Here is a 63787-nt window from a genome sequence, read left to right on the forward strand (position 1 = left end):
TGTTACAACTTTTGTGTGCAGGCAAGGTTTGGGTTGATAATGCTCACTGAAGGTAATGCTGTGTTTGATGCACTAGCATGTATGTACTAGAGGTCCTGGGTAGGTGTGTTTGCCGTTATCCAGTTCACCTAATGAGGGCTTCTCTTCTTAGCAACAAATTGCACACACATTTGCCATCACCACAGGGCATCCCCCCTCCTCCATGCCTGGAGAAGGGGCTGAGGAACACAAGCAGAGACCAAAGCTGTCTTAAGTTAGTCTTGTTCCCTTAAGGGCTCTCTGTTTCTCATACTCTCAATTACCAAAATTATCTCATTACACACCATAGACCCATATAGCTTTGCAATTTACTATTTGTACCTTGCCCTCTATTGGTCGGTGAACTTATTTATATCTGAACCATTTTTATTTTGGCATTTTTCACATTAATGTCATATTTAAAAGCTTCTCATGGTGCTTGGCCTGAAAATGAACACTTAAATCAAGCTGAGGTGAGTCTCTCTATAAGAACAGTTGCCCTGGAAAGGGCACATTTATATTAGATTATATTCAAACTGTGCTGAAGGAATGGAATTGAACCAAGAGGGAGAGATTATTTTTATTGCCTGTTTCTCCTGTAAGTGGCAAACCATTTCATCTGGCTCATTGTTTTTTTATTGGTACTTTCACTCCTGACTCAATTGCTTTGCAGAATAGCTGTGATTTGGAGACACAATTTTACCTAGGCTGTTGTCTTTCTGGTAAGATGCCTTTCACCTCTTGCAAAAAGAGTGTGCCGCTGCTTTGTTTGGAATAAGACTGCCAGGTGACATGGTTTAGGTTTGTTAAGAGCTGTATATCAGTTTTCAAACGAGAACACTGATTAGCTGGTACAGGTCTGATTTGACAGACTCCTAGCACGACTGAATGAAAGCAAGATAAGGCTTTCAGAAAATAAAGTCATACACCTTATGTACCTCACATTTAGGATTGTCGTTTAGATGGTTGTGGAGAAGACAGTAAACATTATTGACGGGGTGACAGTGACTTCATACCTGTTGTGGTATAAATGGCTGCAACTAATATACATTGTTCACTTTAGGAGTAAGCATTAGCTTTTGCTTTCACCACTGTTTCTTCAGAAACAGACACTTGATTTACTCAAGTAAGACATGGACAAGATCCAAAGATATCAAATCCTTACCTGTTTTAGCTGAGTACATAATCCTGCACCTAGTACTGTTTTAGCCTCTGTTTCTCGTTCACATTAGCATCCCCATACAAGGAGATGGATCTGTGAAAAAAGGTGCCAGAAGACTCTAAATGCAGTTTACATTTTTAGCCTTTGCTGGATTGTCTGTAACGTGAGCTCCTTTTTTGCAGTGCAATTAGCTAAGAAAAGCTAGATGCCTTGGTATCATTAACAGATGACAAGGAGTCAGCAACTAAACAGAAATGAGTGTATGACCAGCTACTGATTCCTTGACTAGAGCTGAAATCATTCAGAAGCCTGCTGTACTTCACACTGGGGAAAAGCACTTCTTATAGAAAGTTTAAAAAACCTTGAGACAACTTGTTCTCAAAAATTAATTTTGGTTATCCTTATTATCCATTTGATTTTAAAATGTTTATTTAATTTTCAAATGAACAGTTGTGTCTTCTTCAGAGATAGATTAATTCATTATACTTTAGCCAGTAAAACCCCAGTAATATATGTTAATACTATTTGCACATGTATGTGTAGACATATATCATGTATGTATGCATTCTTTAGATGCATATTTGCCATAAATATTTCACTAATTAGTCTCCTGGAAAAAAATATATATTAAAAAGTTAGATGTTGGTGGCATAGAAGTTATAACAAGGTTTTCCACAAAGAACAGGAACATGTGTTGACCCAAAAGGGAAACAGGATCTGCAACGCATTAAAGAAATGGGGTTTAACCTGATCTGTACATATAGATATAGGTATAATATATATGGATATTTATGTAAGACGTGGTGTTAATAAAGTTGATTTTGATCTCTCAAGTACTATCATGCTAGTCAAGAATATAGCCCTCTGCTTTCAAACATCGTTACAAAATCGTAAAATCCATTTGAACGTGTTAATACTTAGTGTTGAAATTGTGGTATTGCTTTATACGAAAAATAAAAATTAACTGCACGTGCAGCTGGTGATAGGGCAGGGCAGGGTGCAGGTCAGACCTGCCCCAGTCCCCGGTCCTGGTGGCAGTGGTGCAGGGCAGAGAACAGGACGGGGGAGACCCTGTGCCAGGGCAGCAGCAGGCAGCAGGATGCTGCGCGGTACGTTTTAGGCTGTGTCATTGTCCTCTCATTTCCAAGGTGCAGTGAGGAGCTTCATGTCCTTGCCATATCCTCTAAGCCAAAAAGATATCAAGTGTTAAGAGTGCTGCTCTCTGGGGATGTTTACTAATGAAGCACTCTCCAGCTGACTGCCAATGACTGATTTTTAAAAATAACCGAAACATAGAAGGTTACAGAATCCATTAACCCCAGGATGTGTTATTATCCCTAGAACAACAAACAGTTTTATGAGCTAAGTTACGGCTTTGACAAGAATATGTTTTAGAAAATAATGAACTGGTCCCTAAAAATCACGAAGCTGGCTTAGAAGTCATAGATCCTCTTTTCAGCAGGTCTTAGATTTGAATATTCTTCTGATGTCCAATTCCTAACAATTTTTAAGTTTTCAAAAAGTACTAAATTTTTTCCCCCTGCTGAAACGTGGCTCCAGAGCTGGGGCTTTAAGGAAGCCAGTAAATATCGCAAAATTAAAACATGCCGCGGCCTTCTAAATTATGTTAGTTGTTAATACATGTGACTGTTAATTATTAAGACAATATAAATTAAGTGTAAGTTTCTGACACAGACACAGCATCTAAGAGAACTGCAGGACTACAGTCCCCAGGACAAATCAGGAGATGCTTTGTCTGGATGCTTCATCCTCCTTCACCACTGAAAGCCCTGTCAGAAAGATGAAACTTTTATATTCTGGCAGAGTTGATGACAAGACAATGTGTGCTGGGACCTCTCATTTAGCAGCTGTTTTATCACCTTGACTGACCAACTGTTCCAGTTCTCTCAGACTGCCACAGCTTTGAAAGGGAAACTGGGACCGGTGCCATTTAAATTAGACTCTGAAACCTTCAGCCCAAGGCTGCGCTCTGCAGCACCGCAGGGATGTGCATCACAGGTCCAGCGTGCTGTCAGCCAGATGTGGAGGCTGTGGAGAGGCATTTCCTTTTGTCCTCCTGGGAAATAACCACAGCCAGCAACTAATCTCCATGGCGCTTTCCAGCACCTGATTTTGCCGAAATCTAAAGCTGGTGGGTTTTAGGGGCTTTCTCTTGGTACCCAGGACTTCAGTCATGCTTTTGTAACTGAGCCTCATACACATTCGTGGCTGACAAGGGCCAAAAGTTATTTACCAGCTTTAAGTTTGGTCATTTGCCACGTCAACACTGTAGCTTCTAACTTGTGTTTGAAGTCATGATCTCTGAACTCTAAATCTGGCAAAAATACAGGATACTGCTATAGGAACACTGACATGCCAGTTGGCATGGTGCACCACAAACAGCAAGTATGATCTTCATTTCTGGCTTCAAAAATGGCTGAGAATCCAGCCTGCTTACAGGAGGATTTTCAGGTGTGCTGTGATAACCAGCTCACATGCAATTTGATTTTTAACGTGCCTTGACCTCACCCACGGGGAAGGGTGTTCGTCCAGCAGGATGGGTGCGTGTTTTCTCTGGAGCTATGTAACGAAGCCTGGGTTTATTCCTCTTCTTCTTGCAGGAACGCAGACTCACTCTTGCAGTTCTGGTCTGGGTGGCATACCCCAGCCCACAGGCGGCTAGGTATGTGCACCACCGGCTTCTGCACACTCCAGTTAGCATGCTCTGTATTTGAAAGATGAAATACGGCTGCTGGGAAGTCAGTAACATTAATCATCATCATCATCATCATCTTTTTTGAAGCATTGACTTGCTATGGCTGTGTCTGTCTCCTGGATGGCTCTGAATGATTGGCTGGCTTGAAATTTAACTTGGAGGCATTGTAATTAAACCTTGACATTTGAAGTAATTAATGGGCAAGCTTTACATTTTAGCATAGTCTCAAAGGAACAGCAGGGTGCTGACAGAAATGAAATAACTTTGTTAATTTAAAAGGATCAACGTTTCTGTAAGCATGTGGTTTGTACTGCTGGGAGCAAGCTCTCCGGAAATAGCGCTGTAGCCCCAGCCTTTCTCTAAGGAGGGATTGATTGGAAAGGGGAGTCCCTCTGCAGGAAGCTGAGGGCAGTTGGTATTGCCCATCACCAGCTCTGCTCCTTCGCCCCAAAATCTTGGGAAGGTCCAGGAAGTCCAGGCTGTGAGCATCTCCAGGAGCTGTCTGGGAAGGAGGCAGATTCCAAACCACTGCTTAGTATTTCAGCTGGGAACTGGATCGTACTTACATCTAGAAATAGCCAGAATATGTTTCTTTCCCTCAATGCCTCTAGGAGGCTGTTCATCATCATGGGCAGGTTCAGAAAGCTAAAGAATGATTATGTATTTTAGCCCAGAAGCCTCCAGGAGAGAGCCATGGTCACCTGTTACCCAGTGACAACCGATGTGTGGGTACAGGATTGCTGCCCCTTTACAGCTTGAGCAGTGTTGAGGAGGCAGCAGTGTAGATACTGAGCCTTTGAAGTGAAGGGGTCAGGGCTGGCAGCATCTGACACTGATGGTGACTCACCCCCTACCACGTCACAAGCATTTTGTGGAGGACCCTTGTGTCAATCTTTTGATGATAAGAGCTTTTGCTGAGCTTAAAAAAGTAGTTCATAAAATCAGGCTCCTGAGGCCAGTAAATCATAAGGCAAATAAATGGCTTCAGATATTTTCATCATCTCAAAAAAGTACTTGCATTCGTGAAAACCAGAAGCGAGTTACTTTTTTTCAGTGCCCTCAGTATCGACAGAGCCTAACTTAAGGAGCCCATTTTTCAGTGCTCCTCCTCCTGTCTGCATAGATTTCTGATGTGTGCAGAGTAAAAGATGCGAAGGAGAGGTGAAAACAGAACGTGTATTGAATGAAGTACACAGTCTGGGCAGTGTGTGGAGGTTTAGATCCCAATTCGGGCAGCAGTTCAGAGCAGTCTGCTCCCTTGCTCCGCCAGGCAATGCCAAGGTCTTGGAAATGACACGTGTTTCCACAAGCCACTTTGTGTTGCTGCTGTGTAAGGTGCTCCCCTCGCTCACTTGTGTGCACATTTAGAGCAACTCCTTTGGATGTGGTGGGCTGACGGGTACAAACCACACTGTCCTGCTTTGTGCAGTTAATCCTGATGTCAATGACAAGCAGTGCACTGGGAACAATTTATCAAGCTTCTTCCCTTTCTCTGCGCTGTAAGCAGGCACGTCTAGAAGCCCTTCCAGCACCACCGTTATGACCAGTGCCAGGCCCAGCTGGCAGCATTCCTCCTCTCTGCATGTTTCTGTGGGGTCAGTCACAGGACCAGCCGTCCTGCTCATAGCCATGACCTCTCATTCCCATCAACTCATCGCTTTGTGTGAAGCAGCTGAGATTCTGAGATCTGCTCTAGTTGCCTAAAGATCCCAGCCAAAGCTGGGTGCTGAGACCAGCATCTGGACCAAAGGAATAAGGTCTGGGGTTGCAAGCTGGCTAGCAAATGGTTTTAAATACCAATGTGAGTTCTAGTGAGAGGAGTCACATTGCAAAACCACACTCAAGCTTCACAAACCGATCTGATTAGCATTCCAGCATGCTCGTATTAGCAGTGCTGAGTGCCTGGGTCCCCACTGTTATAGCTCGAGTGCTTGCAGTTCCTGACCACCTGCCCATGCTGACGATATGCTAGCTTGGGGTCAAAGCAAGCTTTGGATTAAGCTAGAAATTTCAATGGTTAGAGGAGAAACCTTCAGCAGACCTTTGAATAAAACTTACAGTTTCCCAGGACCTAGGAAAGAGTGGCTGGGAAACATTGCATGAGGTCAGTTAAAAGGTAAGTATAGCTGGAGGAAAGTGGCACTGCAGCAATTCAGCAAATGTGGATAGGCTGTACCAGACTCTGCCTCCCACTGCAAAAGATCCAGCACTCAGTGGGCAGAGTTACTTGTACAAGTATCTGTGCGCTGCATCTTGGCCCGGGCCAGCTTTCCATCACAGGCCGTTAGGTATGACCCTGTTCCACAGCGCAAACCCTTGCATTGCCCATCAGATGCTCTACCAGTCATCCATGTCTTCGGGCATCCTGCAGCTTTGCAGGCAGTAGAACAGTCCGGTTCCCACAGGGATTAGGGATATGTCACACAAGAAAAGGTAGGCACCTCTCTTATCCTTACATTGATGAGGCAGGATAGCTGGATGTAGGCAGGGATGAAAGCATAAGCTGGAAGAGCTGTCGGTCTGCGTGGCATCTCCTCCTCCTAGGACAGAAGAATTTGTAGCACTGATTACACCATCGCTGAAACCAAGAATGTTGCTTTGTGACTTCCAGATGTTGCTCTGGGGAAGCCCTGGGAAGCCAGTGGTGCCTTGAATCCAAGGCAGGGACTGAGGTGTTAAGGAGACTTGTCCTTATATGCTCCTGATCCTTGCTGGTTTAGACCAAAGTGATGGGACCATCAGAAAAACATGATCAAAGCTGGAAAAATACTTAGGGCAGATGTCCTGGCTAGCCACCTCAGTTTTGCTCCGCTCAGTGGGAACAGTGCCACAGACTGGTGGCCTGGCAGAAACTGAATCTCAAGGCAAGATTTTGCCTCCAAGGCAAGATTTGAACCACCTGTGAGTAATCCTGTAAGACTTGGAAGCCACCAGTGTCCAAAAGCTGTTCTCTCACGGAGTTCCTCGGCAAAAACAAGGTGCATTGTCCCTGCTGCGTACCTGGCCAGAAGAGCTGTCGCCAGAATACAGGAGTCAGGACCTTAGTGCTAAGGCCAGCAGCAAGGGGAGCAGTGTGACCTGAAAACACAAAAAGAGAAGCACAAAATGCCAAGGAGACTTAGAGATGTGTTGTTGCACAACAAGGAACCAGGCTTGGGGAAGGAAGCCACCAAACTTGCCTCTCAAAACATCTCACTGCACTTTGGTAACGCAGTAAAGCTTTAATCAAAGCCTTTGCACTGGCAGCATTGCAAGTACCATACAGCACTTGTTTTTCTAGGCGGCAAACTGAGTGAGGCTGCAGAGGTCACGCCGTACCAACTGGTTTGGCTGGGTTGGTGCTTTACTGCAGTCAATAGATTTTTATCAGATGCTTTTACTTGTTAAATTTTCCTTGGTAGTGGGAACAATCCAGCAAATAATATGAATTATGGAGCACCAGGAGACACGCAGCCAAGGAGGCCCCTTGTTTGGCTGAATCCCCCCGTGCACAAGGGAGGCTTTTTGCAAGCCCGCAGCAGTGCCTTGTTCAGCTTGCTGCGGGCAGAGCTGGCGGCAGGCTTCAGGCTTTGTCTCTGTGCAGAGTCAGGCTGGCTTCATTAACCACAGGGCTTAAAACTTATTAGTTCCAAGGTTGTGGCCAGGGTGCTGGGAGGCTGCAGTTCCTTGTGAGAGGTGCCTGTCTCCCTGCAGCAGTGCCAAGGAGGCAGCTGGTCCTCTGGACAAAAGCAGCAGCTCAGGCTGGGCTTGGGGAGCATCCTGCGCTGCCCACGAGAGCTGCTGTGGGGGTCGTGCTTCTTTGGCAGCGCTGACCTCCTCTGAGACCTGCAAAGCAGGAGGGGACTGGTGTCACCAAGCTGGCTGACCCATGGGTCAAGGGTGTGAGCTGGTCATGTTCCCACCAACACCTGCTCTTGTGCAGGTTCTTTGACCGCTGTGGATCCAGATGACATGCAGTAAGTCAAGTCGTGCTCCCAGCGAGTGGGGTGCCTGGCACCTCTGGATCAGTCAGTGTCACCGCTAGTTGCCAGCATCACCTTTAGAAATGTTCTGTTTGCGTGACACTAGCATCGTTTGGAGCAGCCCAGCCAGTGATCAGACCCAGCCTCAGACTGGCACCCCCATGGGGAGGGCAGAGTGAAACCTCAGAGATGTTTTCCTGGCTCTTGCAGGGTTAAGTGGCCCCTTTTGGCACAAATCAACTATAAACAGGCCTTGGGATCATCAGCTGCCTCCCAGCTGATTCCCACGGCATTTCAAACACAACATCACAAGAGCCAGGGATAATACACACAAAAGGCCCTTCTCAGTGGGAGGGATAAGCACTGCGGAGTTATTGCAGGAACGCAGAGAGAGGACTGAATTTCCTACATGCAGGATTGGCTATATCTAGGGAGAACACAACCACCATGAAAAAAACATCCAGGGTTTCCTTGGGATGCCCCTGTCCTAAATATGCCATGGTGCGGACCCTGCCCTTGCTAATTTTGCATATAATAAGTGTATTCAAATGCTGTGAAGAAATCAGTTCAGCTGATGCTGCCCTGGTCTGTATGCAGGTTTAAACAAGTGCTTGAACCTGGATTTCCCTCGAGCCTTTTCCCAGCACCATTTCCCTTCCCCTTGGCTGTCTTTATCCCCAGTATTGCAGGGGTTGGTCTGGGCATGTGCGTCCTCAGCCACCAAACGCCTCGCCAGGAGAAAAGCGATCCAGGGATAACCTGCTGGGAGCGTGTCAGGCCTCCAGGAGCCCCAGTGCCTTTGCTTTCTGTCTCTCACCAGCTCCTTTCACGCGTGGCTATTAATTAGTGCATATAAGGAACACTGCAATTTCTCCTTCTCAACACTTTTCCAATCTCTGATAGAAAGAAGGAGTTTTCACATCCCTCATACCACCCCATCTTCTCTGTCCTGCTCTCCAAAGTATGCTTGGCCTTTCGCGAGCTGGGAAGGGACTTCTTGTCCCCACTGGGACCTCCCCATGGGAAAGCCCAGCCACAGGCAGCTGTAGCCTGGTGGTGCCCCTGCAACAGCTTCTGCTGCCCTCCAGGTCCCCTCTCACCATCCCCATGCAGTTTGGGGTCCTTCAGGGTTTTTTATGAATTTCCTTAAGCAGAACTTGCCCATAAGATGCCCTTGCTTCTGTCTGCAAGTGGGGCCAGGGTGGGCAGAGACCCCAGTGGGTGTGCAGAAAAGAGGCATCAGGGCAGGGCAGGCTGTCCCAGGGAGAAACCATCGAGCAGCACCCAGGGCAGGGGGTGCTGGCCTCAGATGCTTCGGAGATCCATTCTGTGCAGGCAGATGCACTGCAAGAGCCTCCAACAGCCCCCTCCACTGTGCCGGAACACCAGCAGAGGGTCCTTTGAGCTGCTGCAGCAACGGTGGTCTCACAGAGGGGCTCACACCCACATCCTGCTGCCTGGACATCGTGCTGGCACTAGGGTGCTGAGCAGGGGGGGCAGCATGGGGCCAGCAGGGTGTTGGCAGGGGCATGATGGAGCAGGCAGAGTGCAGCAGGATGTGGCCCATTGTAGAGGAGTGAAGCTGGGTTAATTAGCATTGGTAACATACAGCTGTGGGCTGGCTTCAGGGGCGGTGGGTTGGCTGATGTAGGTAAGGTGCAACTGTGGCTGGTTCTGTTAGGAGGTTGGGCAGCCAAGGAAGAGAGAGCGGCCGAGGAAGAAGCAAGAACACATGCCCTGGATGACGTGACGTGAGGAGAAGGCAGCAGAAGGACTGTATGAAGAGTGTGTTGGTACGAGATGGTAACAGACCTTATTGTAGCTTGATAGTTTGGAGAGTGCTGTGACAGCCCGTGGAGCTGGGGAGCTGGGAATGGGTCTGCTGGATCTCTACTGTGCTTGGGAGGCGCAGCACCCATGTACCAGGGCGAGGAACTGGCCTGGTGTGCTCAGCACAGGCACACCGAGCCCCTCCGGGCCAGCTGGCACCCCCTATGACATCTCCCCCTCTCCTGGCAGGTGGGCAGAGAAGGGGGACCCTGGCTCCCCAGCCCCAGCTCTTTGCCCAGCTGGGACAGTGCAAAGCCTCATGCTGCTGTGCCTCTGGGCTGCCCCAGCACCAGATAGGAGGTGGCACGGCTTGACCCCTCTGTGCTGGGTCCCGTGCCGTGCCACTGGCTTGGCCCCACAGCTGAGCAAGCCCGGGCAATGCTGGCATCGGTCCCAGGTGAGAGCAAAGCTTGGGGCAGCCCCATCAAGGGGCAAGGAGGCATCAGAAGGCAGAGGGGGTGGGGGGAGAGCATAGGGCCAGGCACACGCAGCAGCATGCCCCCTATTTCCCTCAGCCTGTGGGATCCAGGCCAGCCCATCTCCCTGGAGATCAGCGCAGGAGTTTGTGGCTGCGGCCCAGTTCCTGCGGGTGGTGGCCCTGCGGGACATGCAGCACAACCTCTTGGCCTTCGGCTCTATCCTGAACGAGCACCGGATCCTCAGCGCTGCATCCAGCCTGCAGAGCAGGTCTGTGTACTGCAAGGGGCCCCGCGTCACCTCGGGCAAGGCTGGGGAATCAGCAGGGAATGACACCATCTCCCAGTGCTCAGGAGGGTCTGGTCATCGCCCAGCAGCTGGGTGAGCATCTTTCAGTCGGAGCAGGGGCAGGCAGAGTTTGCCCCATGCTTTTTCTTGCACCCAGACCCCTCTGTCCACCCCCTGCAGGCAGCAGATGCTGGCCTTTGTTGGGCTGAGCACCATGAAGAGGCAATGGGAGGCCCAGCCCCAGCATTCGATCAGCTCTGTCATCCCCCATGAGGACTCTGACAAGGGGACACTGTACAACAACATCGCTCTGTTCAGGACAGCCGCCCCGCTGGAGTTCAGCAGCATCGTTCAGCCCATCTGCTTCCCTCACGGGAGCTTCTCCACCCTGGACCTTGTGATCTGCTGGATCTTGGGCTGGATCCATCCCACCGCAGGTAACCCCTGGCTGCTGCGGCAAAGAGCTCCCTCCAGCAGGGTGGAGAGCCGCCTTCCTGCTCCCTCCTGCTAACAACCCCAATGGGAGGAAGGGGAACAGGGCTCATCCTGGGAGGAAGAAGTACCCACTGGTCATCCATCACGGCTTTTTGGAGGTCAGGAGCTGCCTAGAGCCACAGGCTCACGGTGGTCCCTTGGCCAGGCAGGGGAAAGTGCTGCAGCGACTTCCTGAGGATGCTCTCCGTAGTGGATGTGGATCCCTGCTCACTGAAAAGGATCGCTGCAACTGCATGCTGCAGCCACAGGGATGCTGACAAAGCGGCAGGCTGTTCGGTAAGGGATACAGAGCATCAACCCAGACCAGGCAGACAGCCAAACTGCCTCCTCCCCGTTCTGCTCCAACTCCAGGCTGGGAGAGCAGCCAAAACACTTGTTGGGCTTCTCCTGCACAGGCCTTACAAGAAAAGATGCCTTCCACGCAGCCTGCAAATCGCAGGCATGCAAGACTGTCTGAAGGTGTGACACCCCCCTCTGGCACGAGGTGTGGGGTGACTGTCTCCCTGCAGGTGCTGCTCTGGTCCCTGAAACTCTCCTGCCACTGGGGCCTCCAAGGGCCTTTGATGTGGCCAGGGTCAAAGACATTTGGGAGACAAAACCAACAGAGGTTCCTTGTGGTACATACCAAAGGACCAGGCATGGAGCTAGGCTGATGGGGGCACAGGCAGCTGCAGGGAGAGATACCAGTCACCTTATCAGGGGCACACTGGGACATCGTCAGCCCAAAGACAGCCAGCCCCTGGAATCAGTGGCGCTTTGCTGCCAGTGATCATAAAGGACCAAGCTGCTGTGATCTGACCTCCTCTCACTCTGCTGAAGTCCACAGCTACCGACAGTGACAGCAATAGGGATACTGCTGAGACACAACCCTCCCCTTTTTGTCTCTCAAAAGGGTGATGCTGGCAACCCCATCATGTGCCAGATTGGAGGGGCTGAGAAATGGGTCCTGAAAGGCATTCTCAGTGAGGGTGGCATGAGATGCTATGGATCATTCCTGTATACCCCAGTGTCCTACTACAGCAACTGGATCTTGGCCACCGCTGCGAGGACAGGACCTCCTGCATTCCCTGTGCTAGTCAGGGTGCGAACTGATCTGCAGGCTCCACCTAAAGACTGGGAAGAGGCTTCCAGACCAGCAGTGGGGATGTTTCAGGAAGCTGGTTTCAATCCCAAGAAGGGAAAATGAGACCTGAGCTCATCTGAGGCTGGGCCACCTGAGATGATTTATAACTCCTGCAGTGGGAAAACACTTCCCGCTGCCAAGGGACACTTCCACTTGCCCCAGGTGCTTGGGAAAGGGGTAGCTTCTCCCTTCTTGCTCTTTTGTTTCTTTAGGTAAATAAATATCTTTTTGTGATCAGAAAGCCTACTTGGTTCGTGTATGCCATGTCACACTGCTCTGCTCTCTTCTATTGTCAGTGCATGCTTGGAGATGTTGAACTCCCATATCTCCCAGGGAAACCCCCTCTGGTTCCTCCTGTATTAAGTGATTACCAGGGCTTGCCCAAAGAGAAAGGACAGTTCCTGTAAACACGTTGGATTTGATCACCAGAGAATAACTGCTTGTGGTGATGGAGGGGCGGGGGGGGGCCCTGAGCAGAGCTGGCTGACCTGCGGATGGAACAAGCAGCAGAGCCTTGTGGAAGCCAGCACATGCTGGGACAGAACAAAGAGATGGCCTCACAACAGAGCTATGGGTTTCTTTATCGTTTCTTGCAGAAGGGGCTTCATCTCCGTGCAGTTTGCAGGGTGCTACATTCACCCACTTGACAGAAAACTTCCCCACAGGGTTGGCTCCTTCTGCAGCTTGCAGCATCAGACAAACCTAGTGCTGGTTACCAGACATCTTCATCTGGTTCCATGCTCTGCAGTAGTTTTGCAAGGACATCTGCAAGAGGAGAAACGAGAAGGCCTTAATATGTTCAGAGAGCACTGGCTGACCACACTATGTTATCCCATCCAAAGCAGCCACCTCACTCCCACGCTGCTGTGCACAGGGGCAGGTATACAAACACGTACCGCTACCTCCAGCTTTGACTGTGCTCCCCTGTATTATCTTTCCATCCCTCCTAGGCTGCAGGAGAAGATCAAAGATATTCTTGCAACTTTGCCATGCACTCATGTTTGGATCTTGGCCAGCCTTTCCTTATCAGGGAGGAGCCAAGATACAAGCGAGTAAAAAATGTCTGAGATCAACAAAAAGGACTACCACCACTGGGGAGCCATCCGGGGCACGGGAAAAGGCTGCCACAGGTTATATATGCAGAGGCAGAAATGTGTTGGGCTGCCATGTGTCCCCTTCTCCTTACACACGCAACAGGTTTCAGTACAGCAACAGCCTGGCTGTGCTTCCCGTCCAATTACAAGCACTGCCCTTGCTTTGGCTTCCCCTCTGAGCTCAGTCATTAAAACTCAGCCTCTGTCCTCAGGGTAGGGAGTGATCACCGCGCTGTCAACAGGAAGAGCCTCTGGCTCTGCCAGGCGCAGGCGACACTGCAGCAGCTCTTGCAGGGCTCCCTGGTGGGTCAGAAACAAGCGCTCCGGTCCCCGGGGCGGCTGCAGGTGGGCAGGCGGAGATGCAGCTCCTGGCTGGCACATGTCCAGGCTTCTGCACACCCAGGCTGGCCTTGCTCACCTCAGCGCCCGCCACCTTGCTCTCCCAAGCCTTGAGGCTTTTTACCGAGGTCAGTAACAGCTGTCTTGTTCTGCATGTAACTCAGCACAGGAGGGACACTGTCTGAGAGCAGCTTCTGCAGCTGCTGTTTCAAACGCTCAGCTTCAGCTCATTTCTGCTGGAGAAATAGGGACAGAGTGCAAGGACATCCCTGGGAAATGCCCCTCTGCCAGCTGGCAGCCAGTCCTCCAGGGAGGCAGGTAAATTAAACCACACAGCGCTGCAGGGAAGCAGTGGAATACAACCACCAGTGCCTCCATCCCTGCCAGGCAGCACTGCTAGGGAGCCCCTTGAACCCACTTCCTAAAGCTGTGGTGTCCCCGCCAGGCTCTGTGTCCCCAGGCTGGCATTGACAACAGTGCCACTTCTCCCTGCGGAGGACACCGCTGATCAAAAGTTCAAGGAAACAGAATTTCCAGAAGACAGTGGGCGGTCACTGTGAAGCCAGGGCCAAAATTCACAACACGCCTGTTCTCTAAACCTTCCCTTACTCACTGGCACAGGTAGGAGCCCAGGGACTTGCTCAGACCCAGAAAGCCACCCAGTTACCCATCTCATTGCCAGACCTCGAACAGGCATTGGTACCCAACACAGCACAAGAAGTACCTCAAAACAGTACTCCCAAGTGAAATCTCAGGGCCTCCCAATTCACCCTGTTACCTCCTCCACCACAGCAGCTTCTCTTTCAATTTTCTCCAGCACCTGCTTCGTCTGGGAGATGCCTTTCGTCAGAGACATGGATATTTCTATGGCATGCTCCAACTTCCCCTGAACACGAGAGCAGGACAGCATCAACAGGTGCAGCAGCAGCTCCCAGCCACCTGCAAAGCCGCCCCTCTACTCCCCCAGCTTGGTCCCAGCTGGCGGTGCAGGAGCTCTGCTTCCAAGGGAGCTCTGTGGCATCACCTGTCCCCTGCAGAAGGCAGCATCATGCCCTGCTCACGCAGCTGCTGCTTCGTCATGTCTTCTGTGTCAGACTGCAGCACAACCCACCGCACAGCAGCCAGTGGGTTTAGGACTGACCTGGACACAACGGCTGATCCGAGAGAAGCAAATGCACCCAGCTGAGAAGTGTTTTTCACTGATAAAAGCAGAGAGAGTGACAGCTGCAGCTCATGACATCTTTTCAAATGTCACAGGTTACGTAAAAAATGCCTTTTTCCTGTGCAAGTCACCACCAAAGCTCATTTCTACTGGACTTTTCCCCTGGGGTGTAAAATAACCATGCTGTGAAGCGTGAAGCCCATCATCAGGCTGCAGCCAAACATGAATGAGGGCATCACTGCTTTTGGTGTGTCAGGCAAACCTCCCAACTGAACTGCTGTCAGGGGGAAAGCAGAGAGGCGTTCAGCACCCTCCAGCTGAGAAAGGGAAGAATGCAAGACCTGTTAATCAGCTCACATGTGATCCTTGGGAACAGAAGAAAGGCAAAACAGAGGTGCTGGGAGGCTTACTCACTCCATAGAGGTTAAGGGCTTGGACATTCTTCCCTGAGGTCAGTTTTAGCTGAAGCAGCTCCTGGTTCTTCTCATCGATCTTCTCCTGGCACAGGGCATTGCTAAGCTGCAGCTACTCCAAACGGACATCATGGAGCGCCTCTCCCATCTGCCTCTTCTGCAAACCCCAAGGAAGCAGAGCTGTACGTTGCTGACCAAAGCTGCACCCCAAGTAAGAGAGCTTTGCTCTGTGGGGAAAGCAAACCTAAAGAACAGGATCTTCAGCCTGGCTGCAAACCTAGGGCTCAAGGAGAAATGCAAGACAGTGTGCCACTGAGCCTGTGCTCTGCGTCCCAGCTTAGAGGGCCCAAGCAGAGCAGACAGGTCCCCTCTGGCAAGGCTCCTGCCATACCAGCGGCAGCCAGGCCCCAGGGAACTGGTCTGATCCACCACACATCTTTCCCAGGGCACAGAGAGATCTGCCAGCTTCCACCCTGTGAGACTCCTGGTCTCATCCCACACACATGGTCATGTGCCAGGTTTGAACCTGGGCAGGCAACAGTGCCCTCTGACAAAGGCAGCAAGTCCAGAAGCAAAGGAGGAAGGGGATGCAGGGGAGAGCCCTGCATCTCTACAGGGAGCAGGCCCTGCATCTGCACTGGGCTGTACTCCTTTCGTTCCTCAAGGGGCCATCTAGTCCCTGCTTTTCCTCAACTGCTGCATGCACCTGCCCGAGCTGCGGCTGCAGCTTCTTCTTGTAACTTCTGAGCAAATGATTTGTGAAGCACAGCTTCTCACTCAGCAGATCCGAAGGAAAGACAGCAGAGCCTTGGAGAAGACAGAGCACCCAGACCTCACTCCTCATGGTGTGGTTCCCCATCATCGCATCCACGCTGCAGCCTTCACTGCTGGTTTAGAAAGAAGCCCAGTGAGAAATGCTGCTCAGCATCACCCTGCCCCAAATGTGGGGACATGGCAGTGCACTTTCCCAGGCTCCGCTAAGGGCCCTGCATCATCTGTGCTCACTGCAGTGCTGCAGCTCAGCAGCCTGATGAGCACCTGTGCCAGTCACCGAGTAGCAAGTGCGACAAGGGCTGTCCAAGAAGACTTGCTAAGACAGTCTGAAAACATGACGTAGGCCACACAGGAGTATGGGAACGAGAATTTTCCCTAACCAACATACTTGTCAGATGACAGACCAGCCTCAGAATTTTCCATGATGCACTGACCTTCTGTCGGTTCTTCTCCTCCATGTATCTCAGCAGCTTCTCAGAAGCTGGGATACTCTCTTTCTTGCTGGAGATGCTGCTGCTGCTGTCTGTCTCAAAGTCACTGATGGCTTGCTTAACATCAGTCCACCAAACATCCGCTTCTCCAATGACTGCCTGTAGAAATAAAGTCACGTAACAGTCAAGAGGTTCTAACTTCCCTCCTTCAAACTGCTTTGGGAACAGAGAACACTGGAAAGGACCAGGCATGATCTCTGCTGGCTTTACTAGCATTTCTCCTGTGGGAGTGCTGAGTTCCACCCTGTGCAGCTCAGGGCACATGGTGCAGGCTCACACAGCACTGCTAGTTCACTGACTCAAAAAGAACAAGAAAGAAATCTCTCACGTGCCTGAGCTTCAACATCTGCTGCTCCGTCCTGACCAACAAACGTTGCCAGTCTGACTAAACCAACACAAGTTACTACCCTTTGTTTACTGCATTACATCCTGTGGCCACAGGAGAGGGACCAGCTACCTGCTTCATCTCTCCTGGCCACTGCAGGCACCATCAGTGGCCTGAACCAAATGCAGAGGTCGCTTCTTCCCCAAAAGCTCCCAAGCATCCCTGCCATCGCAGGTCCTGGCAGTCTTCCCTGAGCACAGGGCAGGCAGAGATGGTGATACAGCCACAAGGAGCCTGCAGCAGGAATGCACTCTTGGAGACTTGGAGCACGCTCTGAAATCCCAGAGGCAGTGGAAAGGCAGACCCCAGAGAGGGCTGCACGGAGCCCAGCCAAACCAGGAAGCTTCTGGGAGCTGCTAGAATGCAAAATATGTCTAGCACAGAGGGCACACCTTCAAGAAGCTAACAGAAGGAGATTCTTTTGAGCGTTGACTTCTTCATCTCACACTGCAGATGTGAGCTCCTCTACCTAAAAGTCCTCCCCTCAACTGTATGTCTGTTCCTGTCAGAGTAAGAGCCGTCTTTAGAGACTGGGCACCTCTGATCTCTGTTAGCGTACTTGCCTTTAAGGAAGGGGTGACGTGAGAGCACAGTTCTGGCTCCTACTGTCAACTCAGGACCACTCACATCAACGCTCTGCTGTCAGCAGCCCTCACCAAGCAGGTCTGTCTCACTGCCTAAGGGATGGTACGTTGAAAGAGGCATGAAAAGTAACAGGACTGCTTGACACCTTGGTAATCGTAAGGGTCCTGCAGAGCCATACCTCGAGGTCCTGAATCTCATTCTTCGTTTCAGGCAGCTCCTGCTCAGCCAGCTCACATTTCTGCTCCACTGTCAGGCCTATACCATAGCCCACTGCACCGTGCAACTTGGATTTGTGCTTGCCAGGTGTCTGCAACAACCAAGGAACAACACAGATGCTGTTAGAAAGCCAGCGCTGACCAACTGTTACTGCATTTTCCTGCATTCAAAAAGAAAACAACCTCAACTCACGTTAGAGGGATTCCAGTTGACAGCAAGGACAAGGAGGCCTCTACAGAGGAGAGGTGACTCAGGGCCACACCTGGGCTGACCCCACCTGTCCTCCAACCCACCCACTGGGCCCTCCTACGCCAGCCTGCAGGTCAGTTCAGCAGGCAGCTCCAGAGCTAGAGGTTAAAGCCAACATGACAGCTTCACGTGGGCAGGCAAAACACCTCTTCGTAGCAAAGTTGCCAGTTGCTGTGTAGGGCAGATGGAGTCTTCTAGCACTGCCTGGGTCAGTGAGGAGCCGAGCTTGCTGCAGCACAGGCGGGCTGCAGCGTGCTCTCAGCTGACCCGACATTGCTCCAGAGCAATGCCCTGCGCTGGGGGGACACAGGGGGGCAGGCACTGCTCTGCAGGGGGCCAGCGCCCGCCTGGCCAAGGGCAAAGTTGCTAAGGGCTGCCTGGGGCCGCCCGGGCAGCAGCTGCTTCAGGCTCGGGCAGGCGCTGGCACCCAGCGCCGGGGCTCCGGCGAAAAGGACGCGAGCGGCGCGCACCTGCGGGGGGGGGAGGCGAGCATCCCCCGGCGGGGCGAGGCGCTGAGCCCCCGTTCCCCCGCACGGCCTCCCCGCTGCACTTCTGCCTCAAACGACGCTGCGCGGGGGTTAACGGGTTCCAGCCCGGCCTGGCACTCGCCGCGCGGGGACACGGGGGACACGGCGCTGCCGCGCTGTAGCACCGGGCACCGCCAGCGCCCGCGGGGGGCAGGGGGCGGCCCGCGGCCTCGCTCCCGCCGGAGGGGCCCGTCCTCTCGCAGGGGGGCGGCCGGGGGAGCGTCTTCGCCCCGTTTCCAGCCAGGGGCCGTGCCTGAGGCCGGGGGCTGCGGCGGGGGTCGCGGCAGGCTCAGGCGGCAGTTGCGGCGGGCGGTTGCGGAGCTCCATGGCGCGGCAGCGTCCCTCAGGCATTTCCACCGCCGCCTGGAGCTGGGCGACGTCGCGGCTGTGGGACGGGCGTCGGGCTGAGCCCTCGGCCGAGCAAGGCACCGCGCCGGGCCGCGCCTGAGCCCGAGCCGGCGGCCGCAGCGCTCCGCGGGCAGCCCGGGCGGGCGGCACCACCGCGGCCGGGCCCGCTCCCCCCGGGCCCGAAGCAGCCGACAGAGCCGGGGGCACGGGGCCCCCCCGGGGTCTGGGCCGGCAGAGCGGGGCAGCCCGGCACCGGACCCCGACCGCGGCGAGGCGGCAGCAGGGGACCCCGCAGGGCCCATCCCTGGCGGTGTTTAAACCACGCCTGGACAGGGTGCCTGGTGGCCTTGGCAGCGCTGGGTTAGCGGGTGGACTCTACGGTCTTGAGGGTCTTTTCCAACCTGAATGATCCTGTGGTTCTGTGTGGGCACACGAGGACACACAGGTATGGACACACATGGGGTCTCATGTACACGCACATGCAGATACACACCTGGGCACACGTGTGCATGCACACACACACATACTGACACAAGGTCACACACACGTGCAGCTCAGGTCCCACTTCCCTATCCACAGTGGGGTCCTTGGGGGGTCCTGCAGGCCTCCAGGGTGAGGGAAAGGTGCTGCTGGAAGGGTGCAAAGGGAGATAGCTGCCCAGTGACACAGCTGGCCCCCACCCAAGGGGCTGCAGCTCGGGGGCATCCCTGAGCCCCCAGCGAGGTGTGTGTAGTACAAAGGCACCCGTGGGGGGTTGGCTGGAGGGATGCGGGGGGTGATGCCAAAGGGGCAACCATCCTGGTGGTCTCCTGGAGTGCACAGGACTGCTCCTGCAGTGCCTGTTCCCAGAAGCTCCTGGTCGGCCGCTGCCTCATGGGTCCTCCTTCCCAAACAAGCCAAACAGGATCCAGCCCATCCGCTGGGCAGCAAAGCCCCTGAAGGTGTGTGGGCAAGCGCAGGCCCCAGCTCATGTTCAGGTTACATCTGCACCACAGTGAGGGTTACTCTGCCTGTGACGCTGCAATCTTCCCCTTACAGCCTCTGCTTTATCCCGGTCTGGCTGTAAAACCCCAGGGGAACAGCAGCACCTGAAGGCTGCTGCGCCCACAGGCATGCCTAATTTTAGGAGCTTTGTGCGGGTGTGGAGCATTGTTTCTAAGCGTCCCTGTGGCTGGATCCGGACCATGGCACAACAACGTGCTTTGCCTTCCCTGTGCCAGATGCTCAGAACCAATGGCAGCAGGTGGCAGGTCTGTTTAAACATGCATCTCTCCCCCAAAAGTTGATGAGGTGGCCAGTGATGCATCTCCACAGCTTTTCTGGGTTGAGGGATGCAAGTCAATCTAATTACATAAACAGGAGAAAAATCAAGGCCTTGGCAATGCCAGTCCTATTTCTGGCCAGAACATGTCAAAACTCATCTTCAAAAAGCATCTTGAGTCATAACTGCATCCAATCCATGGGGGAACCCTGCTTCCCAGTCTTGTTGGATGCAGCTGTGAACACCCCTCGCTGCAGGATCTTCACCACCTGCAGAATTTGATGCCAGAAATCCAGTGGTTTGAGATGATGATGAGGGGACAGCATGTATGTGACACAAGCCCAGAGGTCCTTTTTGTGCACAGGGTGGGATGGGGATCCCATGAAAAAGCTTAACACGGGGTCATGAATTAAAAGTTGTGTTAAAAGCAGCGCTTGTGTAAGCTGGCTGATTAAGACTGCAGAGATAGTTACAACAACAGGTCTTTGCCCCAGCCCACATTTTGTGATGCTTCAACCTAAGACAGCCAGTATGTCATCGTTCAGTAGGATGGGGAAGGGCAGCTGGGTGACCCAGGGGAGCCATGACAGGGTGGTGGCAGGTACAGCATCTCTGGAGGGTCCAGTAGCATTGTGCCGGAGGTTTCGCAGCTGCAGGAACACGGAGTACAGTTTTTAGGAAGTTTATCGCTCTGTCCAGCTGCACAAAGCTTTTCAGAGGTCAGCAGGAGACTCAGCACATCTCTGCTAGAAGATTTGTCCCTTGCCAAATGCCAGGCTCCAGAGCTCTGAAGTACCTTCAGAACAGGACCTCCAGGTGTTTTTAGTGGCTGGAAACATATTTCCCCTGACTGCTCTGGGAAACAGCTGGACCTTTCTGGTAAGATTTGAAAATAGTAATAATAAAAACAGCTTATTATTATAATTTCAGAGAAAGTAGGTAAAGCTTGGCAAACTTCCCCCTAACTGCAAACAGGGCGTTTTACTGTGGGAAACGCTGGGCAGCATCAGAAACCAGAAGGCAGCCCCAGTTCTGCAGCTGGGCAGCAGAGGCACCAGCTGGAGGAGCTGGCAGTGCACCAGCTGGCTGTTCTGCCAGAAATCAGCACGGCAAACCAGTTCAGTAGCCTGCCTGTGTCCCACCGGAAAGCACCGAGGAAGATGTCACCGATGATGAAACTGCTCTGACAACCCGGGATACTCTGCCAGGAAAATGATCCTTCAGAAAAATTTTAGCCAACTCAATGTTTGAGCACCTATGCCCAAACAGCAGCACCTTGTGGAAAGCAAATCTCCCTTTTAATGCAGGATTTTACTGTGGTCCTGTGCAGAATTTACTGGGAGAGATGAATGTCTCCACTGTGTAGTGATGCAGCTCTAGCCGTTTCGCTCTGTGAACAAGCCATACGCACACGCCAGTATCACAGCACCACTTTAAACCTATGATTCAATGCCTTTGCATATGCTGTCATAAATTCTAGTTGATGCAAGGGCTGCCTGCTTTGTTTATGCATTTCTGCATCTCCTCCGGGTGATGAGCTTCATCTTTGCTCTGCAGGTCTGGTAGGAAGAGGCCAGTCAGCTGGGCTGTGGATGTGTCAGACTTCCTCAAGGACAGCTGATTTTCCTCTTGCTTTGCCAAGACAGGTTTAGCAGGAACGGGCATTGAGCTTGCCTTTCTTCTCTGGTGCTGTGTGCCCTGGGAGAACGAGCATTTTGAACACATCTTCCTTGTTTTCCAAAGATCCTGCAAAAGTCTTGCCTGGACTGTGTCTGGTTAGGACCCAGAATATAAAATGGTAAAGTCTCGGGCTTCCTCATCATTCAGTCTCAGGCACCTGGAAAGCTCACTGGGTTTTGCAGTGCACAGTTGACTCCGCATGCTTTTCTTTCCAGGGACAGTTTCCTTACGTTACCTCAAAGTCTCAAAGCCCAGCACTCACATCAGCTTTAGCCCTGTGAATTGAGGACCCTGTGGGTCCTTTTCCTTTCTTAGCACCCAAAGGAAAAGAGACTCATCTCTCCGTGTACTTCCATCAGGGAGAGCAGCCTAAGGCTTATCTCTTTGGTTTACCAAGTGCTGCTTTTCCCATTAATAGCAATACCAAGAAGTGCAAAATCTACACACTGTTTGAAGGCTCCAATCTTGCCTTGGCGTTGACTTGAAAGTGCACTTGAAGGACAGCAGTGGCCTGGTGGACCTGTGAACTGATGGCTGGAAAGGCTCCTTGGCAGCTGGCATGAAACAGCCTGGAGCCAAGTCTGCTTTCCTGCTGAGCCTAAGCTGATGTTTGGAGGCCAGCCAGGAGCAGTGCCAGAGTAAGACCGAGCAACTTGTGTTGCAGGCTCTGCTCTGTCACCTCGTGGACTGGTGGCTGGTGCTGAGACCCAGGTGCACGCAGACAGCACGGACTTGGGGAAGGGCTGGAGCTGGCAGGTCTCCTGGGATTCACTGGGCGCTGGGGGGTGAGGGTGTGAGCTGGGTTGAAAACTGGCCTGGAGCATGGTGGTTAGTGGCAAAGAGTCTAGTTGGAGGCCAGTCGCTAGTGGTGTACCCCAGGGGTCAATACTGAGTCCAGCCCTGTTGGGAAGCGGCTTTTCTGGAAAGGAGCTGGGGGTCCTGTTGGGCAGGAAGCTGAATGTGAGCCAGCAACGTGCCATTGCTGCAAAGAAGGTGAATGGTCTCCTGGGCTCTGCCAGTCGAGTCATCTTCATTAATGATCCAGATGGTGGGGCAGGGCACCCTCAGCAGGTGATACCAAACCGGGAGGAGTGGCTGATACTCCAGAGGGTCATGCTGTTATCCAGAGGGACCTGGATGGGCTGGTGGGAACCTGCTGAAGTTCTCCCCAGCAAAGAGCCATGTGAAGTCCTGCCTGAGGGGAGGGACAGCCCCAGGCACCGATACAGGCTGGGGGTCACCCAGCTGGGAAGCAGCTTGGCTGAAAAGGACCTGAGGGTCTTAGTGGACACCAAGCTGGACCTAAACCACAAAGAAGAGTAATGGTGTCCTGGGCTGCATTAGGCAAAATACTGCCAGGAGGTGGAGGGAGGGGACCCTTCCCCGCTGCTCAGCGATGGTGGGGCCACCCCTGGAGTGCTGTGCCCTGTGCTGGGCTCCCCCGCACAAGAGGGGCAGGGAGCTGTGGGGAGACCCCAGTGAAGGACCACAAAGGTGGATGAGGGACTGGAGGGGGGAGCGAAGAAGAGGGAACCAGGCTTTTCCCAGTGGCGGCCCGTGCCAGGACCAGAGGCCACGGGCACAAAGTGGGTCGCAGCAGGTTCCCCCTGGACATCGGGGGACGCGTTTTCACTGTGGGGGTGACCGAGCAGTGGCATGGGCTGCGCAGGGCGGCCGCAGCAGCAGGTACCAGCAACTGCCTGGACAGGGTCCCGGGGCAGGGTCCGGGGCAGGGTTTGGGGCAGGGTCCCGGGGCAGGGTTTGGGGCAGGGTTTGGGGCAGGGTTTGGGGCAGGGTCCCGGGGCAGGGTTTGGGGCAGGGTTTGGGGCAGGGTCCCGGGGCAGGGTTTGGGGCAGGGTTTGGGGCAGGGTCCCGGGGCAGGGTTTGGGGCAGGGTTCCGGGGCAAGGTCCCGGGGCAGGGTTTGGGGCAGGGTCCTCGGCCGCCGGCGGCGGGCAGCCGTGCTGGGGCGGAGGGCTCGGATCGGCCTCGCCGCCGGCATCCCGTGGCCGGTGGGGCTCCCTCCTGCCCCCGGCCCCCCCCCCCCCCCCCCCCCCCGGGCCGTGGCACAGGGAGGCGAGTGGCAGAGGGCGGCGAGGGGCTGCGGCAGGGGACGGTGGGGTGCGGGGGGACGGGGCTGGGCGGGGGGCGGGGGCGGGGCCTGCGACAGGCTGCGAGGGGGCGGCGGGGTGCGACGAAGCCGGGATGGGGACGGGAGGAGGCTGGGTGGGTGGCGGGATGGGGAGGGTTTGGGTCACCTGCCCGTGGGCTGAGGGGGAGTGGGGGGGCCAGGTGGGTGAGCGGCGGGGGGGCGGGGGCGGGATGGCCAGGCCTCCGCGCCGCCAGGGGGCGCTGCGCGGCGGGCAACGGGGCGGCGGCGAGTGGGGGCCTCGCGCGGCGGCGCCGTTTCCGGGTTGGCTGCGCGGCGCTCGGGGCCGGGCCAGGGTGCAGCCGCCGCCGCCGCCGGCACCGGGCCCGGGCCTCGGCACGCTCCGCGCGGGCCCCGCGCCCGCCGCCCCCGGGCTGGCCCCGCCCCGCCTCGCTCCGGCCTGGCCCTGCCGCCGCCCGCCGTCGCCCTCCTGCGCGCCGCGCCCCGCCTCGCCGGCCTCCCGCGCCGGCCCCGCGCCCTCCTCCTCCTCCTGCAGCCGCCGCCCGGCGCCGCCATGCCCGGCCCGGCCGCCGGCAGCCGGGCGCGGGTGTACGCCGAGGTGAACAGCCTGAGGAGCCGCGAGTACTGGGACTACGAGGCGCACGTCCCGAGCTGGGGGTAAAGCGCCCCGCGGGGACCCCCCCCCTCCTCGGGCCGCCGGCAGTCCCGCACCCTCCCGCGGGCCTTAGCCCTCGGGGCGGGTTCCCAGTCCCCCGTCGTGTGTCCGTGTCCCGTCCCCCGCCGTGTTGGGGCGTCCCGGGGGGGCTGCGGGGGGGCTGGGAGAGGCCCCCTCCCCCATCCCCGGCCTGCTGCCCTGTCAGTTATCCTCTACCCCCCCTTTCGGTGCCTGCAGCAATCAGGACGACTACCAGCTGGTCCGCAAGCTCGGGCGAGGGAAGTACAGCGAGGTCTTTGAGGCCATCAACATCACCAACAACGAGAGGGTTGTCGTGAAGATCCTCAAGGTGAGTGTCCCGTTGATGGTGATGGCGCTGCCGGTGGCGGGAAGCGAGGGGAAGAGGGTTGGGTTGGCCGGGCCAAAGGACTGTGCCGTCTCCTCCCTCATCCCAGAACTCGTGTTTTCCCATTAAGGACATCGAGATGGTGGGTTTGGAAGTGGATTCGGTGTCCCGTGTGCTGTAGTGATGTTTTGATGTCGCCACCTCTTCTGTCCAGCACAGCTCTGGGCTGAGACCTCCTCTGGAGGAGGAGAGCCATGAGTTCTGCCATTTGAATAGCATTGCATGTGCTGCCGGCGTTTAGTAAATCGTATCTGGCAATGCCTGTCCAAAACAGCCCAGGCACTGCCGTGTCAATAGGGACGTGAAGCCTGGAGGGGGGAATCCTTCTCTTAACCTCCAGGCAGCTGGCATATGGCCTTTTCAGAGCCAGGCTGTGGGGTGCTCAGCAGTCAAAAAAGCAGGCAAAATTTTATATTCTGTCCTTTAGAGGATCTGACATGCAAAAGAACTTCACCACAGGCAGGCCAAAAACAGCATGGAAACTTGAGGAGACCGAAAGAGGCCATCTGAAGTTTGTCAGCATCAGTAACCCGTATTCTGATGTGTTGGCCTTAGTGGGGTCAGCATGTGGGGAGCTTTGTGCGACAGTAATGGGTTGGAGTTTGGGATGGCTGAAAGCATGGGTTAGCCACTGCAGGGCACACCTCACTGTGCTCAGCACTGAAGCAGCAGGCTCGTGGTGAGCTGTGGTAACTGTCCTAGCAGCAATCTGTGTTGCTGATCTGGGGGTGTTAAAAACAGAAATGGAAGGTTAGAGTTGGGGTGCTTTTGGTTTCAGCTTGGCTGACACTTGTGGCTGTCACTTGTTGAACCAGCAACACTTGTCACTCGTTCCCCAGGGGCACATGGAAGCCAGCGTCTGACCATGGGTATTCCAGAGAATTTGGGCACACGTTGGTTTGCAGCGTGCAGGGGAGTTTGAGCTTAATCTGCCCTTGCAGCCACTAAGACTAGCACAGCAGCTACCTAGGACACGAGTCTCTCTGCAGGGCTGTAGCCTTAAGGCATTTGCCAGATTGCTCCAATAGTGTGGCTGGTTGTCTCTGCTGATATCCTCACTCGCTCACTGTGCCTGCTTCCTTGGGATCTTCTTTGGCTTCTGAGAGAACTTGTTATGGTTTGTCCAGCACCGCTCCGAGGCAAGGTACGACCTCCTGTCTGCCTCTGGGAGGAAGTACGCATACCCGTGCTTTGGCTGTGGTAAAGGTGGTGGCCAGGTGAGCTGTTTGGGAGAGCACCTGTGGCTGAGCCTGACATCAGGGCAGAGTGCTGAAGCTCACTCGTCCTCACAGAGCTGAGTTCCGCTGGCATGCTGTTTGGGCTGCCTCCTCCTTTGGATGCTAACGTGGTTTTGAGTTTTGTTTTTTTAAGCAGGGGCAGGCAGGAGTTTCTGCTATGAGTGAGTAGTCAAAGGTAGCCAGTGCAAAGCAGGCTTTTGAGGTGAGATGGCTTGTGGCTTGGCTGGGGGAAATGCGCTTCTGCATGCTGCTGTGGACCCCCTGATGGTGTCTTCGGGACTGCTGTGGTTTGCTGAGATCCTAGGCCTTGTCCCATGCAGAAATGCACAATGAGGCTTAGAAGAGACTGCAGGGAAAGTAGTCAGAAATTTTCTTCCTTTACTCTTTCCAGCCTAAAGAGCCTCCCCTGGAGCAATGCTCCTATCCCTGTGGCAGCTGAGCTCTGTCATGTCTAGGGAGCCTGTCAGTATTGGGCTGTGAGTCAGCTGGCAAGAGTCATCTGAGGGCGGCTGGGTGCTCCTTCTCCTTGGGGCCTGAATGTGTTGCCTTAATGCCCTGCGAGCAGGGGACCGGATTGTCCCAGATTTGAAGTGGATGGTATTGCTACCAGTTCCCCTGGCTCTCCCCCCCCTTGCATTAGCATGCAGACAGCATTCCTGTGAGTGAGCAAGGAAAAGCAGAAAGTCCAGATAAATAAAGATGAACTTTCTTCTCACTGGAAAGTGGGTCAGTGAAAAGTGAGTTTCAGAGCACCGTGTTGTGTGCGTTATGAAAACACATGAAGTGTGGCAATAACATCACTCTGATCTGTGGAAAGTGCCTCTGGTTTCCTGTAGCTAGACTCAAACTTAATTGCAATCATAATTGCATGTATCTACAGTGGAGCCTTAGCAAAGAGGCTGGGTGTCTCTGTTCCTGCTGATTCAGGCTGGATCCTGTGAGGTGGGGAATGCAACCGAAAGTTTTCACGTTTTTGTGTGGCTGTAGGGTTGGGACAAAGGGGAAGACTGTTGCTGTTGCTGGGCAATGGATTGCTCCTTTCTCTTTAACGTTTTTGGAGAGGACAATTTATGTTACGTGTTAGAGTGATTTTTATCAAGAGTCACTGTTTTAATATCTATGGCTCATGGGAGGTGACTGATGTGTCTTCCCAGCCTTGCTCTTTGAAGCAGCTTATCCTTACTGAGCTCAAGTTGGTGTGTAGCAAGTACTTCTGCCGCCTTTTTTTTCCTCCTCTTCTTTGGTGCTGTGCTACCTGAACATCTTGTACCCGCCTCCAGAGAGGTCAGGAAATTTTATCACCCCTTCTCTGATGCAGAACTGAGCCACAGAGATTTCCTGTGTGACTTTGGGCAAGTCCCTTAGCCTCAACAAAGCTGAGACTAGAGCATAGGTCCTAGTCTAGTGCTGCATGAACAAGATAACTGCTCTTCCTCTTCTGGCAGCCACTTGCCTTGTTTAAGTGCCCTATGAAGACTTTAGCACTGGACAAGGCCAGGGAGCTAATGGCTCTGGTATCACAGTGGCCCAGGCGTTTTGGGCTTGCATAAAGCAAGATGCCTCGTTTCCCTGGAGAGTACCCAGTGTTGCCTTTTTCTTTTGCTACCCCAAGTGCAGGACTGGGCATAATCGTACAGGAAAATGGGGTGTGCTCGTGTCGCTAGTTGTGGTCATAACATGTGTCAGCAGAGGAGCAGAATTAAGGTCACGCAGATGACTATCATTACTGTTCCCTGGGTCAAGTGCCTTTCTTCGCAGTTATGATGCTCTTAATGTCACTTTTCCCAGAAAATTCTGCAGCTCTTCTAAAAAGAGGCAAAAGCAGGTCGCTTCTAGACTTCAGGACATGCTGTGGTAGGACAGTGTGTGCATAGCAGTGAGGCAGGAGCCCTGGTTTGCCACACAGACGCCCCCTGCCAAGCATCCTCCAAAAGCTTTTATCTTGAGAAGTGAGGCAGAGGGCAACTCCCCACTTTTTCAGCCTGTTTAGGGAGCAAAGGTTCAGCAAAAAAAGCCATGGGGCTGAAGTCACCTTGGTAGGTAGTGGAGGACTCTGCACTGAACTGATCCTTCTACCCCCTCATGGGTAGTAGGTCATGGAGTTAGCCCACAGCTGTGCTCCTGCAGTCCCTAGCTGGTGTAAGAGGTTTCTGTAGGCTTTTTAATGTGGCTGGCCTCGGTACAGCTGTGGGCATGCGTCCTACATGCTAAGGGGCGGGCCAAGCCAGGAAGAGGGAATGTGTGAACACATTCTGTATGTGCTTTTGTGTCTTGCTTAAATGTGACACTAAGGTTTGACTCCCAGGATGAGGTCTGACTTTCCTTGACATGTACAAAGGAAGTTTGAGTCTTTGTTTCCAGTGAATCATGTGTTGTCTACATCCAGTGCAGGTATCTAAAGCACACCTCTGCTCTTTCATACCTAGCCACATAGATTTAGAGTTTTGGTGGGCTGCTGAGGTCAGTCTGAAGCCTTTGTGCTGTCTCTGATGAACTTCTCATTTCGCTGCTTCTTCTGCTGCAGCTCCGAAGTGTCTGCCAGTCTCCTTGCGTGCCTGAAAAGTGAATCCTCTGTTCTCGGGTAGCGGTGTTCTTGGGGGATGCGAACAAGCATTGCAAGTTGCCACTGTAAAAGCCAAAGATAAACTCTCCATGTTGCTTGTAACTTCTATGGGAGATTCTTTATGGCAAGAATGCTGCTGTTAAAGTTACCTACAGTTAACAGCTGTCAGTGAGCTTCAGTTGTACCACAGCGCCTTTCGCAGCCCGTTCTGTTGTACCGATTACCATCAGAGTGTCCGCTCAAGGTGGAGATTACAGCATCCATATTGTCAGCTCTGTGCAGAGTCCTCTTGCTTTCCTGATGCACGTATGTTTCTATGTACACTGTACTTGCCTGTGGAGCATTAAACCTATCACATAAAGAGACTGTTTTGTCTCCTTGTATAGTTACTGTCTGCATAGGCACAACACGCAGGCGGAGGTTAGGGGAAGAATGCAGTTACAAGGAGAGGGACCAGTGAAATGGAGGTTCTGCAGCAGTGATGAAATAGCCCCTTTCCCCTTTGGTGGCTTTTGTCCCTCTGTGCTGACTCCGTGAACTGGAACTTTCAACCATGTACGTGGTTTCACAAATGCATTCTTGTTTGTTTGGGTTTGTTTTTCCCCTGTTCCCCCTTTTAGGGCTGTGTGAACCCTCCAGAGCTGCAGCTCATAATGGGCACTGCTGCAAGGTCCTGCCAGCGTTGAACTCAAATTATCACTCTGGTAGCTAGAGAACCATTTGGGGGAGGTAGCCCTATGGCTCTGGTGAATTTTGTCTCTAAAAGCTTTAAAGCCCACATAGGTCAGCAGCGTGTTCTAGATGGGGGCTGAACTGACTTCTGTGCTAGTGTGCAGAAGGGATTGCACAGGGAAATAGCATTGGATGATGTTGGGCCCTCAGGCTGGAGCTTTTGACTGCATCGGTGACCTTCCATCAAAGCTGTTCAATGCCTGCTCCTGGTAGCTGTCTGCGTCTCTTGCTCCTCCTGCATTTGCATGCACTGAATCAGCTCTCCCTGGCCCACTTCCTCCTCTGGCAGTCTTGAAATGAGCCCTTTTGCAAGAGAGCTGGGTACACAGCTCTTCTCTTTTGAACACCAGTTGCCCACACTGAGCTTGGCACACTTGCCTGCTGGAGTCCAGCCTTGTTCAGAGTTGCGACCAACTGAGACGGTACCAAGTGTCTCGCAGAGGCCTGGAGACGCAGGTGATAACTCTTGTGGTGGTGTTCTAGCGCCGAGGAGCTGGTGAGCTGCGAAACTGGGGCTCCTGCGTGGGGGAGGGTGAGTTACTGCACCTGTCTGTTCGCAGTGGCCTTGGGCAGAGTCTGAAAGAATGATTCTCATCCCTTGTAACGCTGGTGGTGGGGATCGGGGCTTGGTCCTTTTGGCATCTCCCTTTTAGCTGACTGCAGAAGTCTCGATGTGTCATGGGCAGTCCTGAAGCCCCAGGAGGGTTGTTTCGGGATGAGCTGTGAGGGGAGGGAAGGCACTCTGAGGGAAAGAATGGCACTACCCTCAAAACACGTGCTGGTGTCTTCTACCAAACTTAAATAAAAAAGCAAAAGTGCTTTAGCAGTTTCAGGGTAGGTTTTTCTCCCCTCTTTTCTAAAATTCAAGAGCAGCTCGGGAAAGTTTGAGTGCCCATAATGGAAGTTGTAAGGTGCAAACAACCAACAGAATATTAACCTAAGTGGGCTCCTTGATTTTGTAGCTCTTGTGAATACGATTATTTGGTTTCCCAGCTGATGTCTGGCAAAATAAGCACTGCTGCTCCAAAGCCAATTTTCCTATTGAGTAATTGGCATCAGGCTTTATAGGCCGATTATTGTGATCCTTTCAATAATACTTGCTAGAGACGAATGAGCTGCTTGTGCTGGCTTTTAAATGTTTAAAGCCTGTCATAAGGATGCTGCTCAAGCCTTTTGCTGGTCCTGGATGTTGTGTGTTGAGATTGCCTAGCTTGTTCACTGGAAGCATCATGGTGTTTCTGGGCTATTCAGTTTTGGTGAGCAGAGAATAAATCTTTTTCTTTGCAGGGTAGTGGAATAAATTCCTTTAGTTTCTCATGGATTTGTATCTTTTGACTGCTAAACCTTCTTCCCCGCTGCGCTAACCCCAGTTCTTTTTCAGAGCACCTGCTGGGCAAAACCCTGCACCTTCGGTGACTCCTTCAGAGCAGTACGTGTGCTTCTCAGCTAGCAGTGCGTGTGCACTGCCTGGCGGTCTGCTTTTGGCTAATGAAAATTATTTTTATGCTTTGGATTTAACTCATATTTCACATGCCTTCCTGGTCATACTTTTCTTTCTCATTGTGGAAGAGTGCAGAGAACTTTGGATAACAAATTTATTTTCTCTTTTCGCTTGAATTCAGGCGGTGGGTCCCCAGGTTGGTGGGGAAGGCTTGAACTGAAGCATCTGATGGAAGAGTGTACTCCCTTTGCTTTAGAAACCAAGCAAAAAAGATGATTAAACAGGCAGCCATTTATTCGTTCAAGACAGGAAGTGATGGTTGCAGCCTTGTATTTAAAAGTTTATTTTAGCAAACAATGTTAATTTTCCCAGCTGGTGTTTGCTGCAGCTGGACTCCTTCCCTGCTTACAAGCTTATATGATTTCATGGAAAATGACTTGAGGATCTGATCTTTTGGTCACGGAGAGGTGTTTTCTTCTGCATGTACCTGACTGCAAAGCAACTACTTATCCCATGTTATTTCTCACTTCTGCAGAGGGCATGCCATCGCTTGATGCTCTGTGATTTTTGGGCAAAGGCAGTTGAGAGAGCAAAGGCCACTGTCATCGCCTCTTCTGCCTGATTTTTGAGTGGATTGAAAGGGCTTGTGGGATCCTTTTGCCTGGTAGGGTGGGAGACCTGCAGCAGAGGGTGGCTGGCTGGGGACAGTCGAGTCAGAGCTGCCAGGTCTAGCAGAGACCATTCTGTGGCTGGAGGTCACCTTGTCCCTCTGCTCTGGGCACTCAGCATAGTGGGCAGCCGTGAGCTGCATGTTTTGTCTCCACTGTCTACAGCCACCTCACTTCCAGTTTGCCTGAGGAAGGAAGCAATTTCCTGGGAAACTGGAAAACTGGCTTGTGCTAGACAGTCCTGTTGTTCTAAGAGTACTGCTGCAGTTGAAGTAATTAAACCCCTCCCAGTGCAGACACAGTTAAACTGAGACATGTCTTTTAGCCTGGTTTCCTATGGAAACGAGCCTTATGCAATCCTGCTGTCTGTCAGACTTTCTCCCCCTCCTCCCCCCCCAGTAGTTTATGCACTGGTTGGCCAATTTCAACCAAATGCAACAGAAGTCTCCAAGCTGTCAAGTTTCTACAGATTTCATGGAAATAAGTGTTTGCATAGAGCAGAGGGACTCTGTTGGAGCCTGTCTCAGAGGGAAAGGCTGCAGTGAGGGTTTGACTCATACTGGTCACTGGAGAATCCCAGCATGGAGGAAAGCTTTGGAATGCCTCTGCTGTGGGAACAAATCAAGTTGGAGTCTCCACCTGTATGAAATGTCACCTTGCAAACACAGGTGGATCACACTTGGGAGCAGTTGATTTTGTCCACTAGGTTCCTGCTCCGTTCCTCTGCTGGAAATCCCCCTCCCAGGGCAGGGGGGCTGAGCCATGTAGGAAACACAACTTGAAATGCTGCTGTTCATAGACTGGTTTAATAAAATAGCCTTGAATGAGTATTGCTAAAAATACTCTGGCTGCAAGGGCTGGTGTTTTAGAAGCCACCCCTGCTGGGAAAGGCAGATGGTTGGAGGCCATAATAGCTTCCGTTCACATTTAATCCATGTGTGTTTGGAGTCAGCATCCTTGGAGAGACAGATCGAGTGATTCTGAGAGACAGTTGTAGCAACCCAGACTTAATCCTGGTCCTTGGAGGATATGCTGCTGACTGCCTGTGGTTTCAGTGGTATGGGGTCTGGGGACAGGAGGGAAGTCAGCAGAGTTTCTCTGGTTGTGAACAGTTAGTTCCAGTTCAGTACTGGCTGCATGCTGGAGTGGTTTGCACCAAGGTGTTTGACTTGCCCGATGCTTGGGCTTGGATTCAGTTACTGGGCAAAACCAGAGCCCTGGTGATGTGCTTTTGGGTAGTAGAGGGCATTTGCAGTTCTGGCTGGAGCAATGGCATGGGACAACATGTGGGTAGGAGGGGGTGTGTGGCTGGGTAGGCTGGTAGGGTGTGTGGGGTGGGGTGGAGGCCAGCAGTTGCCACTGGTTTTTGCCTGCAAATCTGAAATGGGGAAGTACTCTGTTCCCCTGCATTGCTCTCTGAGGAAACTTCCAGGCAACATCTTTTCCTGCAAGATGACGTTACAGCCCATGGCATTTCTCCCTACCTCATCCCTGTTTACCTGTGATGGAACACGCTGTCCTGACCACTGGCTGCAGGCAGGGAGAGTGCTCAGATGATGGGCTGCTTACAGTGTGGAGGTAGCGTTACCATGTGTGGATAACCTGGCCTGAGCTCTGTGCTGCTGCGGCTTAGCAGGAAAATGCACAAACAGTGAGTGGCTTGTAACTCTCCCTCTTTCTGAGACAGTATGTGCTGGAGTGTCTTCCCCCAGTGATGTCAGAGATGCTGCTGGTGGTGATATCTGCAGGCATTTCATTAAAAAATTACCAACTTCCTTTCCCCCCCCCCCCCCCCCCCTTTTTTCCAAAAGTCTCTGATTCTGTCTGCTCATGTCTTTTAATAAGTGTGCTGTGGGTAGGGGTATATTTCTGGTGGAGATCACGCAGGGCATCATTTTGCCATCCTGAAAAAGGTGGAAACATGGAAGTGACTGGAAGACAACATCACCTGCCCCAGTGGGAGTGGTGTTGCTATGGAAGGAGAAAGGGAAATCTCAGAGGGATATCTTCCCCTACTTAGCTGATGCAAAAGGCCCTTGAAATAACTACAGTACTAAGGAAAAGGCATTTCAGAGTGGGCTTGGGGTCCTCTTGGCTGTGTTCAGGCACTGTTTCGGCTCCTCGTCAGGTGCCGGTGTTGCAGTAGAGAGGCTGTGATGCGTATCTCTTGGTAGCCAGGCCATTCAGCGAGTGTCTTCAGGATGGCTGTCACTCAACTCCCTCTTTGAAATTCCTTGGAAAATAGCCTGTGTGTGCATCTGCCTCGCTGGACGAACAGAATAACCGAATCACATCCTCTAATTCCATCTTGGCCTTCTGGTAAGATCAGTGCGTGTGGGCGATGCGAGGGTGGTGTCTGTTCCCATGCTGACATAAATTAAATTAGTCCCTAATGAAGCATCTTCCTTTTAGGTTCAGAAATGTAGCCCTCCCTCACTTCTGCTGATTCCAGCTCCAGCCGTGCCTAGGTACTGCCCCAGGGCTGTTTGACACCCCCTCCCCAGTGACCCCTGCCCTGCGCCGCTCCAGTGCTGGCTGACAGCTGTGGTGGCCTTGCTGCCATTTTCCACAGTGTCTTTACGAGGTGCTGACGCTCCCTGTGCCGGCATTGGTGTTATTTTTGGCACTTTGCTTCAGGCTGAGATTCTCATCTTTTGGCTTGAAAGTCTAGTTCCAGCTTTTTAACTTGGAAGAGGAGAAGGGCAGGATTCGAATCCGAAGGTTTCATCCACCTGAAGAGCCTAGAAAGATGGCATATTTTATCACTTACATAAATGCCATATTTTCCCACTGCATAAAAAGCTTCTGTTCCTTCTCCCATCTGCTCGTACATTCTTGTGAGGGGTCTGAAACCAGGACTTGCCTTGGGTTTGCCTGTAACAGGAGTGTGAGTTGCCCCATCAGCACTCTGCAACCATCACTGGCGTGGGAGGCTGCGGCAGAGGCAAGGCAGTGAGCACGAGCTGTTGAGCTCTTGTGGCTCCTTGTCCTTCACACAGACATCTGATCACATGCGTCACTTTGGTAATAAGGTGCCTCATACCTCATTGCCATTCCCTGTTGCTCCCCTTCTCGCACACCAGACCCCATGCTGGATGGTGAACGTTTCAGAAAGTTACATGTCTGGAGAGGAGTGATTTTCATCATCAAACCTCAGAGGTAGGGCAGCGGCAATGCAAGGTGGCTCTGCAGTGGTCCCGCTGGTGCAGGGGGGATGTCCAGCTCTGCAGTGAAGGGCTGCTAGACTCAGTGACTTGCAGCTGGTGGTGTCCACATCAATCACTAGCCAAGGCTCATTTAAAAAGCCTCACCGCTTAGTTGCTCCAAGCTGCCTTTCCTTTCCAGCAGGCACAGAGCTAGAGTTGTCCCGGGAGTGGATGAGTTACAAAAATGATTGTTCATTTGCATTGAAGTGAACCTGGATCAGTGAGTGTAAAAGCTAACCCAACCTCCAAGCCCCTGCCTTGGGACCAGCTGTTCTTTGTCACTCTCTGCAGGGTGATGTCCAGAGAAAAGCTTACATTGCAAAGTGAGTTCCTGGGATTGCGCAGATTCGAGGAGGAGTCAAAAACTGTTCAGATGTCTGTAGGCTTTAAAAATAATCATGGGATATGGATGCAATGGCATGCAGTGCAGTTGGATCTGTGCTCTTGAGGTGGTTGCAAAAGACACGTGCACATAGTTAGGCATAGCAGTGTCTGAGCTTACTAGAAGTCTTGGTGTTGGAGACTCTCAGCTGTCGCTTCATTGAATTGAAGTACTCTTTGGGAAATGGGGTGGGATTAAGGACTAAAAAAATGGTTTGTGCTGGTAAACAAAACCTGAGATACAAGCTCCACCGTGCTTGTCCTGTGGCTCTAAATGTATAACATAGAATGAGTGTGTTGAGATTTCTACATTGCAGTCCAAGGTGCTTTTAACCACAGTTACTGGAGTCACAATTATGTTTGTCTAGAGTGGTTTCATTTTCCCCTGGTGAGTGGAAACCTTTCACTGACGAGAGAGAGGTGCTAGTTCATGCAATGTGTCTGTCTCCTCTCTGAAGCTAAAAACGTTCCCTTGTGAGGGTGGGAGCAGAGAGAGGAGGGGAGGTAATGTATTCCAGTCAAAATTGGTGGCAGAAATCAGTGTTAATTTCTGAAAGGACTCTCACTTCTAATTTCTTTTGTCTATTTAAGCCAGTGAAGAAAAAGAAGATAAAACGTGAGGTTAAGATTCTGGAGAATCTACGTGGTGGCACCAACATCATTAACCTGATTGACACTGTCAAGGATCCAGTGGTAGGTGCCTGTGTGTCACATTGTGTGTGGTGGGCTTGCCTCCCCACTGGCTGCAGGCATGGGGCAGGCACCGCCCCGTAACTTCTGCTCTGAGCTTAGGTTAGGTGCTGCCTCTGCCTGTGCCTTCGTGGCAGCCAGGGGTGAGCAGTGTCCAGCTCATTAGGGTCTCCTGAGGTGGGTTGGTTTGGATGGGCTCATGTTCCTCTCTGTGTTTCCCAGACCCTTTTACACCCCTTCTGTGAGTTTCCCGTGGTTGGCTGGGGAGTAGTTTTGTAGCCCTACAAGTTTTCTGTAGGAAAGCAGAGCCTGTAGCCTTCCGGCTCTGTCTGGCATCTGGGATGTAAGTATCTGCCAGGGCAACTGGGCATTAAGTACTCTTCATCCTTCTGGTTGCTGTCCTGCCCAGTGACCAGAGGTCGTATCCTTTGTCTGCATTGCCACAGTTACCCCGTTCCCGGGAAGTTTTCTCTGACTAGCAGCTGGCTGAGGACTGTGACTCCCGGCTGGCAGCCATGAAGAGGAAATGATGCTGGTGTAGCATTGGCAGTCCTGGCTGACCTTCCTCCTGCGATGGGCTGTGAGGCCTTAGCCCCTGATGACATCTTCTGCCTTGCCCACGTCTCAGCTGTCTCTTCCCCATAGCGTGGGGAGGAGCAGCACTGGCCAAAATTCTGTGTGGGTGCTTGATGTGTGGGCTATAAGCGGGGCTTGCCTCTGCTGCGGTACCAGGGCTGTGTTTCTCTTCCTGTCCTGCTCTTGCCTCGCTCTTCACAGTGAAGGTTGGGTAGGAAGCAAAAGCTTTGCCAGGTCTCTTGGAGCAAAGAAAGGTCAAGAGGCTGTTTTAAACCATGACTCTCTCTCTCTCTTGCAGTCAAAGACCCCTGCTCTGGTGTTTGAGTACATCAATAACACAGATTTTAAGGTGAGTCTGCCTGAGTGTGGAGGGGGGAGGCTTCCCATTTCTGTCGAGTGCTGTGGTCTTGGGTTGTCAGATGTTCCTCAGGCTATGGGGGAGTTTGGAGTTTTCACCTATGTCAGCTTGACCTTCATTCCCCCTGTAAATGAGAAACCTCTAGATGGGAAGAAATAAAAAACTTGTGTGCTGAATCTCCTCCCAGCTTCGAGGAATAAGTTCAACAGGTTAGGTATTCTTAGTCCCCTCTCAGTTTAGTCATTACTGCTGTGCTATGTATTCAGCCCAAGTTAATCCATGTGCTGTGATGCTCTATTTACAGCAGTGCAGTTGATGGAGCAGGTGACACTGATCTGGGCTGGAATCCCTCAGACCTGGGGAGTGTGGGGTGGCAGAGGCTGGAGAGCCTGTCTCCCACTGTTAGTGGGCCTGGGGGGAGGGGCTGAGCAGTCATGGATGCATATCGAGAGCTCTTCTGCTTGCCAGAGGCTGTGGCCTATTCTGTGGCTCTTCAGATTTCTGGGGTGCTCCAAGTGGTATTACTCCTTCCCAAAACTGGGGTCTTTCTGTCTGAGTGCAGCTACAAGCTGCCTGTGCTACTGAAACGCTTCTGGCTCGCAGCAGCAAGCTGATACACAAAAGCGATATATCATTAAGCAGGCACACCCGTCTTAATGGTATCTTTGCTTCCCTCTTGTGAATCTGTACCCTCAGTCATTAAGTCACTGGTGGAGAATTAAGTGAGTAGTTGCCATTAGAAAGCCAGCAGTCATCCCCTCCTGCAGAGATCTCTTCTGTTCCATGTAGCGGGACGGTGCCAGAGCATTGTGTAGGTACGTGCCTTGTAGGATGCCGTTTCAGCAGATACACCAAACGCCCAGAGAAGGACCCTGGGTTGGTGTCAGTGGAAAGAGGGCAGCTTGTCAGCTGGCCCGTGGACAATCTTACCTGCAGCCCTGCATGCTGGGAGGCAGCATGTGTTGTTTCTGTCCCTCTGGGGTTGGTCTGGTGAGCTGAATCCTGCTGGGTGGGACCCTGTGCACAGCCGTACTGGCGGTGGCAGTTGTAGTGCCCTCCTGTATAGACCTACTGCAGAAGCTAGAATAACAGTCACAGCAGTGTCTGCCCAGACAGCTCTGATTGGGGAGAATGAGTGTCGCCTCCATCAAGTAAATAGCCCTGAGAGGAGTGCTATGAGGTGGAATTTCAGGGCTAATTAAAGCAGGCTTGGTTTGCCTGAACTTCATTGACATCAGCTGGGCTGTTCCAACGCTGCGTGTGCGTTGGGAATGTGCCCCTGTGCTTCTCCTGGTGACCCAGGGACTCTTCACAAGTCTGATGCGGGAAAGTTTTTAACTTTATTTTTGATATATGGCTTGAGATAAAATAGGTTGCTAGGGCAGCAGCACACCTTGCTGAGGATTGCTTTGTGTGTCTCCTAGTCAAAATGTGATTACACCACTCTGTCATGTCGTTAGAGGAAAAAAATTATCATCAAAGATGGTACCCAGTAACTGAAATGTATCGACAAAGTGGAGCGTTAAGTAGTGACTTCAGGCCGGTGGCCAACAGGGACTCCTAAGTGAGAAATGCAGGGCTTGGGGCACGTGGTACGTCAGCCATCCCAGCCGTGCCGAGAGCCATTGCAGGCACTGTTGCAGCCGGTAAGGCAGCATTGGTCTGGCCGCAGCAGAAGTAACAGTGCTTAGCTCTGGCTGTTGCATTAGAGGCAAATACATGAGTTTGCAGCGGATCATTTCTAGGCTCCTAGTAGAAAGCCTGGCTCCTCAAGGAAGTCCAGGTTCCCAGCTGTACAAGTCCAAGACAGAAAGTACTGATGCTTTTGATGCTGATTGGTACAAGGCAGGAATAACTTGTCTTGGAAATGCAAGTGTGTCCCCCAGGGCATGCAGTGTGACTGCTTGTGTTCGGAGTTGATTTGTAACCTGAATTTCAGTAGCTACTATGGGGCACGTGGGTTATTTGAGCTACACTCCCATGAGCTCTGCTGCCTGTTTGGGTAGGTTTTTGGGGCCGCAGCTAACTGGCAGGTTACAGAGCTGCTGCTACTCATGGGTACCTATGGATATCTTCTTCTATACAGAGGCTCTCAAGCTGTCTCTTCCCTTGCTCTGAGGTGCCTCGGCATGCAGAGAGTGCACAGAGTAGATGAGACCACTTGTGCTGGAGGTCTTGGCCTGCCCTATACCTCTATACATGAAGCAGCTGGAGAGCACCCAGTCGTTGTCCCCTCTGCTCCACAGTCCTGATCTCCTCAGGCAGCCGAATTCTGTTGAAGTGTCATGTGAGCTAATCCTGGTGACAGGGACCTCTTTTCTTTGTTTTGGCATGGCTGCTGCTGATCTGCCCATCTCTGCATTGACTTCTGGATTCAGCAGTACTGACGAGCACCGTGCATCCTGCTGGCAAATCACCTTCAGGGTGTGTGAGGGGGTTCTTAGGGCGACCTGCGTACAGCAAGTGATTGCTGACCATTTTACAGGATTGTGTTTTTCTCTGTCCTGTTGGCAATAGTCGCTCACGAGTTTGGATGGGTCCTCAGTTGTCTCCTTTCTGGCAATTTCTTTCCTTCAACATTATTATTTTTTGGTTAATGTTAATACTTTCACCCTTTTGCCCATTCAAATGGCAGGAAACTGTTCATGTCCCATGCCGATGGCTGCTGGGTTTCCTCAGCACTCTGTCCATGGGCAGAACCTGCAGTTCTGTGGGGCCTAAGCCATGGCTGTGGATGATTCTGGATGAGAAGTGCAAGCTTGGTATTCCACAGGGTTTGGCTGTTTTTAAATGATGGTATAAACAGGAGAATTAGATGGTAGCTCCAAGGAGCTGATTACATTTTCTTCAATTACCTGGTTAGGCTCTTGTGAAAGTGATGGCTTTGCACTTGCAGGGATGAAGAGTTGGAACTAGACTAAATGCATATTCTGCTGCGTGAGGATGGCAGCTTGTGTACAGGGCTAGTATTTCTCTTCAGACCTACTATATTACTTGTTGTCTGTGAGCACTTAGGCTACCCATAATCATCTGCCTTAAATGATAGCTGTGCTGCAGAGTAACGCAGTCAGTTGAGTAACTTGTGAAATTTAATGTCTTTGGCTGATTGGTTTCAAACTAGAAATGAGGCACCTATCCTTCAGCCACTGTCAGCTGTCACACATTTTGTGTAGTCTGTGTGCATACCTGGTTCTGTGCCATTTGTAGCCCTGAAGAGGCAAATCCCTCAGGAAAGAAGGGAGCAGGCGGTTGAGTTTGCTGGTTTGTTCTTAAAACACACCAGCAGGTTTGCAGCTGAAGGTGGGCTGCTCCTTGATGGGCAAGGAAGGTGAGCAATGAAAGGTTGCCTCAGGATGTTCTGCCTGCGGGAGTTGTGGGGACAGCAGGCTTTTGAGTCAAATCTTCCACTTAGCCTACACCATGGTCAGTTTTCAGGCCAAATTGCTGTGAAGGAAGTGTGTTCATGAGTTTTATCCTTGTACATCTAGGGTTATTTTAAAAAATAGTTCTTGCCCTGCATAGGCAATGGAGAAGTATGAAGAATTCTCCTCCCTTGCATGGCTGCCGAGGCCAGGATGATTTGGGAACTGTTCCCTTTTCTTTTGCTGCTGCCTACCCCGCACCCCAAAGCAGTGTCTCTCTCCTCCGACAGCTCCTTGCAGCCACCCTGTTGCTTTGCAGGTGCTGCTTCCTGCAATTAGCCAGCTGTGTTAGTCAAGGGCGAAGAATAAGTATTCAACCCCTGTCAGCCCCATGGAGAGGGGAAGCATGTCTCTGCCTCCTTGGGCACTAACGGGATTAGTCCACAGTGGGTTACGTGACATGTGCCAAAATATCACTGAAAGCTGGAGAGGGGTAGAGGCTGACTGTGGGTGAGGTTGGCCGTTCCTCACGCTCTGTATGGAGAAAGGAGACCAGCCCAGGTCTCTGAGGCCTTGTGTGATCCTTAGTGCTGGCAACTAGCAGAGCAGATATTTAGCTGGGTCTGAGTGATCCCCACAGTGACATTTCTGATGGTTTTACTCCAAAGGGTCAGCTGTAAGAGCAGAGTGTGGGATGTGTCTGTTAAGGAAGTGTCTGCTCTGCCCTGCTAGGCTGAGCGAAGGGGATTTGGAGCCCACTGTCAAAGCCTTCTTGGGGCAGCCGCTGTGTGGGACCCACTTGCCGTGGAAGCCTTGGCTCCCTTGGCTTCAAAGCCTTCTGCATCCCCCGGCTGCCCGTGGCGAGGCTGAGCGTGCCTCTGCAGGGACTGGTCCTGCAGCAAGCGGAGCCTGGGCGCTGCCAGCCACTGTCAGCCTTGGCGCAGCGGGAGGGTCAGGTGTGCTGGATTTCACAGGCAGCTTTTCCAGGGAAGTCTGTTGAAAGCTGGCTGCCCAGCCACTACCTCTGCTGGAGGCTATGGGTCAGTGAAGCTACAGCATCGTGGGCCTGAGAAGAAACGCACTGGTGACCTCCCTTCCATCCCCTCCCTGCTTATAGGCAGCCAGAGGTAGAGAAGCCTGGGAATGGGGAAGATGGGATCTAGCCTTGTTCTGCTGCTGCCTCTCCTGCCCTTCTCCTTCCCAGGTGCATTGATGTCGCCAGCTGAAGCTGAATAGGGTAGTGATTCCCAGAAAGATGTTTTAAGCATCTCTGTCCCCCCCATAGTGTTCGTTACCTAAGCAAGCCATTTATATGGGCTCCTGGAAGGGCTCAGTTGTCCTCTGCTGGCCCTGGGCCGTGCATCAGAGCCATGTGCAACCAAGTCAGGAAATCTATCCCTGCTGTAGCTTCTGGCTATGTCTTTTTTGCTCCCTGCTTCAGTGGGTTGCTCCGAAGCATTAGCATCATCCCAGCTCATGAGAATACAACGCACCTTGTGTCCTGGAAGCTCTTAAAGCTCTGTGTGTGTAAGTGATACTTGTATGTTGTCAAATGATTTCCCAGAGCAGTACTGGGGGTGGTGGGGCTGTTTGGAGCTGACCCTAAGTAAGAGAGGATCCTGAGGATCTCTCTGTGGGCCTGGAGGGAATCCAGGACCAGGGCTGCTTTCTTGGAGTGTGAATTTTAGTCCGTTGTTCTCAGATTTTTCCTGAAGCTGCCAAGTGGTGCCCATGATGGGCAGCTGGCTCCAGTGCTGATGCAATTGGTGATTTGACTGAGCTGTGAGATGATCCTTATTGGTTAGAAAGGGCAGAGGGGTCTGGTTCTACTGCTGCCCTGTGAATGTCCTTCCTTGCCCTGTCCTGGTGTCTCACCTTGCTTTCCCTGGATGAGGGCACAGTCCGGTAGGGTCAGGCTGGCACTGCTGCCACGGACAGATACAGAGCAGAAGGTAGATTTGGGGCCAATTGTGACCTGGTGTGGGAGCAGCAGGATGATGAGTTCTCTCCAGCGATGGTGCTGGTGGCACGGTGCAGGTTAAAGTGCACCCTGGATCTTTGTCACTTCTGCATGAACAGCCACAGAAGGACAGCAGAGGAGGGGTGGGTGGCAAATGCGCGGGCAACAAGTGCTTCCCTGAGACTCGGAGCTGTGCCCTCTGAGCCCCACGAGCATTCCGTGCTGTCGAGTTGCGTTAGCCTTTATCCTGGGATAGAGGGGAGCCTCCGCAGCTCTGAGGCTGTGTCTACCCTTTGTGCTTCCCCAGCCCACGCTCCTTGGTTAATGATTTCCTCTCCCTGCCCCACCTTGAGCACTCAGAAACCTTACCCATGTGTTCCCAGCCTGCCTCCTCTGAATCCTGTTGTTGGTGTTGTCAGATCACTGTGATGACTGTGCATGTGAACAGAGAGGCAAGATCATCTGTGGCAACTCCAGCATGCTCTGAAGAGCTTGCTCTCTTCTCCTTGGACAGACAGCCTGCCTGTCTCCTGCTGGAAAGAAGTCATGATAGGTCTGAATGATCCTGGTAGCATTTCACAGGAGCTCTTGTGTCCTCTCTGGATCTCCTAGCATGTAACCCTGGCAGATCTGAGGCCAGGACAGCCCTCGGGAGTGACAACGTTCACAGGGGATCTGGAATGGGGTCAGTGATTGGAGACAGGTGGGGTGCAGGAAACAAAACTAATCCTAATCTGGAGTATTTATTTTTGTTTCTCTTCCCCCCTCCCCCCCCCCCCCCCCGCCCCCGTTCCCTCCCTCCCCAAATCTGTTTCAGCAACTGTACCAGATCCTGACAGACTTTGATATTCGGTTTTATATGTATGAGCTGCTGAAGGTGAGTTGCATTGCATATGGCAGTCTGGATGGGGAGACCAGGAATAAGAAAGGCAGTAGCGGGGCTCGTGGGGTAGTGCTGCTAAGCAGTTATTTCTCTTGTGTTCAATGCAGAGTCCATGTCTCATAACCAGGGCTCTTCCCAAACCTTCCCTGGTTATCTGGCTTGTTGTGAGGTATTACAGCCAAACTGGGGACCTTTGGTTACCTGCAAAGAGTCTCACATTCTCTGGGGTCTGTTCTTTCCCCGTGAGGCATTTGTGACTGTTAGTTGCCAGGTAGGGCTGTGCTTGATGTCTAGCACCTTTGGGTTGCCATGAGGAAAATCAACTCCCTTCCAGCCAGACCCAGCACTGAGAGGTCTTTGCGGGGCTGGGGAACTGGGGACGCTTTAGCATGCTAGGGAGAGTGGAAGAGGGGGATTGCCAGCTCCAGGCTTTCTTCTGCTGCTGTATTCAAATGCAGCCCCGGAAGGTGACTTCTGCCCACTTGGTCTTAGACCTCTGTGTCTCTGGGTGGGCCATCTAGGACACTTCAAGAACAAGCTGGCCAGCTCAGTGCCCTGTGGGCCCAGAACCCCATGAATGTGGTCTTGAGGAGCAAAGCTTCTGATTATGCTGGCTGTTGTATGTTGTTGTAATGTTGGTATTTTCCTTTGAGACTCCCAGCCAAAGCTTTCCCTGCCCCTCTGATGAAGGGTGAGGAGTGCCGTAAATACCTCCTCTTTACTAGCCTAGCTTGCCCCTCCCCATGGAAATGCTCCCGGAGCTGCATGGCATATCTGTGAGATCTGCTGCGATGCCTCTCTGGGGTCTCTAGCTGCAGGACACAGGAGGCAGCAGGGCATTAGGGAGAGCTTACAGATTTCAGCTGATCCCAGGGCTTTTCTGCACTGACCTGCTGGAGCAGCAGCTTGGCTGTGTCAGGTCCTAGCAGGGCCTCAGAACTTTTCAGCTGGCTCTTTGCAGGTCCCCTGCCTCTGGAAATGAGTGGGACAGGCTAGGGAAAGCCCGTTGTGCTCCAGGACTTGGTGACTGCAGGAGACTTCCTGAAACAGATCTAGTGGGCTTGAGGGAGGCTTTCTTCTCTGCACCCCCATGCTTGCTGCACCTGTCCGCAAGTGAAACACCTTCCTACTGAAGGCTGGAGGGAGCCTGAGGCAGCCTGGGATTAGGGTGGGAGGAGGGGTGATGAGGTTTAGATGATCCAGCCTTGAGACAAGCAAGACTCTAGGACAGCTTCATCCCTGGAAGCAGTTTGTCCAACCTGTTAGAGATTTCCTGTATCCCAGGACCACTGTTTGCTGTGACTCCTGTTGGTTGCAAGGCCGTGTGCCGTTGCAGGGGTACTCCCTGAGGTCTTGCTGTGATGGAAGCTGTCGCCTCCTGTGCTTCCCACTGCGGCAGGGGCCCAAGGACAGTGTTACTTCCCTGGCACTGATGTCTTGGATATTGAATGACTGCAGGCTGTACCCTCCTTTCGTGCTGCTGGAGATCTCTGAGCATCTGATATATATTGATAGATGGATCTCCCTCCCCCTTGGAGATGAGAAAACATGCTCGCCCCCTTGCTCAAGGGAACAGCTGCATGGGGGGGCAAGTGGTGCAAGGTCACAGAACTGGAGAGCTTATGTGTGCCTCCTGCCTTTGAGCTTTAAGCAGCTTCACTCTCCCTTGCGTGCTGTCACTTGCCTTTTGTAAGTGCAGGTTTGGCTCGAATGAGCAGGGCAGAGGGGACTTTCTAGCATATGTGTGTTTTTGGACACAGGTGGAAAGCTGCACTGGAAGGCCATAAAACTATATATGCATGTAAGAATCATCCCCTTCTGGGGAAGAGAACATGGCCTAGGAAGTACAGGGCTACACAGGGTTGGAGCACTGGGCTTGCCACCAGGTGGGACACCTCTCTGCATCGTGTTCTTCAAGGAGCATCGAAGCTCCTGTGCAGGGAACACTGTTCCAGGACCTGTGACTGCAATACATTAAATCAATAGTCTTGTTGCCACCTTGTCACTTCATCATCTGCAGCGTAAGAGCTGAAAATGCCAGTTTCTTGTGCCAGGGCTGCAGCACTTCCTCATGAATGGGGCACTCTTGCTCCTGGCCCAGAACTGTCTATTTCTAATGCTGTGCTGTGGTTACAGACATGTCTAATGTATGTACGTGTGTCTGCCAGGCCCTGGATTACTGTCACAGCATGGGGATCATGCACAGGGATGTCAAACCCCACAACGTCATGATAGACCACCAACAGAAAAAGGTATTGTGGCACCAGGGCTTACAAGTACGGTTTTTCCAGGGAAACTTGAAATTCTGACACCTCTGTACCCATAGCCTGGGCAGCTGTACTTACCCCTTTAACCTTTCTTTACCGGCTTCCCTCCGCTTGTGCCAGCATTAGGAGATGGCCAAAGTCCCACTGGGGAGCACTACAGTGGGAGCCCACGGCTTGGAGGTTGCTCTTCTCCCTGCAGCCACCCATGCTGGGTTTCTTTGCTTAGAAGATGAGGCCTGGGCTGTTAATCTCCACCTGGGGAGGTGTGGCAGTAGGGAACAGAAGGGTGGCCTTGTCTGAAATACACGTGGATATTTTTACCTAGGGAACATAAGCTCCTCCTGTGGTACAGCCTGTTTGTCCCGCAGTGGCTTTCTCACTTCTGGGGTGTGCTAGTTGGGTCACAGAAAACTTTTGTACCCAACTTGCTATCATGGAAATGAGCAGCACAGGGAGCTGCCCCCAGCCCCATCGTGGTACTTGTACCTCATCAGGTGCTGTGCGTCCCTGTCTCCCCGGGCACCTGGGATCTGCAGCAGCAAATTGGTTGCTGGTCCATAGGTCCCTGCCTGTCGGTCAGCGGTGGCTGTACAAGCAAGGTTTATAAGGAGGGGGAAATCTCTTACTACAACTGCTGTCCTTCAGTAACATGGCAGGTCATCCATCCCTGTGGCTGTGGACAAGATGGTCTGCCTTGCAGAACGTGGTGGGCCCCCCCTCCCGCCTCATTTCCTGCTCTCAGCCTCCAGTTAAAAGGAACACTGCCTTTGGCCCAGCCCCTCTAAGCAGTGGGATAAGACAACTGGCTTTTGCCTGTTTCCTAGTATACGATGACCTGTCCGCTGTGGCTGGTGGCACTGGTTAAGGAGCCAGTTGCCCAGCAGTAACAGTGTGCTTGGACTCGGGAGGCAGAGGAGCTCCCTAAGCTGGGCTTTGCCCCACCAGCTGGTGATAAGGAGAAGACCCTGATCAGAGTGCTGCTGAGAGCATCTTCTGTCCTCAGTGCACCTCCCTGCATCCCAAGCTCCATGCTTGGGATTCAATCACGGGATCGAGAGGTTTGGCCAATGTGGCTTCAGCCTAACCGGCTCCTGACTTTGTGTCTCTTTATTGCATGTTCAGCTGCGGCTCATAGACTGGGGTCTAGCCGAATTCTACCATCCAGCTCAGGAATACAATGTCCGTGTGGCCTCTAGGTACTTCAAAGGACCGGAGCTCCTTGTGGACTACCAAGTAAGAGTCTGCTTCCTCCTTGCTAGCCAGTGATACCACTTGTGGTTGCACTTTGGCCACCTTTGGGTTGTCTGGTTTTGCCTCCCAGGGCATTGCCTAGGCTGGAAAGAGGCTGGCTGTGAAGTGAAAAGGCTGAGGTTGCCTGTGTGGCTGGGGAACCAGGCTGTAGTGAGCATGCCTTTCCTGACAGCTTCTCCTTTTTCCCCTCAGATGTATGACTACAGCTTAGACATGTGGAGCTTAGGCTGTATGCTGGCAAGCATGATCTTCCGAAAGGAGCCCTTCTTCCACGGCCAGGACAATTATGATCAAGTAAAGACTTTGCTACCTGGCTTACTTCATGAGACATTTGTCGCTGCCTCATCTCTGTGTGTATAGGGGGGAGGTTCTGGGGACTGGACCACCAGGCTGGGAGGATGTTGCTATGTGCTTAGTTAAGTCATCTGGGATTATGCTTCACTGCCTTGTGTAGGAGACTTGTTTTCTGCACATGTTGCAAAAACACGTTTCAAGCGAGATATTCCTTCCATCTGGGATGTTCCCAGGAGGGCTCTTAGATTTGGGCAGCTCTGCCTGTGCAGAAGAGTGGTGGCCTGCCCTTCTGCTCTCTCTCAACATGCCTTTTGTTTCAGCTGGTTCGCATCGCAAAGGTCCTGGGCACAGATGAGCTGTATGGGTATCTCAAGAAATACCACATAGAACTGGACCCACACTTCAATGATATCCTGGGCCAGTAAGTAGAGAAGTGCTGCCTTTTTTCCTTGTAACACAGAGAGGGAGATAAGCAGGTGTCCGTCCCCTTTAAGGACTCTCAACAAGGGCCTGCTTTGATCTTCTGAGTCACAGTGCTGCTTGCAGATCTCCCATCTGGCTGCTGATGGCATCTCAGGAGGTCGCTGAAGTGCAGGCTCTTTGCCTTTGTCTCTCCCGGGAGCCACAAGCCATCTGCTGTTTCTTCCTTCTCCTGCTCATTGACATCTTAGAAGTGGGAGATGTAGACACTGGAGTTGAGTGTGGCCTGAGGGGCTCAAAATCTCCCAGTTGAGATTTCTGAAAAGGACTGGAGGTGGATGGGATAGTGAGGACAGCTTCTGTGAGGCTGGCTGGCTGGCTAGCCAGAGCACTTCTGGTCCCAAGGGTGTCACCCTGCCTGCTGCATGCTGTTGTCTCATGCCTGTAAACAGAAGGGAATGTGCAATATTGTGCCTTTCCCAGGCACAGAGCATCCTCACAACTGTGTACCTAAAGAATGGGGTTTTACCCCTTGGGCAAGTGCTGGCTGAGCAGTAGCTTGTGCCAGGAAGAGCTGCAGGCAGTCTGTCACAGCCGTCCCTTTTCAGAAGCGGATAGTGGCAGGTGATTCTCCTGGGACCTCTGGGTACTGTTGTGCAGGTCAGAGCTGGGCAGTGAGAGCTGGTCCCTTTGCAGGCATTCCCGGAAGCGCTGGGAGAACTTCATCCACAGTGAGAACAGACACCTGGTCAGTCCTGAAGTCCTAGACCTCCTGGACAAGCTCCTGCGATATGACCATCAACAAAGGTTGACTGCGAAGGAGGCGATGGAGCACCCCTATTTCTGTGAGTGTGGAGAAGCTGGGGCCAGCTTGGATGGAGAGGGGTCTTGGGTTCTGGGGGAAAATTTGGGCTCCCTGCTCTGTGAAAGCCTTAGCAGCTCTGTGGGCTTTGAGGGCAGTTTCTTTGGAAGTGTTTGCCAGGGTGGAGCTTCCACTTTATTAAAATGCTGTTTCCCCTTCCTGCTTGGTTTGTGTCTCCTCCAGATCCAGTGGTGAAGGAGCAGTCCCAGCCCAGCTCTGAAAACGCTGTGCTCTCCAGTGGCCTGACAACAGCGCGATGAAGACTGGAAAACGACGGGTAATTCAAGATGTTTACAAATAAAAGCAAAACCTTCGGTCACACAGTGAAGGGAAAAGAACCAAGGACACCCCCCTTCCCCTCCCCTTTATACTCAGCAGAAATCTAACCTTGGGGGGTGTGTGTGTCATAAACCTCAGTTCCTCTCTGGTGGTTGTGGTTAATGTAACTCTAACCCTGTGGTACCAAAGCCCTGGGCAAATGGTCTTGCAAGAGCTAAACATGTAGTGATACCCCCAGGGCTCAACACAACTGATTCTGGTTCACATCTCTATGGATCTTTCTCTTCCTTCTCAGTCCAGCCTTCCCCACCGTGCTGGTGGGGACAACTTGGTCGTTCCACCATCAGCCCTTAGCATGCCTCTTACTAAACATGCCTTTCTGACTTGTAAACTCTGGACGAACCAAATTCAGGCTGGGGGTCAGCAGGTGCAACTCTGTTTTGAGGTCCAAGTCCTACTGCTCACTCTGGGCTTGAATTTGGCCCTTGAATTCTAGTTTCAATTGCAAATGTTGGGGGAAAGGGGGGAGGTGGGGGGGGGGTGTCAACAAAAAACAGCCCACAAACCCAGCAGCATCTCAGGATTGGTTTAGAGCATTAAAACAAAGGCGCTGATCCAGGCTGCTGGGGGGAGGTGGATCCCCCCTCCAGGTGTGTTTGACAAAGGCTCACTCTGAGAAGAAACTCAATAGACCTGCTTTGGAAACTTGTGAATGTGAGAGCTGCTCTTGTGGCAGGAGAGGGGAGGGGCTATCCAGACTTTCCCACCGAGCTCAGGAAAGTCAGTGTTGCAAGATTTCTTGTGATAGGTGTGCAACCACGTACCTCATGACGTGGCTCCCATGAGAATTCATGCCAGATGCAGACTTGTGCCAGAGCACAGCTCTGGAGCGGTTCAATCCAGCACCGCAGGATGGGGGAGTGGAGAGGAGGACAGGGAGGAGAGCACAGGGAGGGGCAGGGGTCAGCAAACAGCGGCGTGGTCTGTCGGGGAGGGGGGCTGTGCAGCTACTGATCCAGGACTTGGGATCCAATGTAGTGTTTTAACAAAGTCAGCCATTTGTTGAATTCTGGGGTCATGTTGTGGGGGGTGGGGGGTTCGTCTTGTGGATTCTTTCATCAGATCCCTCGATGGCTTTATAGCCCCACAATTCACAGTTGCCTCCTCTACTGGTTCTGTGTGTAACTTCATCAAGTGGTTCTGGTGACACTCAAATGTAGAAGCTGGAGATAGTGTTTTCCCACCAGCACCTAAACACAGAATTTCCTTCTGCGGCATTGTCGAAATAGTTAATTTTTTATAAGGTTACAATGTTTCTATTTGAAACATCTGTTTACATTCCATATTCTAATAAAGTTCTATTGGCATCGATAGCAGGTCAATCCATTTGTATAATTCACTGAAACCAATAAATATCTATACGTCTGAACGTCTGCCGTCTCAAATCTATGGGATAGTCAGAAAGGGTGAGAGCTGAAGGCATTGCCTCCTTGAGGAGGGCAGGTTGGCTTTTCCAGCCCCTCTTGTCTGAGTATTTTCAGACCTCTTAGCCTTTGGTTGCAATTCCTCATGCTGTCAGCCCTGAGAGTTTCACTGTGGCAGATTGTCTCCGCTTCTGTGGGGCCGCAGAGGAGGTGCAAGATTTTGGGTACAGCATGGGAGTTGGCTGTGGTGGTACCCTGGGCTTGGCCCGTGTCTCGGTCGGTCTGTTCTGTGGCTGGTCAGATGAGAAGTCACCAATGCATGGCTGGAGGCAGGGGGTTCTCCATGTGCGTTCCCCCATGCTTGTCTCCTTGCAGCCTGAGTTGATGGCATTTTCTGCAGATGTGCTGAGCAGGGAGTAGCTCTTTCCTCGCACCCTGAGGTGTGACCAGTGCATGGTCTCAGTTATCAGTGTCAAGGCTGAGGAGCCGTCTGTGCCACAGGACCCTTCTTAGCGTTAACTCTCCTGCAGATGCTGCTGAAGGCTTCGGCGAGTGTTTCCAGCCCTCTGTTCTTCCATCTGCCCAACATGCAGGCTGCCTGGCCTGAGATGTGGGTCTCTTCTGCTCTTAAGCTGTGCTAATACCAGCAGGGATCGTTTGCGAGTTTGACATCAATTTCTGAACTGATTTTAAACATGTATTTAATTGCTCTGTTGAGTTGAGGAAGGAGTGGATGTTTCTTGTGGCCTGTCCAAGTTGCTATGAGGGAAACTCACCCATTTTCCAGCTCCTTTGTGTTGCCATTCCCAACTTCCAGAGAGCCAAGGCACAAGAGGCGTGGGGAAGAACAGTGGGTTCGGTGTGGGAATTTGGGTAGGTGAAAAACGTTGATCATTCTATACGAGTGCTTGACAGTGGCCGAACCTGATGGTGGAGTTTTAGGGTGGTGCTTCGGGAAGTATCAGTTCTGTAAGCCTGAGTCAGAAATTCTTTCCTGGTACCCTTAAGCAGAGGAAGAGGGATGCTTTTCCCAGTGAGTGAAATGGGTAAATGGCTTTCCCTGGCTGCGGTAACCAGAAGGGCTGGAACAACCTGCCGTGTATCTCTCTGCATCCCTACCCCAGTTCTAGAGTAGGATAAGCTGTGACAGATTCATCCCAGAGGGAAATGTGGCAGCTGAGCAAGTGTAGCCTGGAAGCAGGGAGGGCGTGGAGTCTCCTGATCCCGGGGCGGGGGATGCTTGGCTGCAGCTCGGGCCAGTTCCTGCAGCCATCGGCCCCTCCAGCACTGGGAGCAGGCAGCCCTGCTTTCCTCGGACCTTAGCAAAGTGGCATCCTGCCCATAGGGACAGCCCCAGGAGCTGGAGGAGACTGTGGTGTCTTGTCCTTAGGAAGTAAGGAGACTGGAGAATGTGCATCTTCATATGCTTTCTCCTGGAGAAAGTTGGGAGAGTCCTGGTGCACATCCTGGCCTTTCGGCTGGCCTGGCCCCAGCTCCCTAGCAGAGGTGGAGCACAAGTTTGGCTGAGTGCCTTATAAGAGGAAAGGCTCAAAACCAGAACCACAGCAGCTATTGAGGGATGCGGTAAGCAACTTCTCCAGCTTGTCTGTGCCTGTTGCAAGTGTGCTATGGCACAACAGAAGCCTTTGGTGGAGATGTTTGCAGCAGCGGAGGGAGACTTAACACTGGAGGTTAGGGAGAAAAAAGTCCAAGTTTGTGTATGGCTGCACATCAAAGTGCTGGTTTGTTGGACTCTGTCTCCTTGCTTGGCTCTGCCTTCCCCTCTCACGCTGCCAGCCTTCCAAAGCAGGCTGAGAATCCCCTGCTGTCCCCGTGTCCGGAGGGGCACGCAGGGCAGCTGGGCTGGCTGGGAGCAGGGCGGCAGGACGTGGGGTGACATGCTCATCTGTCTCCTTGTCACCTGCTGCCGGAGGAGCGCTGTGTCAAGCTGGCAGTGCCCTGTAATGCTCACTTCCCTCCTCCCATCTCTCCTCAGGTCCGATGCTGTTGCTCCCAATTTTCCATAAGCAGAATGCGAACCAAATCAAACATCCTACCGGCGCGTGTAGAGTGACGGCGGGCAGACTGTGCGGCGCAGGCAGGGCTGACAGCGGGGCAGCACGCCTGGCTGGATGGCACTCGCCTCTTTGTGACTGCAGCCCTTCCCTCCAAGTGTTAAAGGTTCTTCTGCCTTTGGTTCCTTGTTGAGCTCTTCCTGACCCAGAAAGCATGGAAATGTGAAGGGTGTGCAAAGCAGTTGGTTAGTTTTTCCTTCCTCCATCCTGGCTGTTCCCCCACAACCTCTGACAGACCATGGCTGGCCAGCTTGCGCCTCACTCTGCCAGGGCACAGGGGCGTAGTATCACGATGGACAGTTCTCTATGATAATTGAAAGAACTCTATATTGTTGAATAAAAGTTTTAAAAGAAGCAGTCGAAGAGGAGTATTCAGTGGGGAGGGAGCTGTGGGGCAGGACCGGCCACACTGGAGAACGCTGGCAGTGTGAGCCATTCCCTGTGCCCTGCTGGGACAGGTGGGGCAAGGAGAGCAGGAGGAGCTGGTTGTACAAAATCACTGGGCAGAGGCAAAGGAGCCGCCTGCCACCTTTGGGGTGTCCCTCTTTAGGTCCCTACACTCTTCTGGAGGTGCCTGCCTGGGTGGTGGCCTGGGCGCTAAAACTGGTACCTGCTTCTCCCCGCCCATGGGGTTTGGGCACAGCTCTGTCTCTGCACTGCAGGAGCTCCCATAATTTCTGTTTTCATGGACTGAGACTTTTCTCCTTCTCAGCACCATCACTGCAAAGCCCTGAGCATGGAACTCTTGCCTGTAGGCCTCTACATTGCAGGAGTTCCCCTACAGATGTGGTGCTTCACCAGCAGTTCTCAGGGGAGCCTGGCTGCAATGCTGTGGTTGTCCAAGCTGTGCTCTGGTCTTAGATGTTAAGTAACCACTTGAAACTCTGGTCTAAAAACCTGCAGCTGGACTCTGTATGACTGTACGCAGTCATTTCTCTTCCATTGTCCCATTCCTTCACTGCTCGTGTGTTTATCCCTGCACGGTTTTCCCCTATACTGAAGCTGCCCAGGCTAAGGGTACCTCTGAGACGAGGCTCTTCACTGGGAAAGCCAGACCCGTGGCTAGTTCTCAGGGAGGGGAGCTCAGGTAAGGTGAGCTGCGAGCTCCTGCTGGCACAGAACCACAAAGGTGCTGCTCTTGCCCAGCCCTGGGCAGTGGCTGAAGTGGAAATGCAGGAGCAAGTCCTTACACAAAGCCTGCAAGTGGAAATTTGCCCACTCTGTCTTCATGTGCCACACCTGGAGATGTGATGATGTGAGGCCAGCTAGGGACGTGTACATCAGGTAAGTTGAAGCTACTGGCACTGTGAGGCAGGGCTTGGTCCGTTGCTGAGGCATGGTGTAACGACAGCCCTGTTGTATTCAGGACCGTGCTGATGTGGTGCTTAGATTCAGCACGACTCTTTTTAGCTGGTATAGCTCTGGCCAGCAGTGAGAGCCTGTCCCTGCAGGGAGGAACCCATGGCAGAGTCCACCTGAGGGCCATGTGCGCTGGGCGGAAGCAGCGCTATGAGCATACACTGAAGTGAGGTCCCTGCAGCATGGTGGCACATCCAAGTGCTGTTGCTACCTCATCCATCGCTCTCCTAACACCGTTGAGTCATGTCCCCCATTCCCACCTGCTGCAGCCCAGGTCCTCTCCAGGTCAACAGCTAGTCTCTAAAGGATGCTCTCAATGACTCTTTTTAACTGTTGCTTGTCAAAAATCAACTCTTTGCCTGCCCATTTTTTGTGTCCAGTTTGTCCAGGGTCAGAAAGGTTCTGTTCATTCTCACCCATTGCCACACCGTGACATCCACTGCACAGTGATCCCACCGAGGCAGCAGGTCCTCCTTCCTCAACTTTCTCTGCCAAAGAGCTCCAGCACATGCTAGCACTGCCGCCTGCACTCACTGATATTTACATCCCTCTGCTTTTCTGTCTTGCTCAGCAGCAGCCCAGCTTCCTCCTCTTGTGCTGCTCAGCATTCAGCCAGCATGAGGTCCTTTGTCTGAGTTCCCTCAGCATCCAAAGCCAGTCGCGTGCCTTGCCTCCTCTTGTATGTGGTGGCTATGGATCTCCTGCCTAATTCCCTTTTTGCTTTCCTTATTATAGCTGCCCTTCATCCAGTCCTGCTCCTGTAGGAAAATCCAGGCTGGGAAAGATGGCTGGAGTCATCTGGATAAATCCCAGGACCACACGCTCAATGACACAAAGTCATTGCTTTGTTCTTTTTGTCATGCAGTGAAGGCTTTTGGCTCACAGAGGTACTGACTGAATCCAGTTCTGGTTTTACTGGTCCAGGCACTGCCCTTCCAGCCGGCCCACTGGACCATGCAGCCAGCCCCAGGCACCAGCTCTCCAGCAATGGCTTAAGCCAAGAGAGTGATGCTCCAGGTTAGGATGTCCCAAGCCATGATCCTGGGCTGTGTGCAATAAGGCAAGCGCAGGCTCAGTGATACTGGAGAGAGCTGTTGTGTTATTCTGTAGCAACTGCACCCAGCAATGTGAAACTTCAGAGGAGCGGCATTCCAGGAGCTTCCCAAATATCCTGTTCCTCGGAAGGCATCGGATTGCTGGGAACTCTGAAGGGCAGGAAGTGCTTTAGTGGACAGTTATTTCTGGAGCGGGCATCCTCTGTTTACTTCTCGGACCAGATTATTCTTTTAGGATGGGCCTTTTCCTCCACCTGCTCCTCAAAATCCAATCCCTCTACACCCTGGGAATTGGGAACAGGGTTGATATAACATACCAACATCTTCCAGGTGGGTAACGTCAGTGCGTGAATCTCATCAAAATACATCTCCCAGAGGCCCCTTCCCAAATGCCAGCCTTGGCTACCAACATGTGTTAACATCTCATTAGGCTTCCCTCTTTCTGCCCTCTCCTTTAGCCCAGCCATGCCTGGGGAGGGAGGAGAGTCAACAGCTATTATTTTTTGTTAAAAGTCATTGAGAAATAGCGACAATTTCAAACCGCAACATATTTCTACGTGCATCACTTGCAGCAAAACATGCCATTAAAATGGTAAGTGGAGAGCATGTGAATGAGCAGGCTGTTCAGGAATGGCAGCTGGATATTTATCCCAGTTGTCTCTTGCCATCTGATTAAGGGAACAAGTTATTTAATTGTGCCATATGAAGTATACTGTAACCCACTGACTAAATATAGCCGATCATTTCTAAATAATGCCTTGCTTTTTGTGTGCTCCACTTGTTTGTGTGAGGCACTGTAAACAAAGGAGAAAGTGCTGCTAAGCCGGGTGCTGCAAGGGAATGCATGGTTAGTACAGTCTGAGCGTTCGTAGCCCAAGGGAGAGACAAGCACAACCGGCAGGCAACATTGTGGTTGTCAGCAGGATTTGGATTGGGGCATTCATTAGCAACAAGAGCTACACAGGGGCCTGGAGTTAAACTGAAGGACCGTAAAGCTCATGCAGGATAGTATTTTTTATGTTGTTTAGTGTCTATACTTTGAAAATAGATGCTATGGGTATATTACAGCAGGAAGAAATGTAATATATTTCAGTTTAAAAATGGGATTTTTAGCCCAGACTGTTCTGTTAAGCCTCTTCAGCCATGCAAGGCCTGAAAAGCATTTTCACACCAGTAAAGCTGTACCTCAGCCCCCCACACCTTATATCGTCAAGGTACTGCATCTTATCCCAGCTCACAAAAGGAAAAAAATAGCACGTTTCTTTGCAGTCATGCAGTAAGAGACAAGGGTTATCACTGGCACAGTGATCTCAGAGCACGAAGGCGAACATACTCTGACAGATAAAGCTTTCTATTGGAGGCTGAAAGCAGGAACAATTTAAAAGGGGTAAGTAAACAGCATGAAAACTTGGGATTGTAGTGTGCACTGCCCCTTCTACCCCTGCTCACGTAAGGGCTGCTTCTGAAATGTGCTGGGTTTGACTCACGTCCTGGACAAATAAATGGTCCCTTGGCAGCCAGGCAGCAGACACAGCAGGGACAGGACTGTGCACACCTGTGTGCTCATGTGCAAGGAGTTTTGTGAATCCTGATTGCAAAGGGTTTCGCCAACTGGTATTGGCAAAAGGCAGAGGCACCATTTTGTCTTGAAGAGTGGCAGCTGGTGGAGGGCAGGGAGGGAGAGTGTGTGCAGCCACACCGTGTCATCTGTTTCTCACATTTGTCGAAAGCTGCTTTGGTTTTTTGCTTTTGGGAAAGTTTTTTCCAGAGGTTCACTCCTTGGGCACCTTTATTTGCTCGAGCAAATAAATTCATGCTTGAGTTTCGGTACTGCATGGGCTGAGCTGGGTACCCCCACAGACATTGGCAGGGGCTGGGTCTGACACAGCTCTCTCTGAGCCCCTGCGGAGTCTTGCCCACCTCCCAGCACTGTGCACTGCAGTCCCTCTGTGCTTATGTGGTACTCCTGGGCCCAGGGGCTGGTGCTTCTCCAGGAGGGCAAAGATTCCTCTTTCCACTAATCCAAAAATCCAGATTTCCCCCATGGGCACGGATCAGCACCTTCCTGCTCAAACAAGCCAGACGGCTGGAGCTGCTGCCTGTCTCCCATGGGGAAGACCCTTGAACAGCACTGGTATCCCCGGCTGGCTTGGAGCATCAAGGAGAAGCTAAAGGTACCACAATGACAATGTTGCTGTGTTTGAGAGCTTTCCTGCCCCTTCCTCCTACCATGGCCAGTCTGCCTCATGACAGGTATCTCTGGTATCAGTGAGTTCAGAATCTGGCCCATTTCCACATGGAGATGGAGCAGTTCTGGCCTGAAATGCTGTCTGATGAAATGCCACTGTGACAGCAGGCATGACACAGTACTGGGACAGCCTCCTGCACTGGCCGATGCACAGGAGGCTCCTCTGGGCTTTCCAGACATCCCAGCGGTTTCCTCCAGCACCAGAGTGTCCCTCTTTGTGCTACACCAGCACATGCAGTAACAGAGCTCCAAGCACATGGCTGCAGCCAGCTCCAGCCAGGGTGGCATCAGGTGGCTGGGAAATGGCTTGGTTGAGGGTGGGATGTACCCACTGCCACTGTGTGACCGAAACACCCTTCACTTCCCCTGCCATCAAAGGTGCTGGCCTTTCCCTTGGCCACAGAGGTACAGGAAAGGGCCTGGCCACATCTTTGAAGACCTGAGTCAGGAAACAGCTTGGGAGTGACAGGAGCTGATTTCTGGTGCTCACACCTCACGGTAGCACTACCCAATAATGCACGTCCACAGACATGGGGCTGAGCCGTGAGCATTTATCACTCTCATTTTAATGGAACTACTGGCATCGATAGTCACACAGGATTTCCGACGGGCACGTGTACCTGCGGCCACACACAGGCTGCTCTGAGCAGCACCCGGAGGGGGATGGATGGTGTTACCTGCTGGGGCAAATGAAGCTGGGGAACATGGGAGCAAGACTGGGGCTGAAGGAAGCAGCAAAGAGTGGAGCAAACGCTGTCCGGACACTGCAGTCTTGTAAAACCAGCAGAGGAATGGAAGGTCTGGGAGAAAGCAGCAGAGCCCAGGCTGAAAAACACTCTGTGAGCAAAGCTTGGCATCGGAAACAGCAACCCACAGTGTTCCCTGTTGTCTGGTCGTTGTGAATCGCAGGGGGAGAGCTGGGAGGTTTTAAAAACGTGCCCACCTAAGCTCCAAACGTTCAGTAGATGCGGTACCGCCAGCGCATTCACTACGGCGCGGCCTTGCACAGCCAAGGCTTCACCGAGGCGCGCTGCTCCCGGCCGGCGCGGCCTGCGGGGCGGCCGGGGGCCCGGGGCTCAGCAGCCGGGCACGGCCCTGCCAGGCCGGAGTCCTGCCGCGCTCAGGCCTTCCCTGCCGGCCGCCCCACAGCCCCTGCCGCCAGGCCGCCCCGGAGGCCGGCTCCGACAGGGGGACCCCCGGCCCGAGGCCCGACCCTGCAGCCCGCGCTGTGAGCACCGAGCGCCGCCGCCGGGCGCGGGAGGCAGAACCGGGGCGCCCCCAGCCCCAGGCAGGGCCGCGCCCGCCGCCGCTCCGCGCTGGGGGGCCGTGCCCCGCCAGCGCCTGCCCGGGGCTGCGCCGGCCCGCCCTGCCGCGTCGCCCCACAGCAGCGGCGGCCGCGGAAAGTACTTCCCTGGTGACGGCGGCGCCGCGACCCGGAAGCGCAGGTTGGCGCGGAGGGATCTGTGTGCCGCGCGTAGCACCGCCGTGGCCTTGCGCAGCGCGGCCGCGGGACAGCGGCGCTCGGCCCGGCCCGGCCCGGACTGAACCGGACTGGACTGGACTGGACTGGACTGCACCGGACTGCACCGCCGCGGCGCCGCCATGTTCAAGAACACCTTCCAGAGCGGGTTCCTCTCGATCCTGTACAGCATCGGCAGCAAGCCGCTCCAGATCTGGGACAAAAAGGTGAGGCGGCGCCTCCCGGGGCTGCGCGGGGCGTGAGGTGAGGTGAGGTGAGGCGAGGTGAGGTGAGGTGAGGTGAGGCCAGGCCGCGGCCGGCACCGCGGGGATGCTCTGGGCAGGCCGCCGGGGCCAGAGCTGCCCGCACCGGGTTACCGGGACCCCCCCGGATTTGTTTGGGTTTTTTTTTTGAGGAAAACATGTTATTATACAGGTGTCTTCTCCCTTGCCGAGCAGAAGAGCTCCGCCGGCGGCGCGGCCAGCCCGTTGTCAGGCGCTGCAGCGCCGCAAGAGGCTACAAAAACCGTTGGACGCTGGAAATAAGCAGCAGAAAACAACGTGACCCTTCGACGCATAAGGCAGCTCTGCCGTGGTGGCTGGGCGTAACTGAGATGGGGGTCTTTTCTCGTGTGTGACCTATTTTTTAGACAGACTAGCTAAAGGTATTTAAAGGTAGGCAGCACGGTGGCTTTTAGGGTGTCCAGGAAGTCATGAGTTTTTCATCTGTTTGTTTTTCTTCTCTGTGGTTTCTAGAGTGGTTCTGTTGAGGGTCCTCTGCCCTCCCCCAGGTACCTTGCCGCAGGGAGCCCGTATCAGGAAGTCTGGAGGCGTTGGGATCTGCTGCTTCCTCCCCTCCGCAAACCATCCGTGGTTCTGTTGCTACCTGAAGGTGTTTCTGCACAACGCTTGTTACGCTCTTGAGAGTAGGCGTTCCTCTCGGAGGTTGCAACGTGTATTCATTTGCTTGTGCTTGAAGCTAACCTGAATTTCTTGTGGTTTCAGCAGGAATGAAAGCCTTTGAGGCAGCTCAGCGGGCAGCAGTAGTGTTTGACCACAATGGGTTTGCGTGAGCATTTGTGACAGGCAACACAGAACTGTCCTGTTTCCCATCAGTGGGGGGCCCATGCAACTCTGCAAGAAGTGGGTTGCCTTGAATAGCCTGGCCGTGTGCGTGTGCCTACTTTCGGGCTTTTGCACAAGTATTCATGACTTTAGAAAAGGATTGGCAGCTTATTTGGATGGTGTGAGGATGGGATACGTTAAAGACCCTTAGACAAAGGGATGCAGCATGCCTCCAGACTGGATAAAGCCATGAGTAATGTGGGCTGACCCTGCTTAGAGGTGGAGGTTGGACTGGAGACTTCCCAGTGTGAATCGTCCTGGCAGGGTGATACTGCTGCAATCATGCTGCATGTGGGGTAGCCAGCAGGAGCTCTGCTTGCGTGGTGGACATAAGCAGTGGTCCATTTGGGTGCAGTTGTTGCCGGATTGGCCCGAAAAGACTGACAAAAAATTGCCACTGCTGTTGCCAAGATCAGGAGCTGGGTGTGCAGGCTGTTTCCATCGCTTGCTGCAGGACTTGCGTGTGGCTGAGCTCCTCTGGCAGCAGCAGCAGCCCTGTGCGTGGGTGCTCTTCCTTGCTTAGAGGTCTGTCCTGAGGAAGCGTGGCCAGCTTGGGCGAGCCTGTTGCAAGGATTGCCCTGCTCACAAAGGTGTGCAACCAGAGTGGGGTTTCTGACTTCTTTGCCTGTGGATATCAGCATGGCTCGCTCTTTCACCTGGCTTTTCCGTTTAAAAGGAGTTGGGGCAGTGGGTTCGTAATAGCTTTGGCATTTCTGATCTGACGCCCTTGGTGTGTTCGCAGCACTGGAAGGTGAAGGGCGGCATCTTGCTGTCTTGGAGCTGAGGAGTCCCTTGGGTCTTTACTCCACCACGCATGGGTGTCATCTCACTTGCTCAGCACCTTCAGAAAATCCTGCTGATGCTGCTGACTCGCGCGTTGGGCAGTGTGAAGACTGAGTGAACTTAGTGTGGGGAAGTGCCACTGATGGTCTGGGTGCTGATGGCCTGCTGCAAGTCGGGAGCTGGCTGCTAAGTTGCTAACAAAGCCTCTCTGACTTGGTGCAAGAACCTGCCAGGCCAGCTGCAGAGAGCCAGGCTGGCAGCTGGCTTGGGCAGCACCTTCATGGTATGAGTCAAAGTCCAGAAACGGTAAGGGGTTTTCCCCCTGGGTTTATTTCTTGGAAAATACTGATCTGTCCAAATGCAGACATCCCAGGAATGGTCCAGCTCTGGCATCACTAGAGGAGAGGGTTATGGTTGGGGTTTCTGGAAGTTGGGAAAGCAACCAGAACTTTGCAGGAAGTGATTGCTGCCCTCTTCAGGGCTGCATGAAACGCACCTGTTGTTTTGGTCCGAACTGGAAACCAAGGGATCTGATGTTCTCCCGCGTCCTAGGTGAATGCCCTGGCTACTGGATTCACAGCTGTCCTAACATAGACTCTTATCTTTGCAAAAAGTACCAGCAGACAGTGATTTATTTGTTTTCAGCTCCTGGGGAAACTCAAGCTTTTCTGACATGGGGAAAACCGTATTTTGTTCAGCCCTAGTAGGATGTGTACTGCTTGCGCTGATGGAGACAGTGTGACATAGAGGCTTCTTCATTTGAAAAAGGTGTCGATAGAAATGGGCTGCTGGAAGCCTTTCCTTGTTGCGAGCATTTGTAAACCTCCCTCTGAGCGGTAGGATACAGTCGTTCCCTTCTCTGCCTTCTCCCTCAGGGGCTGTGGGTAGGCTCTGGGTAGGCCTTGGCAGCAAACCCAGCCAAGCCCAATCTGTCCTGGCCACCAGCATCCTGTTCCAGAGGACTCTGGCAGGACTGAAGTGTCCGGGCCTTGGGAAGAGGACGGTGACTGTCCCACCGTACCTGCAGGCAGAGGTTCCTCCTTCACTCTCATCTGCCTAGAGCCGGTAACTGCTGGGCTGTGCTGTCTTCTGCCTTCCAGCACTGCGTGTCTGGTTTGGAGACATGTTTGCCTTCCAGCGCTTTGTTGGTCAGAGTCATCTGTTTATTTCTGCAGCATCCTGCCACTACGGTCCCCCCAGCGATGCATGGGGACATACTGACCAGTCTTCAGGTCCTCTCTTGCAGCCCTTCTGACTTGTTAGTTCTGTCGCACAGCATCCTTGTCTGTGGTGCCCCAAATCTCCGCATCTCCAATACAGGCAGGCCATGCTGCTCACTCCTCCAATCTGTGTGTACCGAGTGCTACAGCAGAGCCAGGTAGCTCCTGCTTTTGCCTCTTGTTTTGCCCCTCCTCTCCCTTCTTGGAGGAGGGAGGTGGCAAAAAGGCCTCGTGCCTGTTCCGGATCCACCGCTGGCTGTGAGACTTGCTGGCCTGTGCTGAGGAGAAAGTGCACCCATGCCTCCAGTAGTCTGGGTGATGGCCAGTTTGCTGTTGCTGGCACAAGCCCGTCGCCTAACGACTGGTGGCTGGCAACGATGCGGGAGCGAGCCTCCAGAGGTCGGCCTCGGACCGTGGTGTCCCATCTGCCGGTGGGTGGGCGGGTGCCTGCGCCTGGGGGGGATTGCTTCTGGCTGCTGCTTTTCCTCTGGTCTTTGTTGCATTTGACTAGTGTTGCTAGCAGCAATGGCAGCCTGCAGAAACGCCTATGTTCGGACGCAACTGTCTGTGTAGCCGCGATTCCCTCCAAACCCTGAGGGATTTAAGGTTTGCATCTGCAAAAGCTTTTCTATTGTCTTTAGACAGCAAGTAACTTCACAGTTATCCTGATTCAGAGACTATTAGGCTTTTGAAGAACTTTTATTTTCTTAAGAGGGCTGTTACCCTTTTTTGCTAGCTTCAAAAATCCACCTTCTTAGCCTTAAGATAGCCAGAAAATATTGGCCAAGTAGAAATGTGGAGTGTTTTGTTCAGATTCCTAAAATTTTCTGAAATCTTATCCTTCTGAGCTTCCATGAGGTAAGGCAAAGCCCCTGAAGACCGAGCTCTTGCTGAGCAGCCACTGTGAGCACAGCAGGACCATCCCTCCCACCCTGTGCCGCACAGAGCTGGCAGCTGTGCCTGGTAGAGCTGGAGGTCACCTCTTGGTCTGTGCGAGCTCCTTGCGAAGGGGCCCTCGGAGGTGGCGGGGGAAGAAATGTGCTCCTCTGGCTGTGACCCAAACATGTCCTCTGTCAGGGGGGTGGTCCCCAAGGCAGGCAGGAGGGGAGCTCAGCCTCTGACACGGAGCCGGGCTCTGCAGCAAGCCGAGGGGCCAAGCTGGGGCTTTGGCACCACAGAGTCCTGGAGGGCAGCGCTTTGAGCCCCCACTGGCAGCGAGTGCTTCTGGTGCCGTTCAGCCTTCTCTTACAAAATGGTGAGGCTGCTTGGCCGCCTGATCCAGCCGACACTGGATGGTGTCTGTGTGTCTGCTCTGCCCGCGCTGGCTGCAGGCACGTGCAGGCAGGCTGGCTTTTGTGCAGAAGGGCGCCTGCGTGACCTGGCCACCGTCTCCCTGCAGCCGGGCGGTAGTGCAGCTTGTGAAAACTTACACTGAGCTACGTAGGCCTGGGAGGAAGGGTTCTGCTGCAGTCTGGCCCTGGAATGAGCTTTGAGCGTTAGTTGCTAAACCTGTAAATCATTTTGTAGCTCATGACCGGAACCGTCCCATTAGAAGCTTAATGTATCCTATACGTTAGCAGTGGTGATAGGTGCCAAAGAAGTTAATTCGTGGAGCTGGAAGGAGCGTTGCAATCTGCTGATCTAGCATTGGGGAAGAGCAGAGGGGTTAATTAGCAAAAGTGTCTTAAATGGAGATAAATTTGTTGGGAAGTGAGCTGCTTCCTTTAAAAAAAAAAAATCCTCAGACCCTGGGATTCAGCCATATTGCTTCTAGAGAAAAATGAATGGTGTTGGCTTCTGGTTCTGGCCCTGAGCTCCATGGGGAGCTGGCTGCATCTGAGTAGCCAAATCCCTGTGACCCTCGGCAGAGGAGATGCTGGCTCTGTGCTTGCATGTGGTGTAATTATGAAGAATTTTAACCAAGCTGTCATCCGGTCCTGCTCTTCCACAGACGCAGTCAGGCATATCCGGCAGTAGAGACTAAGACCCCTTGGTGACCAGTGGCTGGCTGGTGGCATCTTTTGCTTGGCCCTGTATAGCTCATACTTGTTTCTGCCCCTTATCCCACGCTAGGCTGGTCTTGCTCTGACACTTGTATGGTTGTTTGGACCTCTAACATGAGGCTCGAGTGATTGTGTTTGCTGTAGTGTGTTTTGATAGGTCAAAGTCTTGCACTCGGTTTCCATGCAGCATGCTGGGTCACGAACTCTTGTTTTGGAGTCCTGGCACGCTGGGGCAGTGATCAAAGCCTTGGGAACAGCAATGTCCAGGACAATGGGAGCCAAGTGAACATAGATGTGCCCTCCTGGGATCTTCCCCTGCCTGCCCCCTCAGTAGAGCTGTGGGTGCCTCTACAAGTAACATCTGTCCTGTGTGCCCCACTTTTCTTCCAGGTGCGCAATGGCCATATCAAGCGAATCACTGACAATGACATTCAGTCGCTGGTGCTGGAGATCGAAGGAACTAATGTCAGGTAGGAGAAGGCATGTTCTTCTGCCCTAGTGCGCTCTGGGGGCTTGGCCCTGGAGCAGCGTGAAAGGTGTTGGTGCCCAGCAGATGTCTCCTCTAGACTCTACTACAATCTCTTTGTCAGTAAATTGAAGAACGTGATCTGGGGTCAGATCACTGATACCCCTCTCTGGCACTGTACTGTGCCTTTCCCTGGAAGTGCTTGTAGGGCGCTCTGTAATCCTTGCTGAGGCTAAAGTATAAAAATTAAGTCCCTTTATTTTTCCATCATGTGGGCAAAGAAAGCTGTATTTGATACCTGGTCCCTAGTCAGTGCCGCTGACTACTAAGAAAGCAGCACTGCCTCCTGCACCTTGTATTGTCTTAGGCCTGGCCTGCTCTGCTGTTCTCCCAACAGCAGGAAGATCAAAGGGAGATTTATGAGGGGAGTTGCTTA

At 52.7% G+C, this 63787-nt stretch overlaps 4 protein-coding genes across 6 annotated transcripts in view; 3 read left to right on the top strand and 1 right to left on the bottom strand.

Moving 5' to 3' along the window:
• The first annotated feature begins 9563 nt into the window (after positions 1 to 9563).
• PRSS54 (serine protease 54) lies at positions 9564 to 11909 on the top strand. Its single transcript, XM_037408892.1, has 2 exons — positions 9564 to 10486; positions 10574 to 11909. Exons 1-2 carry the CDS (start codon positions 10296 to 10298, stop codon positions 10902 to 10904), a joined length of 522 nt encoding a protein of 173 aa, XP_037264789.1. The 5' UTR covers positions 9564 to 10295; the 3' UTR covers positions 10905 to 11909.
• An 804-nt stretch (positions 11910 to 12713) lies between these two features.
• CCDC113 (coiled-coil domain containing 113) lies at positions 12714 to 18896 on the bottom strand. The gene is given in 10 exon segments (XM_037409447.1): positions 12714 to 12776; positions 13524 to 13568; positions 13570 to 13670; positions 13863 to 13933; positions 14215 to 14330; positions 15021 to 15176; positions 15726 to 15906; positions 16142 to 16383; positions 17400 to 17630; positions 18147 to 18896. Coding segments are annotated over 10 exon segments (1956 nt in total).
• A 5207-nt stretch (positions 18897 to 24103) lies between these two features.
• On the top strand, positions 24104 to 51988 carry CSNK2A2 (casein kinase 2 alpha 2). 2 transcript variants are annotated; one of them, XM_037408861.1, is made up of 12 exons: positions 24104 to 24300; positions 24536 to 24647; positions 35525 to 35626; positions 36498 to 36548; positions 42697 to 42756; positions 44931 to 45014; positions 46152 to 46262; positions 46473 to 46574; positions 46895 to 46995; positions 47691 to 47839; positions 48040 to 48133; positions 51556 to 51988. In XM_037408861.1, the coding sequence occupies exons 1-11, from the start codon at positions 24197 to 24199 to the stop codon at positions 48114 to 48116; spliced, it is 1053 nt and encodes a 350-aa protein (XP_037264758.1). In that variant the 5' UTR covers positions 24104 to 24196; the 3' UTR covers positions 48117 to 48133; positions 51556 to 51988. The 2 variants fall into 2 exon arrangements, with proteins under 2 accessions (XP_037264758.1, XP_037264759.1); XM_037408862.1 differs by lacking the exon at positions 51556 to 51988 and having other exon boundaries at positions 24223 to 24241; positions 48040 to 48194.
• Positions 51989 to 57773: 5785 nt separating this feature from the next.
• CFAP20 (cilia and flagella associated protein 20) overlaps positions 57774 to 63787 on the top strand; it is a 9666-nt gene continuing 3652 nt past the window's right edge. For both annotated transcript variants that reach the window (XM_037408886.1, XM_037408884.1), the window contains exons 1-2: positions 57774 to 57982; positions 63276 to 63355. In XM_037408886.1, coding sequence (XP_037264783.1) covers positions 57899 to 57982; positions 63276 to 63355 — 164 coding nt within the window. In that variant the 5' untranslated portion in view covers positions 57774 to 57898. The remainder of the gene's footprint in view (positions 57983 to 63275; positions 63356 to 63787) is intronic.

The sequence above is a fragment of the Falco rusticolus genome, chromosome 15 (assembly GCF_015220075.1).
Source record: "Falco rusticolus isolate bFalRus1 chromosome 15, bFalRus1.pri, whole genome shotgun sequence".
Lineage (NCBI taxonomy): Eukaryota > Metazoa > Chordata > Aves > Falconiformes > Falconidae > Falco > Falco rusticolus.

Excerpts from the sequence above, each read along its gene's own strand:
- CSNK2A2 (XM_037408861.1), top strand. The coding sequence starts at position 24,197 with ATGCCCGGCCCGGCCGCCGGCAGCCGGGCGCGGGTGTACGCCGAGGTG. Across the intron at positions 46,996-47,690 it reads TTCAATGATATCCTGGGCCA|GCATTCCCGGAAGCGCTGGG; the intron begins GTAAGTAGAGAA and ends GTCCCTTTGCAG. Across the intron at positions 47,840-48,039 it reads GATGGAGCACCCCTATTTCT|ATCCAGTGGTGAAGGAGCAG; the intron begins GTGAGTGTGGAG and ends TGTCTCCTCCAG.
- PRSS54 (XM_037408892.1), top strand. The coding sequence starts at position 10,296 with ATGCAGCACAACCTCTTGGCCTTCGGCTCTATCCTGAACGAGCACCGG. Across the intron at positions 10,487-10,573 it reads GGTCATCGCCCAGCAGCTGG|GCAGCAGATGCTGGCCTTTG; the intron begins GTGAGCATCTTT and ends CACCCCCTGCAG.